We start from the raw sequence: 72,089 nt of genomic DNA, 5'->3' as shown, positions 1-72,089 counted from the left end.
AGAACCAGGTTTGATTCCCCACAGAATCATAGAGTTGGAAGGGACCTCCAGGGTCATCTAGTCCAACCACCTGCTCAATGCAGGAAACTCACAAATCCCTCCCCCTAAATTCACAGGATCCTCATTGCTGTCAGATGGCCATCTAGCCCACTCCTCCACTTGCACCTGCTAGCATGGCCCTGGGTCAGCCATCGCTCTGGCAGAGGTTGTCCTTCAAAGGGCAGCTGCTGGGAGAGTCCTCTCAGCCCCACCCACCTCACAGGGCGTCTGTTGGGGGAGAAGAAGATAAAGGAGATTGTGAGCCGCGCTGAGGCTCTGAGATTCAGAGTGGAGGGTGGGATATAAATCCAATATCTTCTTCTTCATGATGCAGAGGCAGGCTCCTCTGAAGCATCTCTTCCCCCCCCCCCCAAAAAAAAAAAAAAAGTTTAGCTCACTATCTAGTAGTGATGCATAAGACTAAAAGAACTCTCCCTCCCTCTCTTTTGGCTTTTTACAGGAAGGCTTTTTACTTTAAAGCAGCTCTATACTTCTGGTTCAAAGTCCTTTCTATTTTGGCTGTAATGACCACCCAAAAGACTTCTTAGGGGTGGGGCCTTGTCGGATCTTATTTGGCAATTGGCAGTTCTTTTGCCCACGATGCGGTGGTGCTGATAGTTTCTGGCTCACGTTTGTTTTTGCTGCATGTTGTCTTCTACGGATGACTGAACGACTCACTCAAGCATTCAGATTTGTTCTCCATGTTCTTCATTAATAACTTCTTTTATCTATTCCATATATTACTTTCTACCCACCCCCTCCCCCCCCCCGTTACTTGACCCCCCCCGGTGTTATTTACTTAAAGTACTAATGTTTAAAGTACCCTTAACTAATAAAAACAAAAATTAATATTCTTCTTTTCTCTAAGACTTAATCATTATCAAAATTGTCCATGTCCTTTTATTTTCCACTCTTTTTCTACATATCTTCTGAACTTTTTCCACTCCATCTTAAAAACTTCTAAATCATAGTTTCTTAAAATTCTTGTTAATTGTCCATTTCACTCCATGTCATAACTTTTACAATCCAATCCCATTTCTCTGGTATTTTTTCTTGCTTCCACAACTGCGCATATAATGTCCTAGCAGCTGAAAGCAAGTACCAAATTATAGTTCTATCTTCTTTTGGAAATTTTTCCATTTGTAATCCCAACAGAAAAGTCTCTGCAACTTTCTTAAATCATATCCCAAGATCCTAGAAATTTCTTGTTGAATCATCTGCCAATACTTTTTTGCTCTTTCACAAGTCCACCACATATGGTAGAAAGAACCTTCATGTTTTTTACATTTCCAACATCTGTCTGGCATCTTACTATTCATCTTTGCCAATTTCTTAGGAGTCATATACCATCTATAGATCATTTTAAAACAGTTCTCTTTAATACTATGACACGTCAAAAGCTTCATAGAGTTCTTCCACAAATATTCCCAAGTTTCCATCTGTATTTCTTTATTTACATTAATTGCCCACTTAATCATTTGAGATTTCACTACTTCATCTTCCATAGACCATTTTAAAAGTAATTTATATAATTTTGAAATTAATTTTTCGTTGTCTCCAAGCAGAACTTTTTCCATTTCTGTTTGCTCTTTTCTTATTCCTTCAGTTTTAATGTCATTCTCCACCAGGCTCTTTATTTGTTGCATTTGAAACCAATCATATTTATTATTCAGCTCTTCAGCAGTTTTCAATTCTATTTTGCCACTTTGTATTTTTAATAGTTGATTATATGACAACCACTTTTCTTCACCCATCTCAGCTGTTATTTTTGATTTTTCTTTATTAATACAAAGTCCCGCCAACTCCCCATATTCTTGTATTTTGGCTAACAACAAAGGAGTGACTTGTAGGGGGTTTTCATTTATAAACATTATATCATCTGCAAATGCTCTGTATTTGTAAGTAAATCCTTTTACTTTTAATCCTTCTATTTCTTTATCTTCTTGAATTTGCACCAGTAATATTTCAAGAGTCATTATAAACAACAGTGGGGAAAGTGGACAACCTTGTCTTGTACCTTTACTAATTATCATGTCTTCTGTAAGATCAGCATTTATACATAGCCTTGCACATTGTTCAGTATATATTGCTTTTATCATTCTTATAAAGCTTTCTCCCAGCTCCATTTTCTCCATTACTGCAAACATAAAATCCCAATTTAAATTGTCAAATGCTTTCTCTGCGTCTGCAAAGAATAATGCTACTTCCTTTTCTGGATGTCTTTCATAATATTCTACAATGTTTACAACAATTCTGATATTGTCTCTTATTTGCCTTTTGGGAAGAAACCCCGCTTGATCTTCCTTTATAAAGTTTATCAAATATTGTTTAAACTGTTCTGCCAAGATTCTTGCATATATTTTATAGTCATTATTTAATAATGAAATTGGTCTATAATTTTTTACGTTCGTAACATCTGTATCTTCCTTTGGAATCAACGAAATAACAGCTTCCTTCCACGTATTTGGTATTTTCCCTTTTGTTTGTTCCTCCATGTTCTTGACTCTGCATCTCATCTTTCTTAGTTCTTCTTGTAGATGTTGTACTTTTCTTCCCTGGTTGTAGCCGATAACCTTTATGACCTAGATGGGCTGTTTAACCAGGAAAAGAAGAAAGTTTCTGTTCAAAATTCATGAAGAACAACCAACATTTAATGGCAGCAGCTATACATTGACATACATAGGCTGTTATATGAAAATCCAGATCAGCTAGCAGAGTCATTAAATAGTAGTTAAAAGACCATGGAAAGGAAAGGTCCCCTGTGCAAGCACCAGTCATTTCCAACTCTGGGGTGACGTTGCTTTCACAGCGTTTTCACAGCAGACTTTTTACGGGGTGGTTTGCCATTGCCTTCCCCAGTCATCTACACTTTCCCCCTAGCAAGCTGGGTACTCATTTTTCCGACCCCAGGAGAATGGAAGGCTGAGTCAACCTCAAGCCTACAACCTGAAAACCCAGCTTCCACCGGGGATCGAACTCAGGTCGTGAGCAGAGCTTAGGACTGCAGTACTGCAGCTTTAACACTCTGCGCCAAACAGGCATCTTATTCAGATGAAGATCCAGAAATTTTCTTTTCAGATTCAAATAAAGAAGAAATGCTCAATAGTGTCTACCAAAGACCTGTCACAGGTACTAAGTATAGATCCCCTTTCTTGGCCTGTAAATAATCCATGTAAGACAGCAAGTGGAAGTGAATTCCTTCTTGCAATGTTAGGCAAGCATTCCAAGGCAGCTTTATGCCATGAGGACTAGAACCTCTCTTATGTGAAAGCTGAAGACCTTAAGATTTCATCCATCCCACACAAGACAAGCATCCTCAGGGACAACCCTCCCCCCCCGCCCCCAGTCTGGCAGCATCTTAAGTAGGCGGGGCTGTTTTTAGGGTGCTCAAAGGCCCTGATGGTGGCTAGAGATGAAGCTGGTTCCCTTCTGAGAATTATGGATCCAGCTCACATAGTCTTCAGTGGCCTATGGATATGAGGAATAAGTGGAGGACTGGGGGCTCAAGAGAGCTTCTGCATACAGATGTAGTAGAAGAGGCTGGTGAGAAAGCACCAAGGAGGGCTGCTTCCTCTCCGCCTCCTTGCGGTCACTGACAGGATGGGGGATGGGGCTGGCATACCTCCTGAAGGTGCCATCCTCTGGGATTCCATCCAAAGCACTGGAGATGGAGTCACAGCTGGAAACAAATTGGGCTGAGCGTTGAGCACTGATCCAAGGTCACCGTGGAAGTCTGGAAGGCAAGGAGGGAACACAGAAAAGGTTCAGACCATGGGATATTCATAGGCAGTGAAGAGCATAAGCTGCAAACTCCTCCGTTGCTTCTGTGCAAGAGTCACTACCTGCAAGGAGGTGGCACAGACGCTGTGAATCAGCAACCCCACCCCCCTCCCAGTTGTTCTCTGCTGTTAACTCACTAAGTGGTTTTGGAGAACACCTTCAGCCCCCACCCTGCATCCAGCCATGTCTACTTTGGCTCATAGACCCCTGAAGTCTGCTTAGAACACAGAGGGCTCCAGCTTAGCTACAGAGCAGAAGGTCCCTGATTCAGTCCCCAGCATCTCTCTTGAAGGATCTCAGGTCCTGAGAGAAAATTTTCTCTTCCAGAGAACCAGGAGAGCCTGTAAAAAATGATGGTCTGACTCTGCATAAGGCAGCCCCAGAGGCTGATCTGGTTTCACAATGGATGGTTGGTAGGTAGGAGGGCTCATCGGTCAGGGCTCGTGATCTCAATAATTTCCACTTAAAGAAATCTCAGGCAGCAGAGGGAAGGGAGAGTCAAAGCCTGTCAAAGTTAAGCAGAGCTAAAGCTAAGTGCCAGACCAAGCGTCTGAGTCTACTAAAGGCAGCTTGATACGTTTTGGAAAGGTCCCCTTGTTCACTAATGGGGCACACCCTTTGCACAAAGAACATTCAGTTGAGGTGGTCATCCTAAAATGGATTTTTTCATTATTGCCAAGGAATGGTACTAGAACACGTATTTCCACTGTGTTCCCAGGCGTTCTTCTCCATTCACAGTTCCCACTGACCCAAGACAATATCTGTTTTGCCTTTTTTTCCCCCTCACCAGCCCATTTCCAGGTCCTGGTCGGTTCTTACCTGCCTGTGAGTCTGTTCTCTGAATTCCTCTTTCAGTCCTTCTGACCCCTAAACCTCTGTGAACCTCTGGGACTCTGCCTAACTTCCTTCTTTCCTTGGAAGATTTATCTCACTGGACACATCCTCCGAGTCGTCTATCATCAGGTCATTCTCCACTATATGCTTCCACAGCTCTTTAATATTGCATTTGGGGGATTCAGAAATCTAAAATAACAACAACAATAATAATAATATTGTGTGGCCAGATTTGGTACAGGAAGAGTAAGGTGTCAGCAGGGGCAAATGGGTATTGGTGACTTTTTTTTCTCTTTCCACCCATACAAATCAGCCATAGAATAAAAACCATTGAACAGATGGCCATAAGTCATGACATGAATAGCACCTCCATGTTCAGAAATAAATATCAGGAGCTGGAGGACAAGAACCAGGCAAGGGGCACCTTGTACCTGTTCAAAAACCAGCCTGCCGGTTTCTTTTCCAGAGAGAAAAATGGAGATAAGGGGCCTTTTAACTTTTTACCCACAAGGCAACTCTGGTTGCCAGTCTCCAGGGTGTGTGTGTGTTTGGAGATCTCCTGTAATTATAAGAGGCCTCTAGACCACAAAGATCAGTTCCCCTGTAGAAAATAACTGCCTAGGAAGGTGGACTCCCCTTCCCCTTTATGGGCCCCATCCCCCAAATCTCCATGTATTTCCCAACCCAGAGGTTGGCCACCCGCTACTTTTATCCTACCTGTGATGGTCCTTCCTTCCCTGGCAGTCTTGCCCTGAGTGCAAAATGCTATAGAGAAAGAAAAGAGGTGGATCTCCTTTCTCTACCCTGCCTGCCAGCTTCTTAACCAGCTTCTGGCTGGTCTCTTTCAGAAACAGGAGGCTGAGCTAGATGGGCCTTCTTATTCTGATCCAGCAGGGTTCCTTTAATGTCCTTTTCAAAGGGTCTTTTATCATAGACTGCAACAAAGAGTGAGCCTCTTTGGCCAGAAACAATCTACCTTGAATTCCCAGAAGCTGGGAACAAGGAGGAAAGGAGGCCTATGGCCTGATACTTTGCTTTCTGGGCTTCTCAGAAGCTACAGGGCTGCTCAGCCACTGGTGGGGGCAGGACATGGTGCTAGACGCAGGTGTGGCCTGATCCAGCAAGGCTCTCCTCATAATGATTTCCCCCATCGTTAGAACTACCCCCCAAATTTCTCTCCCCTTCTTCCTCTCTAACGGCTTTTATGTGCACCCCCGAGTCTCTCTAGTGATAGAAAGAGAGACACTGTCATTCTTACCAGTTCCCCATCCACATCACTGCTAAGAACTTGATGCCGTGGTGCTAATTGAGCCTCAACTGACGAAGCTCTGGCCTCAAATGGCAGCTGGGCCTGGGTGAGGCTCCCAACTGAAAAACCCAGCCAGGTTCCGAGCCAGCCTCTCAGTGGTTCCGGCGTTTTCCAGAATCTGTCCCTTCAGCTGCTGCTCTAGGAATCATAAAATGGAGGCCTTTTCTGTCGCTGACTTTTGAAGCAGGAAGGGATCTACATGTTTTTTGAGGAGGGGCAAAATCAAAAAATGGCGCCCCCTTATGGGCCATTCTATCTTATGGTCCCTTATTATATAATGGACTCCATACCCAATTTGCCGCCCCCCTCCATCAGCGCCCAGGGCAAGCACCCCCTCTGCCCCCCCCCCCAACTTGAAGGGAAGCAAACTGGCATGTCTAATGGTTTCATGTTGTCATGGAAACATTTCCTGATTGATATCACTAGCGTAATAATGCATGCACTGTTCCTTTGGTCTTGGACACAGATCGGGATTTGATCGCTCTCCTGCCTGTATTTTCCCACAGTTACCAATGGGGACACCAGAGGTGTGGTTAAGTCCCCTCTGCTTCGCTGAAAAATCCCTGAGGAATATTTGCCCTCCTGGTGAAAACCATGGCCTCTGTAGAGAGAGGGCGTTTTCGCACTCACCTTCATGTGGCGCGACCACCCTCCTCACGCCGGAGGATCTGCAGGGATTTCGCATAAGAAGCGCCGGAGCAGCCAAAAGAGCCGGCGACTTCCGTCGCAAAAGCCGCTCAAACGTTTTCCTGCTTCTTGGCGGTTTACGTTTGAGCGGGTTTCGCGACGGAACTTTCCGGCTCTTTTGGCTGCTCCGGCGCTTCTTATGCGAAATCCCTGCAGATCCTCCGGCGTGAGGAGGGTGGTCGCGCCACTTGAAGGTGAGTGCGAAAACGCCCAGAGAGATCTCCATTTCTCCCCCTGACTGCAGACTATCGAACAGTGTTCATTGGCTGCAGCTCAGGTTTTGGAGAAGTGAGAACTTTCTAACATGGAAGTCAGTAATGGGATTGCTTTTCCCTGAGGAGACTGTAAAACGTTTAAAGTTTAGGTGATAAGAACAAAAGAAGAACCTTGCTGGATCAGACCCAGGGGCCACCTAGTCCAGTGTCCTGTTCAGACTGTAGCCGACCAGCTCCCTCTAGGAAGCCCTTGAGCAGAATGAGTAAAACAGCATCGTCCCACCCACCCACCCATGCTCCCCAACAACTGTTACCAAGCGGCATAATGCCTCTGGGCAGGCCTCATTTTGGGCAGGCGCTCACAGGAGTGGAGCTCCAGAACCTCCAAATTTTATTGTGCTCTTTCTTTCTTACCACCCCCCCCCCAAAAAAAAAACCTTGCTTCTGGGCTCCATCGTTCAAACCTCCTGTGAGAATTTTGCTGAACTGTAAGATTTGACAAACTTTCTCATATTTTTCCCCACACAAAAAAATGGGAAAACAACCAAAACATACAAAGCAGAGAGATGGAAATCTTCCTCATGCCACTGTGGCCACATAGGAGAAAGTCATTGAAAAAAAAATATGATGGGAGTAAGGTTTTCTTGTGACAATTCTAATTGAAGAAGCATTTTCAGGTAGATGCTGAGCTGATATAATTGAGTACACCTTCTGGTGATGACAGGGGTGTGTGGCATGTGCAGATGAGTTATGCAAATGAGTTGTGCTAATGAGCTCCAGCACCTCTTTTTCTACAAAATGTCCCTTGCCTCTGGTACTGGGGGTAGAAGAGATCCATCATGGCAAGTAGCCATTGGGTCAGGAGTTGCTAGGGTTTGGGGCTGTGTTTTGGGCTACTCACTGTTAAATTTCTGTTTCCTTGAGGGGGTGGGGAGGTGTTCTAGTGAGGCCTACAGGCTCCAGAGAAGCCTGCCTTTAGTAGCTACAGAGGGCCTACATTTCCCAGGATCCCCTCTGTCCCTTTGATTGAGTGGCAAGGTTTTGGAGGGAAAACTGGCCGAGCCTGGGGTTGAACCTGGGAGGAAAGCATAAAATAGCCAAGCACAGACAAGGTGTGTTCTCTCAGGAAAAGGCTGCAGGAGAGAAGGCGCCAAGAGAGATCTTTTTATCAAAGGCGTGAGTTTGGTATTTAGCAAGTCATATTAGGGCTTTTCTTTTTGTTTCGCACCACATTTACTGTTTGGTTAGGGTTGCCAAGTCCAATTCAAGAAACATCTGAGGACTTTGGGGGTGGAGCCAGGAGACATTAGGGGTGGAGCCAAGATCAAGGCTGTGACAAGCATCATTGAATTCCAAAAGGAGTTCTGGCCCTCACATTTAAAGGGACGGCACACCTTTTCAATTCCTTCCTTCCATAGGAAATAATGAAGGATAGGGGCACCTTCTTTTGGGGCTCATAGAATTGGACCCCCTGGTCCAATCTATTTGAAACTTGGGGGGTATTTTGGGGAGAGGCACTAGATGCTATACTGAAAATTTGGTGCCTCTACCCCCAAAAACAGCCCCCCCCAGAGCCCCAGATACCCGTGGATCAATTCGCCATGATTTTCTATGGGAATAAATCTCCATAGGGAATAATAGAGTTCCCAGCAGACATTTTCCTCCCCTCCCGTCCCTCCACTTTCTGACGACCCTGAAGCCGGGGGAGGGCCTCCAAACTGCGGGATCCCCTGCCCCCACCTGGGGATTGGCAACCCTAGGAGTTGCTGATGGCCATTTCTACCACAAGTTGTTCTGCTCCATTTTTGAAAACTTCCTCATTGGCAGCCATCAGAACGTCAGTGAGTTCCACAATTTAACTCTGCAGAGTTGCTCTTTTCACACTCCACAATAGCCTTTCCCAGAACTGTATACAAATATGCCAAGAAAGCTCTAACACAGATTCTTATAAGCAGGCCTCAGATTCAGCAGGAGCTCACAGGAGCACAGCTCCTGAACCTTTCTGAAAGACCCCCCTCTTCCTCCCCACCTACCTTGTCCATTGAATAGTAGTTGCAGCTGCATAACAATCCCTGGATTAGCAGAGCAGGCAGGCAGCTAGCCACCAGGGGTTTTGCCACACACCCAGCAGCCCTCATTAACCCCTGGAGAAGCCTTTGCCACCCTTTCTCCACTTCTTATGTGATTTTGGGTGGCAGGTGGATTGCTGGCCTTTGACTGGGGGCAGAAGCCCAGGAGAGCCTCAGGTGAGTGAGGCCTGCTTGGGCTGGCTGGATCTCTAGCCAGCCCAAGCAGGCCTCACTCCCCTGGGGCTCTCCTATCTTGCATCAGGTTGCTTTTGGCTGGGAGGGGGCATATGCTAATGAGCAATGCTAATGAGCTCCACCACCTATTTTTTCTATACAACAACTCCTGATTAAGAACAAGATACAATAAAACCATTAGAACAATTTAACAGTTCAAAGCAATTTTAAGATATAGCATAAGTTCAAATTCAGTCACTAGAGTCCAAATGGCGGGTTTATATCTGACGATATTATAAAATAATTCTTTGGCGCTCTGAATTTGTACAGGGGTGCTTCCTGTGTCAATGCATCAGGGGCTGTTTTCTTGGTCTGCTGCTGCCACCTCAGATCCCATCAGTGGCATCGTGAAGCTGGGATTTATATATATATATATATATATTTTGCCCCCGATAGGCATCGGTTTCCCCTCGCTCACAGTGAATCTCACATGCCATTTGAGCGCCCATTCCCCCACTTTGGAGAGATCCATTAGGAAATGTGCATCCTGGAGGAGATTGAAGAACATTGTCCCATCACTCAGCCCAGGCAATAAACTTGTAGCCATCCCACAAGTTCACAACGGCCTGGGAAGCAGTCGCTAGGTTTCTCTATTTGAAAAAAGCAAACCTTAGTCCTGGAGGATGGTGAAGGTGTGTGCAGAAGAGGTGGATGATGCCGAATCCTCTGATTCCAGCCATACCTGTGGAAAGGTTGCATCATCTTCCCCTCTGCCAATGGAAATGTTGTCCTCCCCATGATAAACAGTCGTGGACTAGGAGTCACTGGATCCTTCGTTATACAAAATGGATCCTTTTCTCTAGGGCACATTTTGTTTCCGTGTTCCCTCCAGGATAGCAACTAGAAAGCAGCTGTGAATGACCAAGAAGAGGATTCCTGTCTTTTGCAGTCTCTTATGATTGGTTGTAGTAGTAGTAGTGGTAGTTGTAGAAGAAGAGGAGAAGGAGGAGGAGGAGATTGGATTTATACCCTGCCCTTCACTACCCAAAGAAGTCCCAAAAAGAGGCTTACAGTCTTCTTTAGATTCCTCCCTCACAACGGGCACCTTGTGAGGTGAGTGGGGCTCAGAGAGCTCTCACAGAAGCTGCCCTTTCAAGGACAACCTCTGCCAGAGCTATGGCTGACCCAAAGCCATGCCAGCAGCTGCGAGTGGAGGAGTGTGGAATCCAACCTGGTTCTCCCAGATAAGAGTCTGCACACTTAACCACTTCACCAAGCTGGCTCTCGTGGTGAGTTTGTGAACAGGGCCACCAAAGGGAGGGGGCGGGGGGCTGAGAGGATAAAACTCATCAGACCCGAGTCAGAACCCTCAAAGCGAGCTTCATCCTGCATTCACGGTATGATTAAAAAAAAAAAACCCTCACGAAGTTCTGACTGAAGCTCCTACTAGGGTTACCAGGTCCCCCTGTTACACTAAATAAGCTTCCTTCTCTAAGCCTACCCCCAAACCCAAACAAAAAGCCCCATAATAGCCTGACTAAGCTGACACTCCTTTCCAGAGGCACAAAATCCTCCCCCCAAAGGGGGGGGGGGATACCATTTTTCTTCTCCCACTTGAGCTGAGCCAAGCTCAACCATGCCCATCCAGTGGAGTTTGATGGGTTCTGTTCAGCTGGCAATGACTTTGATATTCTTAAAGCCAAAATCTCAAGGCTCGGTTCAGAGCCCAGGAGCAGAGGTGGGCGTTTAAGAATGATGGCCACAGCATGTCAGCTGGAGGAGGGCTCCTGAGGCTGGAGGGAGCAGGACACCATCTATGGACAGCATTTGGTGGAGACATAAGGGAAGGACCTCCAAGATGATGTTCTCCCCTTTCTGCAGTCTTGGCTGGTGTAAAACTCTGAATGCCCAGCGATGTTCCCTGCTCTACAACCATTGCTTAATTTTATTGACGCTTCTTCTAAAGTTGGGGTGGTCAAACTGTGACTCGGGAGCCACATGTGGCTCTTTCACACATATTGTGTGGCTCTCCAAGCCCCAACCACCCTATTAGCTGGCTTAAAGAAGGCATTTGTCTCTTTAAATAACTTTTCCAAGCCACAGCAGCTGGCAGCTTGGAGAATGCATTTAAAGTTGCTTTCTTTCCATCTCTCTCTCCCTCCTCACCAACTTTTCCTTCCTTCCTTCCTTCCTTCCTTCCTTCCTTCCTTCCTTCCTTCCTTCCTTCCTTCCTTCCTTCCTTCCTTCCTTCCTTCCTTCCTTCCTTCCTTCCCTCCCTCCCTCCCCCTTCTTCTTCTCCTTCCTTGAAGATTTTTAAACAGAGGCTAGGTGGCCATATGACAGCAATGAAGATCCTGTGAATTTAGGGGGAGGTATTTGTGAGTTTCCTAGATGAGCCTGGAGGTCCCTTCCAACTCTATGATTCTATTCTTCTTCTTCTTCTCCTTCTTCTTCTCCTTCCTTGGAGGTTTTTAAACAGAGGCTAGATGGCCATCTGATAGCAATAAAGATCCTGTGAATTTAGGGGGAGGTATTTGTGAGTTTCCTGCATTGTGCAGAGGGGTTGACCTAGATGACCCTTGAGGTCCCTTCCAGCTCTGTGATTCTATTCTTCTTCTTCTTCCTTGTAGCTCTCAAACATGTGATGTTCATGTCTTGAGGCTCTCAAGCATCTGACATTTATTCTGCGTGGCTCTTACGTTAAGCAAGTTTGGCCACTCCTGTTCTAAAGCATTCATCCCCAGTTACTGAGCTTCCAGATCTAAGTGCGAGTCCAGGCATCAGAGGACTGCATCACCTGTAGATTCAACATCTGGTATTTTTCATCTTCCAATTTTTTTTTTTCTTCCTATAGGAGCTTTCTGAGGCCTCCAGGATTCTAATACAGGCTACGCGCATTGTCAATAAAGCTCTTGGAAAACAATTTGTAGGCACAGATGGGACATAATGTTGGGTAAAACCCTGAGAGAGGTAGGCAGGCCGTTTCCCCCTTGCCTGTCTCATCTGCCTTTAATCTCATATTTGCATCGATTATGCATTCTGAAAGTAGCTGCTGATGTAGTAAGTCAAGTGCCAGAATTTCCTCCTTTGATGTTACAAGACCGGCCGTCGGGTTCCTGAATCTAAATTGCCTGATTTATTTCTGGCATAACCCTTTGACATATCAAAGGCTACCCGGAGAAGTGCTTGAATCAACTCGTGTAAAACCAGCTGCGTTGTGATTTTCTTTTATTCTCCCTCCCATCCCGTACACCAAATAAAATTGTTTATTGCATTTCATGGCCAGTCAAGTCAAAAGGGTGTTGCGGTTAATTGTCCAAGGCCACTGTTGTGAGTCAGCCCCCCAAGAGCCATCGTCTTTCCCTGTTGAACTGAGAGCCGAACCGTGTGGTTCCAGCGGAGGGATCGTAAAGGCTCAAATTGCATTGTTGGGATGATTTTCAGTCATAACTGCCCTTTCGGTTCCAATTATAGGTGCTAATGTAGCAGTTAAAGGTCAGCAATTGCCCAGAGCTAATGCTGCCTGCTCATCTCGTACAATGGCAACCAAGAAATTGCCTTGTCTACTGCAATTAGATGTGCTAATAGGTGGGGAAAGGTCACAACAAATGCTCAAGTGGAATGTCCTGGGCAGCGCAGCCATAAATAACACCGAGTGATGGTGAGATAGCTTTTGCCATTAAACAGGACAAGGTGCTTGGATGTCAACCCTATGCAAAACATCACGCTTCTGCATTTCACTGAAATGGAGTGGATGCTGATTCATAGGTACTGAAACACCTGGGCCTATCTCAAGGACTGGGGGTAGGTTAAAATCAGAATCAAGGGGCAATATGCATCCTCCTTAGCAGGTGTGGAATTCTAGCAGGAACTCCTTTGCGTATTAGGCCACACACCCCTGATGTAGCCAATCCTCCAAGAGCTTACAAGGCTCTTTTTTTGTAAGCTCTTGGAGGATTGGCTACATCAGGGGTGTGTTACCAAGCGGTTACAAGGCTCTTTTTTGTAAGCTCTTGGAGGATTGGCTACATCAGGGGGGTGCGGCTGAATATGCAAAGGAGCTCCTGCTAGAATTCCACCTCTGCTCCTTAGCCTTTCGGCAAAGCACACTTAGCGAACCAGTTTCAGTGCTACATCAGGCTGTGTGAAGGATTTCTCATCTCTTGGCCACCCTGCTAATCAGAGGTGCTCAATGTGGTGCACCGGGGTGCTCGCTAGCACCTTTCTCATCTGAGCATCCACATATATATATATATTGTTTCCTGTTTCTACCAGCTTCATGCTCGTCAATGGGTTTTCAACAAGTCATCCACATTTGGCTTTGCCAAATATTCTCCAGTTTCAGTTTTTGAAGTCATAAAATGTCATTGTGGTAAGGTAGACACCCACACCCAAAATATGTTGTATGAATATTCACTTTTTCTGATCCTGTTTATAGATCCAAGCGGGCAGCCGTGTTGGTCTGAAGTAGTTGAACAAAGCGGGAATCAAGTTGCACCTTTAAGACCAACCAAGTTTTATTTAGAGCGTAAGCTTTTGTGTGCTCTCTAAGCACACCATCAGACGAGGGGATCAGGTATTGTGGCTGGAATACATGCAGTTTGTTGATTAAGTATGCCGACTGATCACATAGTAAACCAGTGTGGCTTGGCCTTTTGGTCTGGATAGCCAAAAAAGGTAATAAAGTCCTCTGCCAATTGGTGTCTCTGTAAATCTAGGTGAATCACAAAAGGACGTGTATTTCCTAGTTGTAGTCCACCTAATTTACTTATCAACATCTGATCCTGTTTGTTCTTCTTCCCAGGATAATCCAATGTGAGAACAAGATGGCATGATGTTGCTCACCAGAGATGGTTATATGGTGTCACTAAGGACAAATGAAGGTAAACTAGGGGGAATAATCTCTTTGGGTGTTTTCGCACTCACGTTTTACTGGCGCCACGACCCTCCTGACGCCGGCGAATCTGCATGGATTTCGCAACAGAAGCGCCGGCGCTCCCAGAAGCGCCGGCGCTTTCCGTCGCTAAGCCAGCGCAAACGTTTTCCTGCATCTTTGCGATTTCCATTTGCGCTGGCTTAGCGACGGAAGTAGCCGGCGCTTCTGGGAGCGCCGGAGCTTCTGGTGCGAAATTCATGCAGATTCGCCGGCGTCAGGATGGTCGTGGCGCCAGTAAAACGTGAGTGCGAAAACGGCCTTTATTTTGGACACAGGTTGTTATGGAGATTTATTATATTACAAATGTCAGGATTCCGTTATCTGCTAAAATTTGTCTCTTAAATGTTTGGGATGGTTTTGAGATTCCTATTTTAAAGGGGTTAATTTCTCTGCTAAGTTTGCTAAAGCCTTGCATTGGAAATTAAAATCATGCCCTTCCACAGAAGTTTGGTTGAGTACTTTATTTTAGATTTAAAAAAAAAAAGATAAATTCATAGAAATTTGGTTGAGTACTTTATTCTAGATAAAATCACTTGTAATTTGGATCTGTTTGTTTAACACTCACATGTTGGGAGGTTAGGATGTGTGATGGTACTTGGGGTATTTATTGCTGTGTTTTATGAGATTGGAATTATATTTTATGATGCTTTATTGATATCGCTTTGTAAATTCATAGAAATTTGGTTGAGTACTTTATTCTAGATAAAATCGCTTGTAATTTGGATGGGAGGAGGTCTTTAAAACAGAGGTCTAATATTTTAGTAAAGTGGTTCCCTTTTCTGGGTTATTTTTCACATGGAAATTGTGGTTCAAATGAGCAATGTCTGCTGGTTTGGCATTAGTTTGTGTTACTTGATTGCTGTTTGTAATCTGGGTTTCTTTAGTGGGATTTTTTTTTGGGGGGGGGTGACTGCGTGGGTTTGATCTTGCCTGTATAATTCTGTATATGATTCTGTGTGTATCTGTGTATTTTGAAATAAACTTGTTTGAATTTTTTTTTTTTAAAAAAATGCAGGTTTATGGATAGGTTACAGGTTGTAGGTTACATATAGATTTGGTTATGTGACCCTTGATTCCAGCGGCATGTTCCACCTCAACCCTTTCACAAATCTTTTCACATGTGACTTCATCTCATTGAAGCAACTTGCTGCAGGAAGGGTGCAAGATCTGATCCCTGCCTTTAGGTAAAAAAGAGCGGTTCTTTTCCCAGACTGCCTTTTTTAAACAGCCTTTAAACCAACTAGAGGGTAACTCTATTTGTTTAACACTCACATGTTGGGAGGTTAGGATGTGTGATGGTACTTGGGGTATTTATTGCTGTGTTTTATGAGATTGTAATTATATTTTATGATGCTTTATTGATATTGCTTTGTAAGCCACCTTGAGCTTTTCGGGAAAGGAGGAACAAATAAATAAGCAAGTCCCTGAGAGAAGTGACAGCCATTGCAAGAGCAAGAGCAACAGACAGCAAATGCATTTGCCAGGAGTTACAACAATAATAAAAAAGGGGCATTTTCCTTCAGTCTTGACATGTTTGGGGAAAACAGTAAGTTGCTTCAACTAAGTTCTAAATAAGCCATAAACCCCACCTTTGCCAAACTCATGTTCCTTTTGTGTTCTTGAAAGTATTGCCATGGCAGAAAATGTTCCCAGCAAATCTACAAAAAGAAAAACAAAATCATCTTGGCTCATTGTCAAGTCTAAAGGCAAAGAAATTGATGAAGGACATGGGGGGGGGGGACTCGGAGGAAGGCAGACGCTTGTTTCTTCGCTCCTAAAAATGCTAAGTTGTTTTCAATCTTCTAACTTTTATCTTGCCTTGATAGAAGGAATTGCTTTTAAATAGTCTTATCTTATCACCTCACTTTTAATTTTTGGTGCAGCTGTTTTGTCTTTCTCAAGCTCTGGCTGTTTAATCAGTTAATAAGCTTCTGCTTTCGCTTTCTGACTCAGAAGCTGCTACAGCTAACGAACTACAGCTGATGTTTTATAAAGTTTTACAAAGTCTTATGTGGTCCCTCAAAGACAGGGGTTTTTTTAGAGTCTCTTAATTTGAACTGTGAATCTAATTGAAGGTTGAAATTAAGTGAAGAAATAGATAAAATGCAGCCCCACAAACGGAGGAGGGGGGGTGATGAATCTGTACTTCCTGATTCTAAACAAAGATTGAGGACTTTTTTTCCACATCTACCCTAGAATCAGCAGATGCCTTTCCAGCCTCTTTTCCTTGCTAGGAGAGGACACCGTTGACCTTTCTGAGAGTATATACTTTGATTTACCACCTGTAACACCCAGCAGTGGATCAATTAACAGCGATAATGAAGCTCCTGACTCCTCTGTTATCCACCCCAAGGCAGCTTCTCTGGTCAACAAAACCCCTGCAGACTTGCTCCTCTTGGTGGCTAAATCAATGGACTTTATCTGCGGAAGACTAAATTCCCTACATTCAAAACTTGAGAATGTTGCTGAGGCACTATCAAGTTTAGTCAAAGACAAGGATGCGAGAAGTAAAAACAATTCAACTGATAAGCCCTCACCTCCACAGACATTGAGTTTGAATCATCTTAAGCATGACCTTGATAGTCAAGCTACTGCAGATTTGAGGTCATTTAGTTTTTATCAACAACCCAAGCAAACAACCCAAGACACACGACAGCTGACTCGGCAATCTTATTCAGTTTGCTTGACTGTTTGTAAATTCAGAGGAGCACTCCTGTCATGGAAGACCCCTATCCTAGTCAGGAGACACTTACATAATTTATTTGGCTCCCAAACTGGAATTGTGGACTTAAGGTTGGTAGAATTGCTACATAGCCTATTTCCAACTCAAAGGGTCCTTTCATCATTTAACAGTTCAACCTTACCTAACTTAATTTTTAAGGAAAATCTTTACCTAAAGTCAAAAGGGATTTTTCCTACATGGGTCTTTCACAATGCACATGTGCCATCATTCCTGTGGGCACAACTGGGAATTTTCCAGCTAGTCCCAATGTCGTCCATAAGAAGTTGCCGCTGTTTCCTGAAACCCAACTCATGGATATCGATCCTTCGGATCAAGAAGCTGTTGATCAAGAGGTCCGGAACCTCTTTAGTGGGCTTCCTATACCTGAAAAGGCAGCAGTAGTTGATAGACTGGAAACATTGATAGCCTGCCTGCGAAGGAACATTTCGGATGTTACAAGCCACTTGCCCGTTACACCATCATCCCCAGCAGACACCACTAAGGACCCCCAACAAGCCCCTGAGAGGATCATTCATCTTTCAACTCAAGCTGAGATACATACTACTATCTTGGGGACCAATAATTCCCCCCCTAGCGAGGGATTTAAAGTAACTCAGCAAAGCCTGTGAGAAACGATCTCCGACCTTCAAAGTGGTTCAGCCAATGGCTGTGTATTCCATGATATGAACAACTCTCTTGACCAACTTTCTGCAGCAAACTGACTTTCAATTACTCCTCCTCCAACTACATTAAAAATACTTTCCTGGAACATTGCAGGATGGAGGAGTAAGGTTAATGACGTGGATTTTCTTATTTAAAAATTTTGATATCATACTTTTGCAGGAAACATGGTCTCACAATGTGATCCAATTAGACGGATTCAGTTCCTTCTGTCTTCCAGCCTATAGAGTCAAACCTAAAGGTTGTTTTCAAGTTGGGATGTCTATTTTCATTTCCTTATCATTAAACTGTAGAGCTACTATGTTACCGTCGGATACTTATTCAGAACAAGCTGTCAAACTTGATTTTGAAAGCTCCATTTTGATTATTGTTAATCTATATGTATCCCCTGCCCTAGATAGCCATGCCCTTTCACAACATTGGGAACATTTGTCTATTTTTGTGGAACATTAGAACGGAAATTTCCCTCTGCTGAAATTATTCTGTCCGGGGATTTTAATGCGAGAGTAGGCAGGGACCACCTGATATTTTTCAGAGCTCTTAAAGTCAACCAGAATGACACCGTTCCCCCTCTTTTTTCCTCAGAAAGATTATCTAAAGACTGCTACATAAATTTGGCTGGCCTACATTTCACTAAATTTTGCCTTCAGTTCAATGGAGTATGGCTGAATGGACTTACCTGTTTCCCTAAAGCCAGCGAATTCACTTTTGTTTCTATAACAGGATGTAGCATAATTGATTACTTTCTAGTGTCTCCTCTTTTGGAAACTTGTGTTTTGAACTTTGAGATTGGGGATTTTGTTATTAGTGACCACTTGCCTCTGATCCTAACACTCAGAACCAGCCTTTTTGCTGCCCCTTTCCATCAACCAGTTTCTCTGACCTCTGAACCAGAAATCTTACCTAAAATTGTATGGAACTACGATTCTATGCAGGTGGCATCTCAACTACTTCAACTTCAACTCAGATCTTTTTCTGATCTTAGAGTCTCTATAATTGATAGCATGGATCCTGCACCAAAGATCTCAGCTTACAATACTCTGATTTCCCATTTTTCTCAGTCACTCAGTATAAAACTCAATCATTCCACAAAGAAGAGCAATAGAGGCATCAAGTCTTGGTTCACTGAAGACTGCAGAGTATTAAAAACTCAATTACATAATATCTATAGCCAATTCCGAATCTCTAGCAACCCCTATTTTCTTTTAGAGTACTTCCAGGTGAAAAAAAAAGCTAAGGGAGAGCATGACAAGGAAAAAATTAGAGTATTTTCACCATCAGTGGGATCAACTATACCAAGCCACTATTCTAAATAATTCTAAGAAGTTCTGGGCTATAACCTCAGGGTCTGAATGTGTGGGGCCTCTCCCCATGTCTGTGATTCCATCATGTGCATGGTTTCAGTATTTCTCTGACTTGTTTCAGCAAAACCAAGATTGTACCATTAAGCCATGTGATTTTTATGATAAGGACTTACCAGCTTGGCCACCTGTGACACCAGACAAAGTAATAGAATTAACCAACCAACTGAAAACTGGGAAAGCTCCCGGCCCTGATTTGATTTCCCCAGAGCTCTTACAGTTAGATCCAGAATGGTGGTCTGTCCCTCTTGCTTCCCTTTTTACCATGATTAATCAAACAGGCCTTATTCCTGATGCTTGGTGAAATGCAATTGTAGTCCCAATCTACAAGAAAGGTGACTGTACAATTCCTTCTAATTACAGGCCAATCAGCCTTCTTTCCATTATAGGCAAACTATACGCCAAGCATCTATTAACTAAATTAACTTCTTGGATGTCCCAGCAAAGAGTCTTAGGCCCTGAACAAATTGGGTTTAGTAAGGGTAAATCTACTGTAGATCATTGTATCACTCTAGCACATCTGGCTGACAAATATACTACCTCTAAGAATTCCAAACTTTATGCAGCTTTTTTGGACCTTAAAGGGGCATTCGACTCTGTAGAGAGCGACTATGGATTAAACTTCATCAACTGGGTATTGATAAGAGACTTCTCAAACTAATCATAACTCTACGTTCCTCTTCCATTTGCCAAATCAAAACTTCAACTACTGGGGAACTGACACCTAAAATTCCCTTCAATAAAGGAGTTAAACAAGGATGCATACTTGCTCCTTTTTTATTCAATCTATTTCTCAATGGTTTGGCTCCTGTACTAACAGAAGTAGACTGCCACCCCCCAAAATTGGGCTCTACACGCATACTCATCTTGCTATACGCGGATGACACTGTACTCCTTTCTCGTACGAGAGTTGGGCTTAGACAACTGTTGAATAGATGTCTCCGTTTTTTTCAAGAAAAGAAACTGCATCTGAATTATGAAAAATCTAAGATTCTGGTTTTTGCTAAGTCTTGTAAAATCCACAAATGGCTACTTGATGGGAAAGAAATAGAACAGGTCAGGAATTTTAAATACCTAGGTCTCCATTTTAGTTACGATTGATGTAGCTCTACTCAGCTCAGCTATGAGAGCACTCCAGTTCTTGAAACAAAGGAAATGGATTCATGGTCACTTCAGCCCCTTGTATCTTTTGTGCCTCAAAATTATTCCTGAGATCTATTAAGCAATAGTCATGAACTTCATGAACCTGGACTCATAAGCTTCTGTATCAGAGGAAGGCGTCCCACAGCATAAAATACTTTGAAACGGGATCATCTCAGAAAACAGCCACTGGAGAACTCTTTCCTGCTGTGACTCTCCTTGTAGTCCAGGTGATGGACCCAAGTATCATCAGGAACTGTGTTTTGTTAGCCACACCCACAGCTGTCTCCTTGCTGATGCTGACATATACGAATGAGTCCTTCCCTGAAGGCCTATCAGCTTCCAGTATCCTACCTTCGTCTTTATGCCGTTCTGAGGTGATAGCCAGAAAATCAGAAGAACATCACCAGAACAAGTGTCTTGGAACCAGAGTGCTACCCTTACAACTGGGAGGTATTCTTGTCCCCAGAGACAAGGCAAAGATTGCTCACCTTTCTTGGACAGGAACTCTGTTCACAAGTGACAATCAATGCACATGTTGTGTACCGTGCACACTTGATTTTTCTGTAATATGTGCACTGAGGAATTCCTGTGTTGCATGAATGAACAGCTGAATGTGATAAAAAGGTAAAGATAAAGGTGCAAGCACCGAGTTGTTACTGACTCATGGGGTGACATCGCATCACAATGTTTTCTTGGCAGACTTTTTGTTATGGGGTGGTTTGACATTGCCTACCGCAGTCATCTACACTTTTCCCCCTAGCAGGCTGGGTACTCATTTTACCGACCTCGGAAGGCTGGAAGGCTGAAGCAACCTTGAGTCGGCTACCTGAACCCAGCTTCTACCAGGATTGAACTCAGGTCGTGAGCAGAGCTTGGACTGCAGTACAGCAGTTTACCAGTCTGCACCACAGGGCTGTTTGGCTGAATGTGTAATGCAAACCCGTTTTATCCAGATCCTGGTCCCTGGTTTCAGTTTGCAAGTGAATGTGTGCTGGCTGTTTCTAACCAATGGATGAATCCACATACATGCAGGATGTATGTGAGTTAGCATGCAAACAGCACTAGTGTTTCTGACTCATCCCATGCCCTCTATGCACTACCATGCAGGCCGTGATGGGTAAGGGATGGGTAACACTCCAACTTCTAAATTAATGCTGGGCTGTTCATGGTTCTGCAGCTGAAATGGTCAAGGTAGATTCCTGGCTCACAGTTTGTGTTCCTCATTATTCTTGTCTTAACTCCTTGCAGAATTTCCACAGAATTGCATCTTGTTTCTCCAATATGCCATGCATTAAAAAGCACAGATTTTTCCCCCCCATCCAATTTACTTTCACATTAAAACATCTAAATAAAGATTAAAAACTAGAAAGCAATTTTGAACAGGTGTGTACACATAGGCAGTCTTTTTTTGCAAAAGAAGAAGAAGCTTGAAGAAATTAAAATATAAAATATTTCCTCCCTCCTCCTTCCACCTATGAGCTTTTAACCTTCATCGTTTCTTTAAGCAGGAAATGATTTAAATGCTAAAAAGATGGTTATGTATTTGCAGTGCAGAGAAAGATGGGGAGGTTTTCTACAGAGTAACGCTGTGTCATGTTGAAGCTGTATGGAGGGCCTCCGTTTTTCTGTCCCACCTTTTTCCTGTTTACAACTCTCCAAACTGTTGCAAACAGTTACCAACTTGTTGGCTGTATTGTCCCCGAGTGTGTTCTGTTCAGTTGCAGAATAAGCAGTTGAGATTCTCATCGGATCAGTAATGGAGGCCTAACGTAAACTCATATTTCCAAAGGATAAGAAGTTCAAAGACTATAGTGGCGAAGAGTTAACGAGCAGAGAACCTGCAGAGAGCACCACTCCAGCAATGAAGGGCTTAATGTGTGATAAAGCAAATCAGAAAGATCCATTTAGAGGGATTGGGGAGCTTTAAAGAAAGAACAAACCTAGCTGTAGAATGGAGGAGGGTGACAGGGATAGCAGCGAATGGAGGGAGCACGTGCGTCTGCAAGCCACAAGATGTCTCCTGCTGTTCTGTTGATTCGGCTGTGGTAAGAAGCTATGCCCCGGCTTTGTCCCATATATACTGGAGCTCCAGGCTTCAGTGAAATAGCACAGAAAGTCCACATTCTCTTTTGCAGCTTCCGTGCCAATCAGGCAAGGTCTGATAGAACCTTACTGATATTTCACCCAGGAAGTCTTATTTAGAACGTAAGCTTTTGTGTGCTCTCTAAGCAAGGCTGGATCTGGGGGGGCGGGGGGGGCAGAGGGGGTGCTTGCCCCAGGCGCCGATGGAGGGGGGGCACCAAATTGGGTATGGAGTCCATTGTATTCTATGGGACCATAAGACAGAATGGCCCATAAGGGGGGCACCATTTTTAAATTTTGTTCCCCTTCAAAAAACATGTAGATCCGGTCCTGTTTCTAAGCACACTTCATCAGACGAGGGGATCAGGTATTGTGGCTGGAATACATGCAGCTTGTTGATTAAGAGGGCAAACTAACTGGTCACGCGGTCACATAAAACAGTGTGGCTTGGCCATTTGGTCTGGAGAGCCATAAAGGGCAATAAAATTTCCTACCAAATGGTGTTTCTGCAAATCTAGGTAAATCGCAAAAGGACATGTATTTCCTAGTTGTAGTCCACCCAATACAGATTGGGTAGATTGGGTGGACTTCAACTAGGAAATACATGTCCTTTTGTGATTTACCTAGATTTGCAGAAACACCAATTGGCTGGGAACTTTATTACCTTTTATGGCTCTCCAGACCAAATGGCCAAGCCACACCGTTTTATGTGACCACGTGATCAGTTAGTTTGCCCTCTTAATCAACAAACTGCATGCATTCCAGCCACAATACCTGATCCCCTCGTCTGATGAAGTGTGCTTAGAGAGCACATGAAAGTTTACGTTCTAAATAAAACTTGGTTAGTCTTAAAGGTGCCACTTGACTCCTGCTTTGTTCAACTGCTTCAGACCAACACGGCTGCCCGCCTGGATCTATCACCCAGGAAGTGTCATTGTATTACATACACAAACAATTGAAAATCAGCGACAGGAACACATTCTTAATTAAGAATGTGTGTTCGTGCAACAGAACATCATCTGAATTAATTACTCAAGGAGTGCATGGTCAGCTCTTGCCATACGCAGAATTAGTCTTGCCTAAATCCAGTGAACTCGAGACAGGAGTAAATGTGCATAAGATTATACCATGGGCGTCATTCCTGACTGTGAAGCCTCAGAGGACTATCGAGGAGCTGTTAAAAGCACTGAATTCCCCTGAGACAGGAAAAAAAAAAAAGATGGCAACTTTAATTACAAATACACGGTAATGATCCAATTGCCCCACTGTGGGCCTATATTAGGGTATGCCACGGAGGAGTCACACCTTACACAGAAGGGTATGACTTCATTAAAATCAGGGCTTTTTTTGTAGCAGGTGGGTTGCCAAGTCCAATTCAAGAAATACCTGGGGACTTTGGGGGTGGAGCCAGGAGACTTTGGGGGTGGAGCCAGGAGACATTAGGGGTGGAGCCAAGATCAAGGCTGCGACAAGCATCATTGAACTCCAAAGGGAATTCTGGCCAAAACATTTAAAGCGACGGCACACCTTTTCAATTCCTTCCTTCCATAGGAAATAATGAAGGATAGGGGCACCTTCTTTTGGGGCTCACAGAATTGAACCCCCTGGTCCAATCTTTTTGAAACTTGGGGGGGTATTTTGGGGAGAGGCACTAAATGCTATACTGAAACTTTGGTGCCTCTACCCCAAAAAACAGCCCTCCCAGAGCCCCAGATACCTGCAGATCAATTCTCCATGATTTTCTATGGGAATAAATCTCTACAGGGAATGATAGAGTTCCCAGTAGACATTTCCCTCCCCTCCCCCTGCTTTCTGACGACCCTGAAATGGGGGGAGGGTCTCTAAACCGGGGGATCCCCTGCCCCCTCCTGGGGATTGGCAACCCTAGTAGCAGGGACTCCTTTGCATACTAGGCCACACACCCCTTGTGTAACCAATCCTCCAAGAGCTTACAGGGCTTTTACTACAGGGACTACTGTAAGCTCCAGGAAGATTGGCTACATCAGGGGGGTGGGAACTAATATGCAAAGGAGTTCCTGCTACAAAAAAGCCCTGGTTCTTCCTCTTTCCCTGCTGCCATCCACTTCTTTTAGCATGGTTGTCTTGCCCAGTGATTCTGGTCTTCTCTGATAGAACCTTACTGATATTTCACCAAGGAAGGATAGCTTCCGTTGAGTCCTTTTGGCTTCTAGTATTAAAAGACAGCATTTATTTAGAACTGATTGATATGATTTTGACTGTTTTCATTGCTTATTTAAATTTTATAGAATTGCTTGCTAAATGCAGCCGTTATGCAGGAAGGATGTTTTGTTTCGTTGCCGGCAAGGCACAGGCGATTTATGGTGACCACAATAGGGTTTTCAAGGCAAGAGACATTCAGAGGCGGTTGCCATTGCCTGCCTCTCTAAAATAACCCTAGGAAAGAGCAAGAGTCCAGTAAATACTAACAAAATTGGGTTTTGTCTTGTTGAAGACTAACAAATCAGGGGTAGGGTATGAGGTTTCATGAGAATTGGGCCGTGACTCACAAAAGCTCATGCCCTGCTACTGTAAAGTGAGTTCAGTCAGTTCTTAAGTAAGCAGCAATGGTTTATTCAAGAAAAAACAGTCACAAACAGCACAGGCCACGTCACTTAATATATACCCTGTGGCTGACTTAAACACACCCCCTTTAGTCGGCGACCAATCCCTCCTATTGGTCTCTCCAGAATCCTTCATTTGCATTTCCTGGAAGAAATGCCTCACGTCCCAATTGGCCAGTTCTAAGAGAATGGACAATCAGAATGCAGACATCAGGATTCTGGTGGAGAGTAATGGAAGCATGTTTCAAACTCAGGCCTACTAACAGTGAACACATCAAATACATAACACCTGCCGCAAATTTTGTTAGTCTTTAAGGTGCTACTGGACTCTTGCTCTTTTCTACTGCTACAGACAGACCAGCACAGCCACCAATGTTGATAACAACATAAGAACATAAGAGAAGCCACGTTGGATCAGGCCAGTGGTCCATCCAGTCCAACAATCTGTGTCACTCAGCGGCCAAAAAAACCAAGTGCCATCAAAAGGTTCACCAGTGGGGCCAGGACAGTATAAGCCCTCCCACTGTGCTCCCCCTCCCCAAGCACCAAGAATACAGAGCATCACTGCCCCAGACAGAGAGTTCCAACAATAAGCTGTGGCTAATAGCCACTGATGGACCTCTGCTCCATATGTTTATCCAATCCCCTCTTGAAGCTGTCTATGCTTGTAGCTGCCACCACCTCCTGTGGCAGTGAATTCAGTGTGTTCATCACCCTTTGGGTGAAGAAGTATTTCCTTTTATCAGTTCTAACCTGACTGCTCAGCAATTTCATTGAATGTCCACGAGTTCTCATATTGTGAGAAAGGGAGAAAAGTACTTCTTTCTCCACCTTCTCTATCCCGTGCATAATCTTGTAAACCTCTATCGTGTCACCCCTCAGTCGACGTTTCTCCATGCTAAAGATCCCCAAGCATTTTAACCTTTCTTCATAGGGAAAGTGTTCCAACCCTTTAATCATTTGATCCATAACAACCGGAGACTTTCTTGATGGTCTCCCATGCAAAGACTAACCAAAGCAGACTCTACTTAGCTTCTGAGATCTGATGTGATCTGGGTAGTACAGCAGCACTGGGCTATATAAGAATGCAATGTGCGAAAAGCTGATTATGTTGTGCTGCTTGGTGAGGAAGGAATACCATGAAGCGACCTGCCAATCAGTCATAAATGGGTCAATGTACAGTCAAGCCAATGATGGGGAAAAAAATCAGCTTTCTGTTTGCAGCCTGTGAACAGGATGCGGGCTGAGCTGTTGGGTGTTCAAACATACCTAATCAGGAGTAGCCTGGAGTGTTTTCTGTCTTCTAGCCATCACTGGTGTACTATAGCGGTTGATTCTGCCAGCCGCGAAGAAACAAAAGCCGTCACTCAGTTGTCCCACAGCGGGCTATTCAGGGCTTTGTGGATTCCTTTCCGTTCTCTCATTCCTGCCCTCTTGTTTTTCTTCCTTTTGATCATCTTCTTACTTGCTGCTTATTTCTCTCCTTGGAGAACCCTGGAGTAGGTAGTCCATACAGTAGCCACCCACCCTCAGTTGAAGCAGGCAACTCTTATGGCACGTAGTAGGAACAGGTGGTTTGCTGTTGTTGAAGCAGGCAACTCTTATGGCACTTAGTAGGAACAGGTGGTTTGCCGTTGTTGTATGAGCTGAGTACCGGCAGCATAGTCCTGCAAAATCTCACTGACAGCTTGCTGTCGAAAGCATCTGGGCAAGCCTATTTCATGGCCTCAACTCTTATCTCTAAATTTCCGTGTTGTGGCAAGGCTGGGACTTTTGATTCACCCCTTTTCCCTCCTCCCTGCGGATAATTACTGTGACAGAACTAGGCGTCTTCATGCTCACAAAATTCTCACTTGCGCACACGCATATGCCCACATGAGCCTGTGCATAGAACGTGGATTATGATTTCTGGCCCTTGGTGCCCATCTCCTTAAACAATAATTTTCTCTTTGACCTAGAAGAACAAATTTGTTGAGAAAATGGCCTAAAACTTGTCCATGGGCGCAAGAGAGCCAGTTTGGTGTAGTGGTCAATTGTGTGGACTCTTCTCTGGGACAGCCAGGTTTGATCCCCCACTCCACCACCTGCAACTATTGGAGTGACCTTGGGTCAGTCATAAATCTGTCAGAAGCTGTTCCTCTCAAGAGCCGTTTCTGTCAGAGCTGTCAGCCCCATCTACCTCACAGGGTGTTTGTTGTGGGGAGGGGAAGGGAAAGGCGGTTGGAAGCCGCTCTGAGACCCCTTCAGGTAGTGAAGGGTGGGGTATAAGTCAAATTCCTCCTCCTCCTTCTTCTTCGTGAATGCATATGCGACCATGGCAGAAAAGTTTGTCCATGTAAAAAGTGGGGTTTTAAAAATTTCAATGGCTCAGAATCCTGCCCTTGCTCTTTTATATTTGCAGTCTCAGAAGGGCGTGTACAATAAGATGATCAAAGATATGTCTGCGCTACAAAGAATGTTGTGATTCTAACTCTTTATTCAATCAATTTCAGAGCATTTTATTACTACTGATTTCCTCAGCATTATTTATGTTTGTTACTGTATAAAGGAAACTTAAACAGTTGCGCAGCGATAACTGAGCACTTTCTATCTGGTTGGGTGGACTTTATGTCTAATATTTCAATATTTCCCTCTCCCACTGATTAATTAAATTAAAGTTTGTGTGAGCTCAGACTGTGTGCTTTCCTTCAGTAAACAATTCATTTATCTTTATTGACTATGCACTATAGGGAGCATTTTATGGAAGAAGTTCTCCAGTTTTATGAGAGAGGCTTAGAAATTAAGCAATTTCAAATTATAAGTTATGAAGTTCAACGTCTCCCTTATTTGTTCTAGAGATTTTTAAACAGTGGTCGAGAGACTGAGAATGTTCAAGTTCTTCCCTAGGGCTGTGTTCCAGCTGGAGTCTTGTAGCTCTGTCATGGCGAACAATTTAGACGGCTATTAGCTCTATTGTGTGGCTCCTGCCATCCTTTCCCAGGCAATCCGGGGACAGGACCCCATGCTATTCAATATAATTATGGCCCGTGCATTTTTTTCAGCAACCCAGCAGAGCAGGAGGAAAGACCAATGTAACTACCTCATATATATGCTGGGGTTTAGCATAGACCTTCTGTTCCAAGAGCTGCGATTTCATCTTAAGCAGAATTACGGTCTTCTAAGCCCGCTGGCTTCAATGCACTTAGAGGAGGGTAACTCCGCTTGGCCTTGTGCTGTTAATTACCCTTAAATCCTTACACAGCCTGAGACCTTACGTATATCTAAAGATCCATTTACCCCAGAATGAGCTTGTGCCCCAGCTTAGAGGCTCACAGCATTCTCTATTAGCTGATTTGTCTTTTTGGTCTTTTGGATGCTCCACTACCTGAACCAGGGCTGGCCCTGCCGCTAGGCAAACTAGGTGATTGCCTAGGGTTCTGGCTTTCTGGGGGGGATCGAATTGGGTACTCCCCCCCCCCATGTGACTCAGTGACGTTATCAGTGGGATGGGGGGTGCCAGAAGTTAGCGTCGCCTAGGGTGCCATACAATCTAGGGTTGGCCCTGGCCTGAACATGGTGGTTATGAGTCAGGAAGAAGCCAAGAAGGTGCCTACATTGGCCCAGAGGCTTCGTAAAGTTACCCTACAGGCTTGCGACAAAGGGTGTTTTCATGTTTCTCTTAACACTGACCAGAACTGTACACAGTATCCCAAATGAGGCCACACCATAGATTTATACAGGGGCAATGTGATGTTAGAAAAGCCTTGTAGTGCAGAGTGGTAAAACTGCAACTCTGGATGGGCCATTGGCCTGATCTAACATGGCTTCTCTTATGTTCTTATGTTCTTATGCAGTACTGCAGTCCAAGCTCTGCTCACAACCTGAGTTTGATCCCGGCAGAAGCTGGGTTCAGGTAGCTGGCTCAAGGTTGACTCAGCCTTCCCTCCTTCCAGGGTTGGTAAAATGAGGAGCCAGCTTGCTGGGGGGAAAGTGTAGATGAATGGGGAAGGCAGCGGCAAGCCACCCTGTAAAAAGTCTGCCAAGAAAACGTCATGATGTGATGTCACTCCGTGGGTCGGTAACAACTCGGTGCTTGCACAGGGGATTACCTTTACCTTTTTAATATGATGCTGATTTGTTTGTTTTCTATCCCCTTTCTACTAATCCTCAGGGCAAATGTTAAATCAAGGACAGTGGCTGAAGATGAGGCACCAGAACCTTAGGCAGATTTCTCCAGACCATCCCTTCTTTGCTTCTGTGAATGAAACCTCATCTGGGGCTTTCCCTTCCACCCCTATACGCAACCTCTTATGCAGAAGCGTCGACAACACTGTTCTAATCAGGGCCTTTTTTGTAGCAGGAACTCCTTTGCCTATTAGGCCACACACCCCGATGTAGCCAATCCTTCAAGAGCTTACAGGGCTTTTCTTACAGGGCCTACTGTAAGCTCTTGGAAGATTGACTACATCAGGGGTATGTGGCCTAATATGCAAAGGAGTTCCTGCTACGAAAAAAAGCCCTGGTTCTAATCCAATACACCTGATTAATGTATAAATATGTTCCTGGGCCATCAAGGAATTATATTAAGCTGTTTGTTAGATGTATGTGTGCACACATATTTGTGAAGAAGTCTCTGGACGTTTGGATGTATCATTTCTCGCATTAATAAAAGTGAAGAGTTTCAAAACAAGAAGACGCCAATAATGATGTTGATAAATGAAACTAAACAGTGGGCAACGCCAACTTAATTCTCAGGAAGATGCCGAACGTATTACCCAGAAGTCTTCGAAACAGAAAGACTGAATTTATTTTTATCGGTTTTGGATACTGACCGATCCCTCTAAAACCTCTATCAACCCCTCTCTCTTTTTGGTCCCTCCACCGTTCTGCTCGGCCTCCTGGTGTTTCAGAGCGACTGTTCATTAATTTTACTGATTACACAATGAGAAAAAGTCAAGCAGCTGTGAATATAGAAAGCTTTGTGTTGATTAATCTCCCCATACAAGAGGAAAGCAGAGCAAAAGAAAAAGATAATCAAAAGCATGTATAAATAATGGCAGGGAAACTATCTAACAGAAAACGGTTAGAAATATCTGCATGAGAGTCTCAACGTTTTGGTTCCCCAGGGGAAAAAACTATGGGAGACTCCAGAAAATTCAGGAATGGATTCCTTGTCAATTTTTAAGAGCATCTAGCACCCATGGGGATTAGCTAGTAGGGTTGCCAGTCTCTGGTGAGGCCTGGAGATCTCCCGCTTTTACAACTGATCTCCAGCGAAAGAAATTAGCTGCCCTGGAGAAAATGACTTCTTTGAAGGGTGGGTTCTATGGCATTGTACCATGCTGAGGCCCCTGTCTCCTTGTCATCCCTGGATTATGTCTTCAAGATCAAATGGGCGAATTGCTTATCCTATCCAGGCCTGATGCAAAATATTGCCTCTTGCAGTGATATAGGTACACTAAAACTCCAGTTCTGAACATCACCGATTTTCCTGAAATGATTGGCACTGAAGGATGGAGCAAACTGCAGCTGACAATGGGAGAGACAGTTCTTTGTCATTGTGTTGTGTGTTCCGCCACCCAGTGCTTCTATCATCTTCTGTTTGCTCCTGTTTAATTCCGTCTCTTGTTTTGATGCCTCGTGGCTGATGCTCATTTGGTGCCACTGGGATATTTGTTGTGGGTGTGATAATCCCCAGCCTTTTTCAAGTGCTGTCCTTTAAAGCGAAAGCTGAGTGGCCAAATATCAGAGCACCAAGTATGGGTGACTTGTATGAATTTGAAGGGTTTGGGGCTTCCAGAAACAGAGGGGGACAACATTTTAAATGTGCGTTCTGAAAGAGAGGGCCAGGTTGTCCAGAGAGACTCTGTTTCTATTTGAGTGACTAGCAGAGCAAAGCAGGATGAGTACAAAGGTCTGACAGGCACCGAGTTCTTCTTACAAACCATCTGCTTGTCTTTCTTCATTTGCTTTTGTTGCCCACGCTGCTTGACACGTCTCCCTTTTGACAGTCTGCATGTGCTCCCCTAAAGGACCTTAAAGCATAGGTTTTGCTTCTGGACTTAGGACTTGAATAGACCTCCAGCACTCTGTTGCATTTGAACTGTAGTTTGCGCTCTGTCATTTAATCTGCATTAATCGGTGGAACCAGTGCTCGGAATAAGAAAAGGAAAATGTACTTCCTAAAAATAAAAACCCTCGCATTACTTGGTTGATATCCATATTGATTGAGGAAGATACTTGATGGCAAGTTATGATTTACTGCAATTTGGTTCCTTTTTTTTTTTTTAATTGTCTCAGATTTCAGAGAATTTGAGGCAACACAAAGCTTTATGGTCAACATGGGGCTGCTACCAAAAAGGCCCATCTGTGCTAACTTTTCCTTCCGCACTCATGTCTAGGTGACATGTATTCTCACCTTGTTGATGGCCACCAGAAAGGATAAAATGTATAGCAGGGAGGATGGCATGAGTAAAATCCAAACAAGAAAGGCCATGTGACACTTTATATTCAGAACAATTTTGTTATTATCATGGTATTTGGCTTGACCTTACTAAAAGGTATTAAATAGCTTTTGCTTTTGGATTTTGCTAAGGGTGTCTTTAGAGATACTTGATTTTCACTGGTACTTCAACAGGATGGGAAAGAACGTGGGGAGACACAGTAGGTAATGTTATCCCAATGGACCATACATTGGCCTGGTTCAGCTGTAGGTTTATTTAAATGAACTATGGTCCGTGTAGTTGAGACAGACTAGGATTTGAGTGTCCTGAGTTCAGATCTTCACTCTATCATGGAAGCTCGCTGGTTGACTATGAGTCAATTGGATACCCACCTGACAGGGTTGTTGTGAGAAGAAAATGGGGGAGAAGTATATATGTGTCCTTGTATTCCTTAAAATAAGAGGGCGGTGGCAGCAATGGGTGGGATGCGAGTGTGTGCGTGTGTGCATCTGGTTGTGCCTGTTTAACTTGGAGGGGAGGGGTGGTTAGGTTGGACCAAATCTCTCATACGATTGCACCCTTAGAATCCCATTGCATCGTATCACTCTTGAGTCACGCTCTTTCTTCTTGGTCCTCCTTTCCTCCTCACTTTTAGCCTTAAGAGTAAAACTTGAATTGCTATATATTACAGTCTGAAAATGCAAAAGATTGACCTGAAAATGAATATTCAAAGCAGCGTGATCCTTCATTTTGTGACCTTTTGGCTTTGCTTTAGCTAATTTGAACTCCAATCCCCCCTCCCAGTTCTACTCTTTGTGGTTGGATGCCCTGGTCACACTGTGTCAACAGGGCATGCCCATTGATTGGATGGGTGAGTTTTAAGAGATGCTAATAAGATCAGAGCAAACTGAAACATTGCCTTTATTAACAATGCTAATAATTGAACTCAAAGTAGGCACTTCTGCAAATATGAGAAAGTAAACTTTTCCATAAGGTTACGGATTGGATAAGACCCTTTCATTTCAGTTATAGCAGAGTATCGTGGAGTGCCAATGAGCCCTGTTTCCTCAGCAAATACTGCTTTAAAAAAAATGAAATAAAAGCTCAGCCTCAGGGTTTTTGAAATGTACAACATATGTTCCTCTTAGCTTTTGGCTCTTAGCGCATGGCTTATGGCCTCTGGTTTTGGATGGATTGGTCCGAAGATATGAAAGGATTCTTTTTTGGTTTGTTTTATTTAAATAAGATTCTCTCTCTCTCTCTCACACACACACACACATTTTGATTATGTTTTCTTTCTATTTTTGTAAGTCACTTTGGTCCCTCGGGGAAGAAAGCAGGAAATAAATATTTGAAGAAAGCTTGCAAGGAAGCTCTGGCTATAACAAAGGTACATTGCTGAAAAAGTGAAAAGAGGAGATTGCCCAGGGAACATCCACACAGAAGGAGCTCACAAAGAAGCTTCCTGTAGAGTTGCCTGGCCAAAGAGAATTTCTAGCAAGGCTTAGGTTGCCTGCGACTCATCCTTGAAAAGCTCATGAAAAAGAGATCTTGTTGAAATGGGCTCCGGGCTGATTTCCATAGGGCAGTTAGAAGCAAGAGTATTCCTGGCCCCACTGCAGATCTATTAGTAATGAAGAAGAAGAAGAAGAAGAAGAAGAAGAAGAAGAAGAAGAAGAAGAAGAAGAAGAAGAAGAAGAAGAAGAGGAGGAGGAGGAGGAGGAGGAGGAGGAGGTTGTGGTGGTGGTGGTGGTGGTGATGATATTAGATTTATACCCTGCTCTATACTCTGAATCTAAGAGTCTCAGAGCGGCTTACAATTTCCTTTTAACTTCCTCCCCCACAAGAGACACCCTGTGAGGTAGGTGGGGCTGAGAGAGCTCTCATAGAAGCTGTCCTTTCAAGGACAACTCTTGCAAGAGCTATGGCTGACCCAAGGCCATTCCAGCAGCTGCAAGTGGAGGAGTGGGGAATCAAACCCGGTTCTCCCAGATAAGAGCCCATGTGCTTAACCACTACACCAAACTGGCTCTCACTCTTGAGGAAGAATGATGATGGGATTCTAGTGGATACTCAGTTAGAGGTTAGTTGTGGATAGTGATGGGCATGAACCAGCTCATGCACTAATGTTTGTCATACATTTTGGAGAGCTTGTGGTTCACAAAGCGATGCTCACGAATGAAAGAGCTGCTGCAAACTAAGTCAGTTCATGGTGGTTTATGAAGAACAGAAAGCAGGGGTATAAATGACCCTGAGCCTTTTTAAACCCCTGCTTTCTGCTCCCCAACATGCAGCTGTTTGGTTTAAGTGGCTCAGAGCCTTTTAAACCCCTACTTTCTGCTCCCTGCCAAAAGCATCAGGGAGCAGAAAGCAATAGCAACTGGTTCAGTCCACAAACCAATGGATCATGGCTTGGTTCCTTGCTCATTCATGAACCATGAACTGAACTGCAAAAAAATAAAAATAAAAAAAATGGGTACATACCCATTCCTAGTTGTAGACCTGTGGACACTCATTATGTGCTACATTGATGGGGCAGGGAGTTTTGGGAATTGCTTATCATGAACTATTCTTCTGGCTTTGAGTTAAACATCCTTTTGATCCCAACATGATTGTGGATTTTAGATAGACAGACCGACAGACGATAGATAGATAGATAGATAGATAGATAGATAGATAGATAGATAGATAGATAGATAGATAGATAGATAGATAGTGTCCATTTTTGTATATAACATGTACATATCTTTGCACAATCTACCCCCTTTCCCAGTTCATTGTTATTGTTCAGTTGCACAGTCAAGTCCGACTCTTTGCGACCCTATGGACAAAGTCACGCGAGGCCCTCCTGTCTTCCACCATCCTCCGAAGTCTGCTCAAATTCGTGTTTGTAACATCAGTAACACTGTCCAGCCATCTCCTCTTTTGCTGTCCCCTGCCCGTGTCGCAGAGTGTTAAAGCTGCAGTCCTAAGCTCTGCTCATGACCTGAGTTAAATCCCCGGTGGAAGCTGGGTTTTCAGGTAGCCGGCTCGAGGTTGACTCAGCCTTCCATCCTTCTGAGGTCGATAAAATGAGTACCTAGCTTGCTGGGGGGAAAGCGTAGATGACTGGGGAAGGCAACGACAAACCACCCCATAAAAAGTCTGACGTGAAAACGTTGTGAAAGCAACATCACCCTAAAGTCGGAAATGACTGGTGCTTGCACAGGGGACCTTTCCTTTTCTTCTTCTTTTGCCTTCAGTCTTTCCCAGCATCAGGATCTTCTCCAGTGAGTTCTCCCTTCTCATTTGGTGGCCAAAGCATTTGAGCTTCAGCTTCAGCATCTGTCTTTCCAGGGAACAGTCTGGGTTGATTTCCCTTAGGACTGACTGATTTGATCTTCTTGCAGTCTAAGATTCTTCTCCAGCACCACATCTCAAAAGCATCTATTCTTTCTGCGCTCGGCCTTCCTTATGGTCCAGCTCTCACAGCCATACATTACTACTGGGAATACCATCGCTTTGACTGTACGGACTTTTGTTGGCAGAGTGATATCTCTACTTTTTATTATACTGCCCAGGTTCGTCATAGCTGTCCTCCGAAGGAGCAAACATATTTTAATTTCATGGCTACAGTCACCATCTGCAGTAATCTTGGATCCCAGAAATGTGACGTCTGTCACTACTTCCATGTCTTCCCCTTCTGTTTGCCAAGGTGTGATGGGGCTGGATGCCATGAGTTTCTTTGATGTTGAGTTTCAAGCCTACTTTTGTGCTCTCCTCTTTCACCCTCAACAAGAGGTTCTTTAGGTCCTCCTCACTTTCTGCCATTAGAGTGGTGTCATCTGCATATCTGAGGTTGTTGATGTTTTTCCCCGCAATCTCAATTCCGGCTTGTGCTTCATACAGGCCAGCATTTCTCATGATGTACTCTGCTTATAAATTAAATAAGCAGGGTGACAGTATACATCCTTGTCGAACTCCTTTTCCTATTCTAAACCAATCAGTTGTTCCATATCCCGTTCTGACAGTTGCTTCTTGACCCTTATACAGGTTTCTGAGGAGACATGTGAGATGGTCTGTTACTCCCATCTCTTTAAGGACTTGCCACAGTTTGTTGTGATCAACACAATCAAATGCTTTAGCATAGTCAATGAAACAGAAATAGATGTTTTTCTGACACTCCTGTATTTTCTCCACAATCCATCGAATGTTGGCAATTTGATCTCTAGTTCCTCTTCCTCTCTGAAACCCAGCTTGAACTTCTGGTTCATTTAGCTTTCTGCAACTACAACTGTACCAAGGAAGAAACTCAGAGAGAGAGTGAATCTACCTTTTATGTTACCAAAATATGTTCAGAGTTGGGCCTCAGCCCCGTAACAGCCTGATCAGGAATGCCAGGTCTAGAATTTGCTAGAGGGAACGGGGCATCGTTCAAAGCTTCAGAAGGCTGTGATGTGTACATGAAGTGCTACATGTCTAACAGCTGTTCTGATCCTTTCTATACTGGGTATACATTGATGCATAAGATACCATTGTATGTGAGCAGAAAACAAGACAGAGATAGATAGATAGATAGATAGATAGATAGATAGATAGATAGATAGATAGATAGATAGATAGATAGATAGATAGATAGATAGATAGATAGACAGACAGACAGACAGACAGACAGACAGACAGACAGACAGACAGACAGACGGACGGACGGACACTAAAGACTGGTTCCAGGGCTTTTTTTCTGGGGAAACATGGTGAAACATAGTTCCAGAACCACTTTGTGGAAACAAAATTCACAATGTTTAAAGGTTTTTAAGGGCATCTGTGTGTTTCTCCTTCATTTTCCTTTTGAGAATTCCGACACCTTTTTTTTCCAGAAAAAAAGTCCTGACCGGTTCTAATAGAACCACAAGCCATTTTTTTTAATTGTGTTAGGGGTTTTTTTAAGTGATTTTTTTTTTTTTACTGTTCATGATTCAGTGCCACTGGTATTATTTCCTGATCCCAGACAAAATTGTTCCTTAGCTCTGAAAATGACTTGGCCATTAAACTTTCACCGCACTAATTTCATTCCAAACTGGATCAAAAAAAAAAAAAAAGGAAAGAAAAGAAAAAAACCCACACCAACGTTTGAAGCATATTAATTTTACTCGGCTACCTGCTTGGTTAATTAAACTGATGAGGCGAATTATTTGCTCATTTGAAGGCTGACATTAAGTGACATTTTGCGATGACATCCGATATTTCTATGCTAATTGAATAACTTTTTGATTTGTATACCCCGGGTTGATTTGTGAAGTGCTTGAGTATCAGAGAAAATTATAGCAGCAGATAACAAGTAATCTAGGTGATTTATAAGTTGAGTTACTAACATTTAGAACACAGGTGCCTCTGTATTTAGTCACAAAGGATCTAAGCTGAGTTGCCTTTCTTGTGCTCTGTTTTGATAAGGAACCTCAGATTAGAAATGCGGCATTCCAAAATCACATGTTTATTAGGGGTGTGCGTTCCAGAATTCCCAGGCTAAAACCAAGAATCTTCATGGCGTGACTGAAGATGAGTTTGTGGCAGCCATCGAATGACCAGCTCCGCCTCCTTGGCAGCTGTTTTGTGGCGGCCATTTTGTGGGTGTGTGTAAAAACTTCAAAGGTACCGGTAAGCTCAAAAAAGGTTTTTTTGAGGCATTTCTGTTCCAAAAAGGAATCCAAAGCAGTGTTTTTATTAAAAAAAATACAAATATAACGAAGCTGACCTGGATAGCCCAGGCAAGCCTGATCTCGTCAGATTTCAGGAGCTAAGCAGGGTCGACTCTGGCAAGTACTTGGATAGGAGGGCTCCTTGGAATACTAGCAGTTGGGAGGACAGGGCAGGCTTTATTCAGCCACCTCCCTGAATATCCTCCAGGCCTCCAGTAGGGGTCTATCACCAGAGGTCGCTATGAATTGCAGGTGCACACACTTGTAGACACATAAAAATACAAACATAACAACAACAACAACAAAAGGCTGGCTCCTGTACTTCCGAGTAAATTCTGGATACTTTGGGGACCATGTTTTGTGACTTCTCGGGGGGGGGGGGGGATCTCAGATATATTTGAGATTCCAAATACACCCAAACAATACTAATAAGGTATTTTCCAGGTATATTTTTGGCTCAGATGTGTCTGAATGCACATCCCTACATAACCCTTCCCCCCACTCCTGTGTGTTGTTAGCAATTCAAAGGGAGGGCAGCTAAGTAGGGTCCACTCTAGCAAGTACTTGGATGGGAGACCTCCTTGGAATACCAGCAGTTGGGAGGGCAGGGCAGGTTTTATTTAGCCACCTCTCTGAATATCCTCCAGGCCCCCAGTAGGGGTCAGTCACCAGAGGTCGCCATGACTTCCAGATGTGGACACACACAATACAAAAATATCTATCTATCTATCTATCTGTCTGTCTGTCTGTCTGTCTGTCTGTCTACATACACACATACATACACACACATACATATATATGTATGTATATATAGACATACCTATATACATAATCCTATATACATACATACACACACACACATACACACGCACACGCACACACACACACACACACACACACACATATATATATATATATACAAAGATCCAGTAAAAGGGAAAAAAAGAATTTAGTTCACTCCATGTTTGGCCCAGGCCAGTACATTCAAAACCAGAGGCTACAGACTATGGGCCAAGAGCCCTTGAGCATGTGCTAAAAGGTTCATGCCTCTAACCATGCAGAGGATCTTTAAGACCTAATATAGGAAGGCCAAGTCCCCGCAATGCCCCTCCATGCTACAGCTTATATCTAATAATAAAGACATTCAGATAAAGACACAAAGACAGATGTCTGCAGATGCAGTGCCGTGGTCGGACCACTATGCCCTGAAGGCCCGTCTGAATGTCCCGCTCCAACCCTGCTTGGGCAGTGAACGTATTTTTGCTCGCCCGCGGAGCCAAATAGACCCTATGCAGTTTCAGATGGCTCTTCAGGACCCTTGGCCCCCAACGATTCCCTAGATGAGCTAGTGGAGACCTGGCAAAACAGGCTCACCATGGCCATTGATGAAATCGCTCCCAGGCGCCCTCTGCGCCCACGTACAAAACTGGCGCCCTGGTATACGCCGGGGCTATGGCAAATGAAACGGAGGCTCAGACAACTAAAGAGGCAGTGGCGACGAGCCCACAATGAAGTGACAAGAGCAGCTTATAGGGCATTTCTGAGTACCTATGAGATGGCAGTCAAGGCCACTAAGAAAGCATACTTTATGGCCAAGATTGCATCTGCAAACTTGCGCCCAGCACAATTATTTAGAACAATTCGGTCTCTAATTACCCTACCGATGGGTATACCAAATGCTAGGGAATTGGATATCGGCTGCGAGGTTTTTGCGAGCTTCTTCGCAGATAAAGTCCTGTCACTCCGCTGCGACCTCCCAATCACTTCAGAAACAGTAATGGAACTTGAGGCTCTGAGCACGTCTTCTAGTCCAGTTTTGGATTCTTTCACTCCACTCAGTCTGGAGGAAGTTGACAGAATACTCTCTACTGTAAGCCCAACTACCTGTAGGCTGGACTCGTGCCCTTCTTGGCTAATAAAAGCTGGCCGTGAGGAGCTACGGGCTCCCCTAAGGGAAATTGTCAACCAGTCCCTTCTTGAGGGAACCTTTCCCCGGCCTCTTAAGAAGGCTATGGTTTGTCCCCTTCTAAAAAAGCTGTCTTTGGACCCAGCTGAATTGGCAAACTATCGGCCGGTGTCCAACTTGCTGTTTTTAGACAAGATTATTGAAAGGGCTGTGACAGTGCAGCTTCAGAGTTTTCTGGATGACGCTTCCATGCTAAACCCACATCAATGTGGGTTTTTGTCTGGGTCATGGGATGGAGATGGTACTGGTCGCCCTCACAGATGACCTCCAAAGACACCTGGATAGAGGTGACTCGGCAGTGCTGATGTTATTAGACCTGTTGGCAGCGTTCGACACGGTTGATCATCAGTTACTGACTGTCGCCTCGCTGGAGCTGGAATCCAGGGGTTAGCCTTGCAGTGGCTTTCCTCCTTTCTCCAGGGTCGGGGACAGAGGGTGGCACTAGGGGAAAAACTATCCTGGCGACCCCCATTTATTTGTGGAGTGCCGCAGGGAGCGGTTCTTTCTCTGATGATAGATAGATAGATAGATAGATAGATAGATAGATAGATAGATAGATAGATAGATAGATAGATAGATAAATTTATTGTCATTGTTCTCAAAAAAGAAAATGAGAGCAACGAAATGAGGTGCTCTTCCACAAACATACCAACGCATCAACACCCACAAAAGGACATATACATAGACCAATTAAATGCATCTAAAAACAAATAACCATTCATAACCATTATTAATCATAGAATCAATGCATCTAGAAACAAATAACCATTCATAACCCTGCATTTAGCCTAACCACAGCACTTGGATAGAAGCTGCCCTTGAATCAATTTATCTTAGCCTTCAACACTCTATATCGCCTACCTGACGGTAAGATCTCAAATAGCAAGTGGCCCGGATGTGAAAGGTCCCTTAAGATCATTTGTATCTTCCTTTTACATCCCATATCATACAGATCCACCAATGAGGGGAGAGAACATCCACAAATCTTCTGTGCTCTCACCATCACTCTTTGGAGCACCCTTCTCTCTGCTTCCGTGCAGATCCCAAACCACACGCAGAGGCAATAAGATAAAATACTCTCAATGGAACTACGATAAAAGGCAGCCAGCAGACTCCCTGACAGTTGTTGTAATCTTAAGAGTCTTAAATAGTATAGTCGTTGCTGGGCCTTTTTCTCTAGAGCTAAAGTATTTGCCCCCCATGTTAGATCCTGTTTCATAGTAATTCCCAAAAACTTCCATTCTGTCACCTGTTCTATCATAACCCCGCCAATAAACAACGGCTGAATGTCCAGACTACTCTTCCTATAATCCACTATAATTTCCTTCATCTTATTTACATTAAAAATAAGGTTATTTGCTTTACTCCAGAGGGACAGCTGATGAACTTCCCTCCTATACGCAGACTCATCATTTTCAGAGATGAGCCCCACTAACGTTGTATCATCTGCATACTTAATGATTTTGTTACTCAGACTACTAGAAACACCAATCAGACGTGTAAATAGTGAAAAGTGGACTCAAGACACATCCCTGAGGAGTGCCAGTATTTAAGATCTTCACGGAAGAAGTATATCCGTCCATTTTAACCCTTTGTGAACGACCTGATAAAAAGTTCAAAATCCACTCACATATAGAGTTCGACAGCTTCAAATCCTTAAGCTTAAACAACAATGTATGGGGTGACATTGTATTAAAAGCCGAGCTAAAATCCACAAACAACATTCTAACATAAGTCCCCCTTTTATCATCTACATGCACTTCCTTGCCCAGGTTGCCCAGGGATATGGGCTGGGTTGTCACCAGTACGCTGATGACACCCAACTCTACCTGTTGATGGGTGGCCAGTCCGATTTCTCCCTGGAAGAGCTGTCCGCAACATTGCAAGCTGTGGCGGGGTGGCTCAAGCTGAGTGGACTGAAATGAAATCTGATGAAGATGGAGGTCTTGTATCGAAGTCGCCGCGGTCTGGGACCGGAGGTCCGTTAACCGACCTTTGATGGGGCACAGCTTATGCCGGCACCCAAGGTTAAAAGCTTAGGAGTGCTCTTGGATGCCTCCTTAACGATGGAGGCCCAAGTAGCTGCCACTGCCGGGTCAGCTTTCTACCATCTGCGGATGGTAAGGCAGTTGGTTCCCTTCCCTGATCGTGATGACTTAGCTACAGTGATCCACTTCAAGATTAGATTACTGTAATGCCCTCTGCATGGGGCTGCCCTTGTACCAAATCTGGCGACTCCAGCTAGTGCAGAATGCTGCAGCCAGGTTGTTAATGGGAGTTCCTTTACAGGAGTACATTCGGCCAGGGACCTACAAACCTACAGGACTGCCTTTCCCCATATATGCCCCAGTGAGCACTTCGGTCCGGAACCCAAAACCGGTTGATGGTCCCCAGCATCAAAGAAGCTAGGCTTGCGTCAACAAGAGCCAGGACCTTTTCCATCGCTGCTCCTAGCTGGTGGAATGAGTTGCCGGAGGAAGTGAGGGCTTTGCGAGAGCTCACACAGTTCCTGCAAAACGGCACTCTTCCACCATGCTTTTTTATAATGACATCTACAGCGATGGATTGGGCCCAGAAACACCACCAGTGGCTTGTCTGGGATCTCCAGAAGTTTAAAAATCGACCAGACTGATTACCACTACTAATATCTTCTTGTTCGGATACATCGAATTAGCACCAGACGTTTTTAATGATGTTTTAACATTTTTATATTTACTATTGTTTATATTTACCGTTAAATGGTTGGGCATGCTATTGCTGACCCTCGTATTGTTAGCCGCCCTGAGCCGGCCTTGGCGGGGAGAGCGGCATATAAATAAAATAAATTAAATAGATAAATAATGAGGAGCCGCTCGGTTTTCCAGTTCTTTGGTCAGCCCTGTCTCTGAACAGCCTTGTGCTGCGTCGAGCTGGAATTTGGTTGTGTAGAGCAGCAAAAAAAAGAAAAAAGATATTAGCAGCTGTCTGCTCCAAAACTGAGAATCACCAATTGGGAAATGGAGGGACTCGTCTGAGCTCATCCCATATGCTCTTCTCGCGACAGGTGATCGACACCACCATCTGCTTTGTGGAGAGAACCTTCTGTCCATGTAGAACCAACAGGACTATCTCTATCAGATATGGGTATGCACAGCCGGACTTAATACTGGGGATGCAAATGCATTCTTTGCCACGATCAGTGATGAATGTTCTGTGTGAAGGACAGCTGTGCCTTCCTGTTGCCTCCCTACTTGGATGATGGGAAGTAAGACTGCAGTCATTTAATCTAAATCCTTAAAAATGCATACTCTGGGATAGTCCACTGGTACCCAAGGGGAATACTCTGCAGGCAAATACTTTGATCTTGCCTTTAGGCAGGGGGTTTTTTTTGAGCAGGAACACAGTTCTGGCTGGCTTGGCATTGTGGATATGTTCCTGCTGGGCTTTTTCTACAAAAGCCCTGTGTGAAACGATGGTGATGTCAGGGGGTGTGACCTAATATGCAAATGAGTTCCTGCCAGGCTTTTTCTACAAAAAGGCTCTATGTGAAACAGTAGTGATGTCAGGGAGTGTGGCCTAATAGGCGAATGAGTTCCTGCCGGGCTTTTTTTACAAAACAGCCCTGTGTGGAACAAGAGTGATGTCAGGGGGTGCGGACTAATATGCAAATAAGTTCCAATGGGGAGGCAACCATTATTCCACCATCCCACCGCATTAATATCTGAACCCATCCCAGCGTTAATGTAGAGCTCCAAACAACATCTAACAGCATCATTATATTTAGCGCTAAATAAGAACTAAAAAATGATGCCATCTTGGATCCTTGGGACTGTAACTGTAATTGTATGAAATGATTTAAAAGATTTTATTGTGATTCTATTTTAATTCTATGTTGTTTTAACTGTTGTTAGCTGGTTGAGCCCGTCAGGGGAGGGCAGGGTATAGATAAAATAAAATAAAATAGATGAAGGAAGCTGAGATATAAATAAAGTACATTAAAAGTGAACACATGAAGCTGCCTTGTACTGAATTAGACCATTAATTCCCTAAAAAAAGTCTGCATTGTCTACTCAGACTGACAGTGGCTTTCCAGGGTCTCAGGCAAAGGTTTTCAGATCACCTCTGAACTCATCCTTTTAACTGGAGATGCTGGGGACCTTCTGCATGCCAAGCAGATGCTCCACCACTGAGCCACAATCCTTCCCCAACATTGTTGGGCAGGGCTTTTATTGTAGCAGGAACTCCTTTGCATATTAGGCCACACCCCATGATGTGTACTGCAGTCCTAAGCTCTGCTCACGACCCCGGTGGAAGCTGGGTTTTCAGGTAGCTGTCTCGAGGTTGACTCAGCCTTCCATCCTTCCGAGGTCAGTAAAATGAGTCCCCAGCTTGCTTGGGGGAAAGTGTAGATGACTGGGGATGGCAATGGCAAACCACCCCGTAAAACGTCTGCCTTGAAAACGTTGTGAAAGCAACATTACCCCAGAGTCGGAAGCGACTGGTGCTTGCACAGGGGACCTTTCCTTTCCTTCCATGATGTAGCCAGTCCTCCAAGAGTTTACAGGGCTCTTAGTACTGTAAGCTCCAGGAGGATTGGCTACATCAGGGGTATGTGGCCTAATACGCAAAGGGGTTCCTGCTACAAAAAACCCCCCCTGCTGCTGGGACACTAAGCAACTGTCATAGGCAAATATATCAGTACAATTTTTTAGGATCAGGCTGTTGGCTAAACTACTTCTTGAGACTGAGCAGCATTGAAAACACAACTTGCCTTTTGCTTAAATGGAGGTTTGCACACAGCAACCTGAACCCAGTGCATTGCCGTGTTAAAAGTTTGATAGTATCCAATTAAATAAGAATGTAGTGTTTTGGCTAATCCGTACTGAGCACCATCAAGTGGAGTCAATTTTACATTTCAAACTGGAGGGTATTTTAATGCATCTCCTGAACCAGTTGAAAGACTCCACAGGAGCATCTGAAAAGGAGATCTGGACTCTGGGTTGGAAGCTCAGAACACATAAAAGGCGGCGGGATTTAAGCTCTTCACTGTGTGTCAAATTGGAACGGCATCATTAGAGGGCGAGCAGACTTCATCTATCCTAGTCTGTTGTGGCATGAGCTTCCATAAGTCAAATTGAGTTTATTGTTAAAACCATAGCCCATGACAAATAAAAGCACAGTCGACACAAGAGTGCTCCCTAACGCAGCACCAGTAACATAACCCACATCTTTGCTCATCGTTATAACAATCTGTCACATTATGATCCAAAAGTCTTTGATGCAGTAGCTTTGACGAACCGGCCTTTGCAGTTGTACTTCGATTACCACTAACTCATAAAAAACAAAATTTTCAGCTGAAGTGACCAAGGATTTGCTTTAATGGTGTTCTTAAAAGGGACCGTCGTAGGGCTGCCACGTCCTTCCCAGCAATTATCAGGGGAAGGGGGGGTGGGGAATTACCTAGAGCAGGTCAAGCCGACGTTGCGGCAACAGGTCTATGCCACTTCCGATGTGACCCGGAAGTGACATTATCGTCGTGCAGCAACGTTGGTGCAACGCTCTGGCATTTAGGTAAGAACTCTATGGTAAATTTGACTTCTATCCTGGGGGCTTTTGCCCAAAGAGCAGAGCGTTGCGCCAACATCGCCAATGTGACGGTGTCACTTCCGGGTCATGTCGGAAGTGACATAAACGTGTTGCTGCAATGTTGACTGGGTCTCGCACTTTTTCCAGGCAAGTCCCCCCCCCCCCACCAACCAGCAGATGGGTGGCAGAGTGGCGGGGCCTGGTGGTGGAGAATCCTCACCTCCACCAAGGGTCTGGCAACCCTGGACAGTCAACGTGGGTAGTGGGAGAGAACTGTCAATTGTTTCACATCGATGTTCCCAGGGCCAGCCCTAGATTGTCTGGCACCCTTGGCAAGGCTAACTTCTGATACACCCCCCCCCCCCCTTGCACTGATAAGTCACTTAGTCGCATGGGAGGCAACCAATTAGGCACCCCCAGAGGGCCCCTTAGGCAATTGCCTAGTTTGCCTAGTGGAAGGGGTCGGTCCTGTATATTCCTAAACCCTACCTGTGTCTAATGATTCTGATGGCATTTCTAAAATTATGTGTGTGTGTGTGCATGCCTGGAAGTCATGGTTGACTTCTGGCAACCCCTAATGGGGCTTGGATGTTCAGAGAAGTGGTTTCCTTTTGCCTGCCCGTGGGTCCCAGTCCTAGTATTCCTTGGAGGTCTCCCATCCAAGTACTTTCCAGCCGGGGTGGAATTCTAGCAGGAGCTCCTTTGCATATTAGGCCACACGTCTCTGATGTAGCCAATCCTCCAAGAGCTTACAAAAAAGAGCCTTGTAAGCTCTTGGAGGATTGGCTGCATAAGGGGTGTGTGGCCTAATACGCAAAGGCGCTTCTGCTAGAATTTCATCCCTGCTTTCCAGGATCAGTTCCACTTAGCTTCCAAGATCTGATGAGGCAGGGCTTGCTTGAGCTATCCAGAGCACTTCCGATGGCATCCTTAGTAAGTAAAGATATCAATATTAGCAGTGGCAGCAGAGCAGTGGGTCCAATTTGGAACAGTTCTTGCTGCATTCATTACAAAGCTTCCTATCTTCTCCAGGGTGGTGTCAGCTAAGAAACCATTTAATCATTCATTTATTTAATTTAGAACATGTAGATAGTATCATTTTGTTAAAACTGCTCCAGGCACTTCAGAAGGACAATACAACACAGGCAGCTTGTCAACCAGTTTGGTGCAGTGGTTAAGAGAGCCAGTTTGTTGTAGTGGTGAAGTGTGCAGACTCATATCTGGGAGAACCGGGTTTGATTCCCTACTCCTCCACTTGCACCTGCTGGAATGGCCTTGGGGCAGCCATAGCTCTCGTCAGGGCTTTTTTGGTAGTAAAAACCCAGCAGGAACTCATTTGCATATTAAGCCACACACCCTGACATCACCATTGTCTCACACAGGGGTTTATTGTAGAAAAAGCACAGCAGGGATGCATTTGCATATTAGGCCACACCCCTGGACACCAAGCCAGCCGGAACTGTGTTCCTGCTCAGAAAAAGTCCTGGCTCTCATAAGAGTTGTCCTTGAAAGGGCAGCTGCTGTAAGAGCTCTCTCAGACCCACCTACCTCACAGGGTGTCTGTTGTGGGGAGGAGATTGTGAGCCGCTCTGAGATTTTCAGTGAAGGGTGTCATATAAATCCAATATCATCGTCATCTTCTTCTTCTTCTCCCCAGTTAAGATGTCCAAGTCACCTGTTACAAAGTGAGGCATTCTGCCTTGGATTTTGGGTGTTTGTCTCTTCTTGGTAGAGCAAAAGGGGTGAGGTGGACTGGATGGGGAGGAGAGGGGGAATGTCCTGACCCATATTTTTTCTTTGAACAAGTTTCTAGAAAAGCAAGAGGTGAAGTGAATTTTCTCTTACTCTGCAGAGGTTGGGTGAAATGAACCTAGACTAGAGTTGCCAATGAACCGGGAAAAGAAATGATTTGCCCCATTAATACAGTCCTAATGGCCAGTTATTTATCAGGTGATGTGATTGACTTCCATGACTCTTTTTTCACAAAGTAATTCTCTATGAAAGAAACAAGACCTGCAGGCCTGTTGACAACCCTATCTAGGTTCCATCAAAAAAACAACTGCCTTTACCCTTTAACTCCACTTGAAATTTTGTCATCAGGCCCCACTTCATTTCCAGAATTTCTCATGAGCTGGCAACTGTGGGACTGAGGAGCTATTTGTAATCCCTCACATGCTTTTGCCGACAGCTGATTTAAGACAATTTTGCAAGGAGATATGATTATTAAGGCTGACAATTTTTGTGTCAGGCTTCAGTCTGAACCGTTTACAGTTGGGAGTTTGAACTCCCGCTAGGTGGCTTTTATATTTGGCCTTCACCTGCTAATGGACAAGAGATGTGTTTTTCGTGGATTACAAAGGCTTCCCTTAACACTTCTGTGAAGAGCCTAAAGATCACTAAGGTATGAAATTAGGCTTCCCCACCCCCCTGCCCTGGTGGGGGACGCTCGAATTTGCAGCTTCCTTCCCCGCTCTCCAAAAATCCAGAAGCAAGGGGGGGGGGGAAACGGTGCCAATTTTAGTTCCACTCTTCCCCATTGAGTTTCCCAGTTAGGTTCTTCTGCTTTCCGAGGCTGCTTCTCGTGCCCAGTCAGCTGGCCAGAGGGGGAAACCCCGCCCCCAGAGGATCATGTGCCTTTCTACTTCCAGAGGCTTCAGTCTCCGATTGAAAGGCTTCAACTCTGGTGTGTCTGTGTTTCTGTAAAGAAGCTGGCAGCAACTTGTGAGTAGAGAGGCCAGATTCGCCAGAAACCAGGCGGGTTGGTGGGGGAAGGAGAGGGAAACGTCTTCATTATTCCCTATGTGGAGATCGCTTCTCATAGGGTATAATGCGGAATTGATCTGGAGGTTTTGGGGTTCTGGGGGAGCTGTTTTTTGAGGTAGAGGCACCAGATTTTCAGTATAGTATCTAGTGCCTCTCTCCAAAGTACCCCCCAAGTTTCAAAACGATTGGACCAGGGGGTCCAATTCTATGAGCCACAAAAGAAGGTGCCCCTATCCTTCATTATTTCCTATGGAAGGAAGACATTTAAAAAGGTGTGCTGTCCCTTTAAATGTGATGGCCAGAACTCTCTTGGAGTTCAATTATGCTTGTCATACCCTTGTTCCTGGCTCCGCCCCCAACGTCTCCTGGCTCCACCCCCAACATCTCCTGGCTCCACCCCCAAAGTCTCCTGGCTCCACCCCCAAAGTCCCCAGATATTTCTTGAATTGGACTTGGCAATCCTATATGAAATGTATCAGCATTTGAGGCTTCACCCAGCACAGGACTAAGGCTGCCTGTTCCAGGTTGGGATATACCTGGAGATTCAGGGGTGGAAGCAGAGGCAGGCAGCTTTGGGGGCACAATCCCATAGAGCCCAACTTCCAAGCAGCCATTTTCTCCAGATAAACTGACCTCTATCACCTGGAGTATAGTAATAATAGTGGGAGTTCTCCAGCTACCGCCTGGAAGTTTGCAAACAAATTAGAACACTCTGTGAGGGTTTTTACGAAATTATGTAATGCAGAAACAATTTATACTAAGCAATATTCAATAGTATTCCAAAAATTCTTTTTTTTTCCAAACAAAATTGTACAATGTTCTCTTTTTGTTTGCAGAGCTACAAAAAGGCCAAGAATTTCAAAGTAGATATGACTGCTTCCCAACAGGTGTGGCTACAAATGGACTGCGCTTCTGTCCTCTTTTCTTTTTAGTGGTTAAACAATTTTATTTGGTAATATATGGTAATTATATCCAATACTAATAAAATATTCATAAACACTTACTGCCTTCCTCATACATTACACTTTTCCCTTCTCCCCTCCCCCCAAATCTTGACTTCCGCCGGTGCCAATTGCCTAAAATTCTAATAACAAAAGGTATCTTTAACTTAAAAAAAATCTTAATAATAAGAAAAAAAGACATATATATATATATATATATATATATATATAATTTTACAAAAAAATTAAAAGAACACCCATTTCTTATACTTTATAAAGTCCCACTCAGTTGTTATAGTTTATCTTCTTTCTCCTTCTAAAAACCTAAGTGGTATTCTCAAAAATCACCCAATGTCCTTTTACTTTCCATTTTTCTTCTATATATCTTCTGAATTTGTCCCAATCCATTTTAAATCCCTCTAGGTCATAGTCTTTCAAGATTCTTGTAAGTTTATCCATTTCACTCCATGACATAACTTTTACAATCCAGTCCCATTTTTCTGGTATTTTATCTTGCTTCCATAACTGCTCATACAATGTGCTAGCAGCTGAAAGCAAGTACCAAATTACAGTTCTATCTTCTTTTGGAAATTTCTCAATTTGTAAACCCAATAGGAAAGTCTCTGGAGTTCTCTTAAATTCATATCCCAAGATTCTAGAAATTTCTTGTTGAATCATTTGCCAAAACTGTTTTGCTCTTTCACAAGTCCACCACATATGGTAGAAAGAACCTTCATGCTTTTTACATTTCCAACATCTATCTGGCATCTTATTGTTCATTTTTGCTAACTTTTTAGGAGTCACATACCACCTGTACATCATTTTATAACAGTTTTCTTTGATACTATAACATGTCGAAATTTTCATAGAGTTCTTCCACAAACATTCCCATGTTTCCATCTGTATTTCTTTATTAACATTGATTGCCCATTTTATCATTTGAGATTTCACTGCTTCATCTTCAGTAGACCATTTCAGTAGTAGTTTATATATTTTTGAAATCAACTTTTCATTATCTCCAAGCAGAACCTTTTCCAATTCGATTTGCTCCTTTCCTTATTCCTTCACTTTTAATGTCACTTTCCACCAGATTTTTAATTTGTTGAATTTGAAACCAATCATATTTATTAATTAATTCTTTCATCTTTAGTTCGATTTTACCACCTTGAATTTTCAGTATTTGACCATATGATAGCCACTTTCCTTCACCTTCAGCATATATTTTTATTACTTCCATTGGCACTATCCACAGCGGCTTTCTCTCATCTCCATATTTTTTATACTTTACCCACGTATTTAACAGATTTCTCCTTATATAATGATGCGAGAAAAAGCCATCCATTTTACTTTTACCATAATACATATATGCATGCCACCCAAATTTGTTTCCATGTCCTTCTAATGCTAAAAGTTTTTTATTTAATAGAGTTATCCATTCTTTTATCCACACCAAGCACACCGCCTCATGGTATAGTTTTAAGTCTGGTAGTTGAAATCCACCTCTTTCTTTAGCATCTGTTAACAACTTCATTTTAATTCTTGGTTTCTTCCCAGCCCACACAAATTCCGAAATTTTCCTTTGCCATTTAATCAATTGTTTATTATCCTTCACAATCGGGATTGTTTGAAACAAATACATTATTCTCAGTAGAATATTCATTTTTATTGCGGCTATTCTTCCCAATAACGACAAATTAAGTCTATTCCATTTTAACATATCTTTTTCCATTTTATGCCATAACTTTTCATAATTATTTTTATATAGGTCAATATTTTTCATAGTAATTTCCACACCTAAATACTTTTACTTTAGTCGTAACTTCACACTCAGTCAAGTTTGGTGTAGTGGTTAAGTGTGCGGACTCTTATCTGGGAGAACCAGGTTTGATTCCCCACTCCTCCACTTGCACCTGCTAGCATGGCCTTGGGTCAGCCATAGCTCTGGCAGGGGTTGTCCTTGAAAGGGCAGCTGCTGTGAGAGCCCTCTCCAGCCCCACCCACCTCACAGAGTGTCTGTTGTGGGGGAGGAAGGTAAAGGAGATTGTGAGCCACTCTGAGACTCTTCGGAGTGGAGGGCGGGATATAAATCCAATATCATCATCTTCTTCTTCTTTTCTGTTTTTCAATTTTCATATTTTTACACAGAATTTTTGATTTCTCTTTATTTATATAAAATCCAGGCAGTTCTCCATATTCTTGTATTTTACTCAAGAGCAGTGGCATTACTTTCAATGGGTTTTCGTTTATGAACATAACATCGTCAGCAAATGCTCTATATTTATAGGAAAGTCCCTTCAATTTCAGTACCTCTATCTCTCCATCCTCTTTTATTTGCTTCAGCAAAATTTCTAAAGTCATTATAAACAACAACGAAGATAGAGGGCAACCTTGTCTTGTTCCTTTGCTGATCATCATATACTTTGTTAAATCTGTATTAACACAAAGTCTTGCCCATTGTTCAGTGTATACTGCTCTTACCATTCTGATAAAATTCTCTCCCAATCTCAATGTCTCCATCACCGCAAACATAAAGTCCCAATTTCAATTATCAAAAGCTTTCTCTGCATCCGTAAAGAATAGTGCCACTTCTTGTTCAGAATGTCTTTCATAGTATTCTACAATATTTACAACAGTTCTAATATTGTCCCTTATTTGTCTCCTTGGAAGAAATCCTGCTTGCTCTTCTTTAATAAATTTCATCAAAATTGTTTAAGTCTTTCTGCTAGTATTCTCATATATATTTTATAATCCACGTTTAACAATGAAATTGGTCTATAATTTTTTACATCGGTGACATCTCTATCTTCTTTTGGAATCAAAGAAATCACTGCTTCTTTCCATGTATTCGGCACTTTCCCCTGCAATCTTACAATGTTCATCAATTTGTGCAGCTTGGGTATTATCCCTTCTTTGAGGACTTTATAAAATTTTACTGTAAATCCATCTGGACCAGGTGCTTTTCCCATTTTCATTACATTTATTGCTGCTTCAATTTTCTTTTTTTCTATCGGATCATTTAGGACTTTTTCCATATTTTCTGTCAATGGAGCCACATTAATTCTTTGCAAATATACCTCCAAGTTTTCTTTGCTTATTTTCGATTTTTTAAACAATTTGGCGTAATATTTTAAAAATTTCTTTTCCACCAACCTTTATTTTACTTATAATTTTAGCTTCTCTTTTTTTTTTCCAATTGCCAAGCCAAATATTTACCAGGTTTATTTGCTCCTTCAAAAGATTTCTGTTGCAGTCTTTTCAGGTTCCACTTTACTTCTTTATTCAACAAATGTCCCAGTTGTGTCTGCAACATTGTAATCTCTCTAATAATTTTCTTCTTCCTGGGTCTTTTCCTTAATTCAATTTCCATTTCCTTTATTTCATTTTGAATGTCTAGCATTTGTTTTTCTTTTGTTTTTTTGTCTTTATTATTCAATGTATTTAAAATACCTCTCATCACTGCTTTATATGCTTCCCATACCGTTTGAAATTCCATGTCCTCAGTTTCATTTATTTGAAAAAAAGCTTTTGTTTCTTTTTCTAGAGATATCCCTATTTCTTTGTTTTGTAGTAAATCTTCATTTAACCTCCACCTTCTGGTTTTTTTAATCGACTTAGTTGACCACATTAATGGGTTGTGGTCTGTTCTTACTTTAGGAAGAATCTATGTTTTTAGTTATAAATCCTAAGTCTTTTGTACACCATATCATATCAATTCTTGAAAAAGTGTTATGTCTTGCTGAGAAAAAGGTATAGTCCCGTACCTCAGAGTTGAATTTCCTCCATAAATCCTTCAAGTTTTCTTGTTTAACTAATTCAAAAAAAAAGATTTTGGCAATCTCCCTTCCTTATTATTTTTTTTCTCCCCGATCTATCCGATGTATTTTTAATTGTACCATTAAAGTCTCCCATTATCATAATTTGATCATATGACACTTGATCAAGCTGTTGCATTATTTCTTTAAAAAAAGAGTCTGTCGCACCATTTGATGCATAAAGTCCCAGCAGCAGTGGGTTTTTTTAAATTTAATATTACTTCCACTGCTAAATATCTCCCATCATTATCTCCCTAAATATCTCCCATAAAGTCCCAAACACTTTAAAATAATATTTTATTTTGCCCTTCCTTTAATGGCTGCCGATGTTTTCTATGGTTTTTCAGTCCTAGAGTAGGCTGGCTGACTTGCAATTTTTTTTTTTTTGGTAACCAAACTTTTATTTTGCAATATATTGAAATACATTCATCTATTCAAATTCAAGTATACTTCTCCAATACATTGCATATTTTCCTCCCCCCCCCACACACACTCTTATTCATGACCTCCACTGGTACTTAAAACAAATTAAAAGCATATTAAAGGTAAATTCACAATTATAAAATCTTTAGGAAAAAAAAAATATATATCATTCACTAACCTTTTCTCTAATAATCACTTAGCACTTATTAAACAACGCTCATAATTATTAATTCAGTTCCAGAGTTCCCTCTATCTTAGTCTTATCTTAACTCTCATATATATATATTTACCAAATAGCTATGTTCTACTAATACTTTTATCACAATATCCCAATACCTCTTTATCATTAAAAGTTCAATTAATGTTGTCATACACTACTAAATATCTTTCCACCATTATAAAATTTTTACACAAAGGGTTATCTTTCACTAACCCTGTCTCTATAATTCACTTAGCGCTTATTAAACACAAAACTCAAAGTTATAAAATCAACTCCGGAATTCCAGCTGTCTTAATTTTATCTTAACTCATATATGCATAACTACCATGTAACTATATTCTACTAATTCAATAATCACGATTCTTCTTTATCATTTAAAGTTCAGTTAATGTTGTCATAAACCACTAAATGACTCTTCACCCTCCATTGTATTTCCACGTAACTTTGAAATTTACTCCAGTCTTCTTTAAACTTCTCCAAATTGTTGTCTTTTAAGATTCTAGTAAGTTTGTCCATTTCACTCCAGTTAAGAACCTTTAAGACCCAGTCCCATTTTTCAGGTATTTTGTCTTGCTTCCACATTTGCGCATACAATGTTCTCGCAGCTGAAAGCAAATACCACAACAATGTTCTGTCTTGCTTCGGAAAGCAATTCGGAAACATTGCTTCGGAAAGCAATGTTCTGTCTTGCTTCGGCTGACTTGCAATTTGACCTTCTTCCAATGGTTACTTCCTGCTTTACTTGCCTCCAAATCCCGCTCTCACTGGTATTCAAATCACATGATGATACAAAACGTCACTTCCTGTGGAATTATACTGACCAGCAATGCTGTGACAATACGGGTGTTTTTCAGAAACCGCAAGTATTCAAAACATTCTTGTTTTTTTTCACTTTTAAACTCTGTTCTTTAATTTTAAATAGTCCCAAATTCACCCCTCCTCCTCTTCTTTATATAAGCATGATATAGTCTTTTTGCCACCTTCTAGTTATTTTTGTAAATCCTTATTTTAGTCCCGTAGTGAAATATAAAAATCAATACCTTCAGCAGCAGCTATCCAAATTGACACCATCCTAGTTATAATCCAGATGTTAATTGTAGTATAGAGGTGCTGGATCTTGGTGAGTTTAAGTCAATTTAATGACTCTGGAGACCCTCTGCAGATGATGTAATGCACTCGTCGCCGGAGATCCTTCAAAGGAGCCCCCTCCGGAGCTCCCTTTCCACCAAAATAAATCTCCTCCAAGTTTCCCAAGCGTGTCTTGGATGATTCTCTAGATGAGAAAAGTAGGTAGTAGGCATTGAATTGCCTTCTCTACCCCCACACAAAGGTTCCAGGTGCCCCCCTTATGAGAAGCAGTTCAGCTCTCTATTTTCCAGCCCCCGGAAGTCCGCTTCTGTCCTCTTTTCTGACTTCCTTCTTCAGGCAGGCAGCTCACCAAAAGGGCTGGCACATCATAAAAATTAAACAATATTTAAAACAATATTTAAAGTCATATTTTCTTGAGTCTTATTCAACATACTCCCATATATACTCACTAAATTATTTCAGTTGGCTGTGCTCTTGTCTCCAGTGGATCTGGCTCAATGCTCCTGTTTAGAAGCAAGAAAATATGACTTTAAGAACATATGAGAAGTCATGTTGGATCAGGCCAATGGCTCATCCAGTCCAACACTCTGTGTCACACAGTGGCCGATATATGTGTGTGTGTGTGTGTGTGTGTGTGTGTGTATACACACACATACACACATATATATACATACATACACACACACACACACACATATATATATATATATACACTGTGGCTAATAGCCACTGATGGACCTCTGCTCCATATTTTTATTCAATCCCCTCTTAAAGCTGGCTATGCTTGTAGCCACCACCACCTCCTGTGGCAGTGAATTCCACATGTTAATCACCCTTTGGGTGAAAAAGTACTTTCTTTTATCCGTTTTAATATGACTGCTCAGCAATTTCATTGAATGCCCACGAGTTCTTGTATTGTGAGAAAGGGAGAAAAGTACTTCTTTCTCTACTTTCTCCATCCCATGCATAATCTTGTAAACCTCTATCACGTCACTCCGCAGTCGACGTTTCTCCAAGCTAAAGAGCCCAAGTGCTTTAACCTTTCTTCATAGGGAAAGTGTTCCAAACCTTTAATCATTCTAGTTGCCCTTTTCTGCACTTTTTCCAATGCTATTTGAAATTCTTGGACTTTTTGTAGCTCTGCAAACAAAAAGAGAATATTATACAATTTTCATAAAAAAGACTTTTTGGAATACTATTGAATATTGTTTAGTATAAATTGTTTTTGTATTACATGCTTTAGTAAAAACCCTCACAGAGTGTTCTATATTTATTTGCCTATTCATACCTGTGAGCTCTCAATTTTGACATAACACCTGGAAGTTGGCAGCCCTACTCAGGACTGTCAAAGTGCTTGGAAGGTGAAAACCCAAAATATCACCTCAAATTTAAAATACAACATTTAAATCAAGAATCTACAATGAAAACCCCTTAAACGGTACCTCAGAACATATGGGCTAGAGCAGCCCATGTCACTTTTCGTCACCAGAGGGTGACTGGTTTCTGGGAACTGCAAAACTAAGTCATCAGCTCCCTCCAAGTTTGACAGGCAACCCTAAATCTATACAGAGTTTGTTTGTCTCTTAAGCAATCCCACTTTGTCTGTATCAATAGATTGTCAGTGACTTAAGGCTACACTAAAGAAACACCCATCATGGGCCCTTTTCCATTTCAAAGGACGCCAGGGGTGTAGCCATGATTTTTTTAGGTCGGGGCTTTTAAAACATTTGGGGGGCACTCAGCCTTAAAAAAAAAAAAATCCTGGCTATGCCCTGAGAGGCTATGCCCTGAGAGGGGCTGGCAGGCCATGTCTTCCTGCTTCTTGAGCAGGAGAGAGGGAAGCGAGGCCGGCAGGCCGGGTCTTCCTACTTTCACAGCCAATCGGCTGCTAGAGCACAAAGACCTGCTGTGGCCACCTCTCGCCCTTCCTTCATGCTCCACTGGGTCAAAGGCCCTGAGTTGGGGGGCCTTGACTGGGTTAGGGGCAGTGTCCCCATAGCCCCCCCCACCATAGCTATGGGCCTGAAGGACACACTCATTTGTTTAGAAGGTTGCCACACACCCTCGGCATGTTGCCTCCTCAGAAATCTGCATTAGGAATTCCAGGATGATTTTTGTGATCTCTTCAACATTCTGGACATTTAGATTATCCCCAGAAGGAATTAGGTTTTTGATATCTTCTGCCACAAACTTTGGATTCCAAATTCTATGACAGACTTAAGATGACCCATGTCTACGGTTCTCTTAAAGTTCTGCCTTCTGCGACTTCCTTTAGAGATGTAGCAATGACTTACAGCATCAGAAGTTTCCACAACTCCGAGACTGAGGAGGGAAAGTGATATGTGGAATTTTTTTAACACCATGCAGTGCATATTAATGTTAGCAGCAATGACCACATGAGGCAAAGACTCATGCCAGACATCACCTCACAGCTGAGAACATGATAAGCTGTCTCATGTAGAGTAATGGTGAAGAATGTCAAACTGTGCCTACGCCCTCACATCCAATTTTTTTTTTCTTCCGGTGTTCTGCTTTCATCTTCATTTTTATTTATCACTTGATAGAGCGCCCTTAAAGCCCCTCGGACTGATAACGCAATATCCAATAAGCAAAAAGTCTAGACAAAATAAATGGGTTTGCCTCGGGACAGTCAGAGTGCAGTCCTAAGCAGAGTTACAAGGTGGTAAGCCCATTGACTTCAGTGGCCTTTGAAGGGTGTAACTCTGTGCAGGATCGCACTGTTAGCTATGTAGCCCACAAAACTGTAGACAATTCTTGACTTAATCCTAAAGGGTGCCTAGGATTTACAGCAAGACCAGTTGAAAATGCTTCGGAACAGGGACCATGGTGCAATCCTGTTCAACAGAAAATCCTATGGAAGTTGATCATAGTCTTAGAACAAAGGAGGAGTCCAGCAGCACCTTTAAGACCAACAAAGTTTTATTCAGAACATAAGCTTTGTTGGTCTTAAAGGTGCTGCTGGACTCCTGCTTTGTTCTACTGCTTCAGACCACCATGGCTGCCAACTTGGGTAGTCTTAATTAGTTTCAGAGGAGGATACGAGGAAGATTGGCTAAAAGAAAGTGGAAGGAGAGATTCAGGAGTGTTCAAGATGCTTGAAATGGAAGCTCAGACAAAATGTACACTATAGACCAGTACTCCTTCTAAACTGCGGTGTCTTGTGAGCAAAAATTCTACTTCATGAGCTACTGACATTTGTTCTGGGGCCATTTTTCCTGAACGAAGCCAAAAACGTCTGCACTCCTAACTACTGCACCAAACTGGATCTCATCCCTGTTTGAGATCCAGTTTGTGGCCTCAGCTCATAAACTCTGCTGGAATTCTCTTAGATGGCTTCATACATATCCTAGTCTATATAAGGTTGCCAACAAACTGGAGAAAAATGTCCTGTTGCTTTAATTGAGACATCTTGCATGGGAACAGGCAGCTGAAGGTTTTCATGGGGTTGCCAAGTCCAATTCAAGAAATACCTGGGGACTTTGGGGGTGGAGCCAGGAGACTGGGGGTGGAGCCAGGAGACATTGGGATAGAGCCAAGAGCAATGTTGTGACAAGCATAATTGAACTTCAAAGGGAGTTCTGGTGATCACATTTAAAGAGACTGCACACCTTTTAAATACCTTCCCTCCATTGGAAATAATGAAGGATAGGGGCACCTTCTTTGGGGGCTTTAGAATAGGACCAGGTTTGATTCCCCATGCCTCTACATGCAGCTGCTGGTGTGACCTTGGGTCAGTCACAGTTCTTCAAAGAGCTTTTCTTTCAAGAGCAGTTCTTGAAAAAGCTCTCTTAGCCCCACCTACCTCACAGGGTGTCTGTTGTGAGGAGAGGAGGGGAAAGGAGATGGTAAGCTGCTCTGAGACTCCAAGTGAAGTGTGAAATATAAATCCAACTCCTACTCTTCCTACTCCTTCTCTTGCCCAAATGAGAAAAATTTTAAAAAAAAGAGTTCTGGAAGTTCCACTTGCATTTTCAGCAATTCACACATACAGCATACAATTTGAGGGTTTCTTGTGTTGGAACTAGTGCAATACACTGCCCTGAGGATCACACTTCTGGATAGGGTTGCCAGGCAGCCTCTGGTGGTAGCATAGAGTTTCCATTCCAAATTTCTAGAGCATACAGGAAAACCATAGAGTTTTCCTGGAAGCTCCTAGAGCAGCCAGTGCACAATGTCACCAGCACAATGACATCACTTGCGAGTGACATCATTGCAACATCGGGAGAGGATCCCCCTGCTGGCCCAATGCAGGCCGGCGGTTTGGGGACCTCCTGAGCAGGAGAACCCCCTCCCGGCCCGGAGCTTGGCAGCCCTACTTTTGGAGCAAACGCACCTACAGTGTAAAGCTTTTCTTGTTTTCTCTTACAAATGTTGGGAGCAATCCTAAGTAGTTTCACTTAGAAGTGAGTTCATTTTATAAAACAGTGCTTCCTCCTGGAGAAGCATCCTGTTAAGAGAGCCATCCTAAGCAGCTCTACTCAGACTCTTGCTCAGGTCTCTTCAGTGGGGCTTACTTCCAGCAAAGTGTTCTTAGGATTGCACTGTTGATGTTACATGGGAATGCCAACTCTCCTGTAGTCGGGTTGGAAGTCAAGTCATCTGTGTCTTCTCTGTGTCTTTCTGCTCAGAAATCTTTCATGGAAATTCAGGCATTCTGTATAACATGGAATCCTTGCTTGCAAGACTAGCCAGCATTTTGATTGATTGATTGATTGATACCAGTTATACTCCGCCTTTTTCACAAGGAGTCAAGGCAGACTACACACAGTCACTGTTCCTTCTAAGCTGAGATTGCGTGAGCTAGCTCAAAGATTTTTAGCCTCCAGCTCACACATTTTTGTCTTAGCTCAGGAAGGATGACCCCAGAGCACACTCATTGATGGCAGGAGCTCACAACTTGAATCCCAGTAGCTCACAAGGTAAAAATTTTGCTCACAAGACTCTGTAGCTTAGAGGAAACATTGCACACAGGGATCCACTACAATCACAAAAATGGGACATTCACTAACCAGTGCATTGGGATTTTATAAGTCTGGAACCACTAGAGAGAAATAAAGCGTAGCTTAACAAGACGCATTAAGCGATGCAGAAATTACCTAAAGACGCCTACTTACATTAAACTATACACAGCAATGCAGACCAGAGTCCCTGATCATTTATCTATATTTCTGCTGCCTGTTTTAATTCTGCCGTTACCCTCTGCTTTCCTGTCTTGGATGCTGTGCCATGTGATTTGTCATGCGCAAAGCATTACAGGTGTGTGGGCCTTTAATTTCTGCAAGCTTTGATAAGCAGGTGCATCTAGACATGATTATATATAGCTTCTTTCACCTCTCTTCTTGTAGCACATTGTTTTTTCTTTATTTTGGCAGCTGAGAGTGAGGGAACTGTAGCTTGGGTTGTTTTTACTAGTGGGTTATAATGGATGCTTTTTTTCAGAATATTGAAATGTTTAATGATTTTTGTGGCGTGGTATTAGATGTCAGTCCTGTTATCAGAAACCGTAAACCCACTCTGGGCATTTATCAGGGAGATGATTTTCCATATGTTTCATATGGCTTGTTTTTAGGACTTGATCTGCTTTTATCTCTCTCTGAATATATAATGTAGACCATACTTTAGCTACTTTGAAATGGAGATAGACAAGTTGCAGGGAGGACAGGTTTAGATGCCAGTGTTAACCATGATAGCTAACTAGAATTTCCAAGTTCATAGGCAGTATACCTCTGGATGTGTGTGCCTGTTAAGTGTCAACCAGTCTCTTCCAGCTTGTGTGAATTTATGTCCTCCAAAATTAATGTCCTCCCTGTGAATTAATGTCCTCTAAAATGTCCTTTCATCAACAACCTTGCTCAGATCTTGTGAACTGAGGCTTCCTTGACTGACTCAGTCCATCTCATTATGGGTCTTCCTCTTTTCCCATTGTCTTTTCCGTTGAGTCTTATCTTCTCATAATTCCCCTGAATGCCAATTGCTAAAGCAAGCTATGAGAGAGAGAGGGGTGACTTGCATTCAGGATTCCCTGAAAACTACTAGACTGGGGTGGCCAAACTGTAGCTCAGGAGGTTGAGGCTTTCACACATACTGTGCAGCTCCCGGAGGTTGAGGCTTACTCTTCAGCAAGTGTGTGTGGCATCAGAATCTCAGTCAGCCTCTGAGTCCTGACCTATAAGTAGGCAACTACTTCCACCATATGTGAAGCAGGGAAAGGGGTGGGGGCGAGGGCGGGATAGGCAGGCTTGCAAGCTCTTCTCCTTCACCACAGAGACATCCAGAGCAGGCAAATAGAGCGCAAGAGCCGAGGGAGAAAGATGAGCACATAAGGTGGCTGCACCACTGAGTCCACTATTAAAAGTTTTAATAAAAATGTGTGTGTAGTTTGTCCATGTATTGTGGCTCTCAAACATCTGATGTTTATTCTTTGTGGCTCTTACATTAAACAAGTTTGGCCACCCCATACTAGACTACTGTTGGAAAGAGAATGCTGACCACAACAGACCCTTAGACTTACCCTGTAGAGTTCTTCTTACATTGATTGACAGGGAGGGTGGCAAGAGCAGATCTGTATCTACTCAACATTTAGGCCGTTTTCCCACTGAGCTTACCTCGGAGCGACATCCCTCTTCACCGCGCAGCGTCTGCGCGGATTTCCCACCAACTGCTCCGAGGCTGCTCCAAGTAACCAAGTAGAGTCACGGCTTTTGCGTCGCTAACATAAACTGGTGTTTAGCGGTTTCCATTTGCGACGCAAAAGGTTGGGAACTTCCTGGTTCCTCGGAGCAGCCTCGGAGCAGTTGGTGGGAAATCCGCGCAGACGCTACGCGGTGAAGAGGGACGTCGCTCCGAGGTAAGCTCAGTGGGAAAATGGCCTTAGTTATCTAGCTGGGGACTGTCATTTAGGCACAGCTATTTGAATTTCACAGATGAGGCTAGGAAGAAGCTGAAGCTAGACTGCAGGAGTGATCACACAAGCTGTTTAGCCAGACGTAGCCACCCCCTCCCCTCCAGATCCAGTGGGTGCGATCAGATGCGCACATCTGGCTCCCATCACCTACTCCTCCCTACCTTGTGCTAAAATGACTCCCACACAGATTAAATAGCCACTGGCAAATTCTGGTAGCTACCTTGGTGAAGCCCTTCCCTGGCAGGTTTCATGGCAGCTAATTGTCCAGGCGTGCCATGGAAAAGCATGAGCAGTATGATTATTCCACTCCTTTTCTGGCGTGTCCTTTTTTTTCAACCCCACTCCAACATGTGGCCTCCGTGGAATGTGTCCAGGAGTGAATGTGCTTCTGCACATGCACGGCAGGACTTGGTGGGGGGAATACCAACCCAGTTGTGGGTCTGTCGTTGTGCCTCACTAGTGATGTGAATGACCAGCCATGGGCCCATGGCACTATGATGCTAGCTTATGGACACTGTCTGGTTGACAGAAACCACCCCAAACTCAAGCATCTTATTTAAATCCGAGATACTGCAGTGGCAACCTGTCCATTTGACCTCATCCTAAGGCTGCCAACTCAGATTTGGGAAATTCCTGCAGATTTGGAGGTGAACCCTGAGGAGGGTGGGGTTTAGGGAGGGGGTAGACCTCAATGGGATATAGAGTTGTCAAGTCCAATTCAAGAAATATCTGGGGACTTTGGGGGTGGAGCCAGGAGACTTTGCGGATGGAACCGGGAGATATCGGGGGTGGAGCCAGGAGCAAGGGTGTGAGGAACATAATTGAACTCCAAAGGAAGTTCTGGCCATCACAGTTAAAGGGACCACACGCCTTTTAAATGCCTTCCCTCCATTGGCAATAATGAAGGAAACGAGCACCTTCTTTGGGGGCTCATAAAATTGGACTACCTAGTCCAATCTCTTTGAAACTTGGAGGGTGTTTTAAGAAGAGGCACTAGATGCTATGCTGAAAATGTGACGCCTCTACCTCAAAAGACAGCCCCCCTAGAGCTCCAGATACCTGCAGATCAAATCACCATTATACCCTATGGGAATCGGTCTCCATAGGGAATAATGGAGTGCCCAACAGACATTTTCTCCCATCCCCCACTTTCTGATGACCCTGAAGTGGGGGGAGGCTCTCCATACAGGGGGGATCCCCTGCCCCCACCTGGGGATTGGCAACCCTAATGGGATATTAATATAGAGTCCACCCTCTGAAGCAACCATTTCCTCCAGGGGAACTGCTGTCTGTAACCTGGAGATCAGGTACGATTTTGGCAGCTCTCTAGACGCCACCTGGAGGCTGGCAACCCTAAGGTAGACCCATCTTTGTTTGAGAGAACATTCTAAGCAGACCTTCTTAGAAGTAAACCTTAGAAGTAAGCTCCTTAGAAGTAAGCTTACCGCCAAGAAACTGTTCTTAGAATTGCGGTCTTAAGCCCTTTGATCATTGCCTAGAGAACATAAAGAAAACTCTTTAAGATAAATGCCCATCATTTCTTAGGAGGGGAAAAAAAAAAGAAACCTTTTAAAGATCTGCACTTTGAATATGGGTAAAATACACACAAAAGGGAGGCTGAGTGTTTAAATCTGTTAGATTTTATCCCACTCTTTATACAAGGCAGTTTAGATGGTCGATATGATTCGCTGCTTCTCCAATAACCCCACATCAACGCAGTGATATAAGTTAGGGAGAAAGAGAAGAGCCAGCCCAGGGCCGAGATTCGTGGTTGAGTCGGGGCTGGAACAAAGGTCTGCCTGGTCCTAATTTGTCCCAGTGGCAGGCTAGCCAGGGTGTCCGCTTGCCTGATGGCAAGTGGCCCCCCTTAAACAATATGTTCTAAATGTTAATGCCCTTTTAGTAGCTTGAAAATATAATAGTTCCAATATAATAGAAATTCTTTATCTCCTGGCAACCAGTATTTTTAGACCCAGTCCGCCGCTGAGTACCACTACCCATTACTGCCTCATTCCACCTACTTAAGGCATCAGAAACCCTTGGAATCCCCAAATGTTTGCTCTTTGTAGTTAGTTCACATTGGATTTGTTAACCTGGAACCAGACGTGGGCACAAACCGAACCATGAATTGATTCATGCTCAACATGGGCCAACTTGGCTGGTTGCAGCCCAGCAGCTTGGGGAGCATGGGAGGGATTTGGAAACCAGCCAGCTCAAAAAGTAGCAGCCAAATCCCCTGCACATATTCCAGCACAAAGTACCCTGATCCTGCCCACAGGGCACCTTGGCATGGTCAGACGGCTGTAGCACACCATTCCCTTGTGAGTGCCTAGAGTGGATTGGCGGGTTCACACATCACCAATCCGCCTTGCTTGCGCACTTCTGTGTCCGGACACTGAAGAGGTGACTGGTCTGTGGCTCAGAAATTTGCTACCACTTCAACAAAAGTGGTAGCTTTTTGAGCCACTTTGAGGATGCCGGAGGACGGGATCAATACGGGACCGGGGCGGGTGGCAGATGTGTGTGTTCAGACATGGTTTTCTGATCAGTTTCCAAGGCGTCCCTGTGTCACCTTAAACTACCAGTCTGGAACCAGCCTTTGTGATTTGTTCTGAACTGCTTTGTTTGATTGTGTTGTACCCCAAAAGGAAAACAAACTGGCTGTTTTTTTCTTGGCATGTCATTTGATTTGTGTTGTTTTTTTTTCCCCAGACATCCTGGCATGATTCAGCAGCCCCCTGCCACTACTGGTCACTTTCACTCTCCTCTGAGCTTCCTGGGAGTGAAGCTGACCAAAAGTGGCAGCACAGCTTTCCCCAACCCTCTGTGGCTTCTTGACAGTTTCTTTGTCAAGGAAAACTGCCCTGCTGCTTCTGGTCAGTTTCGCTGCCACCACCCCCACTCGATCAGCTAGCCAAAAGCCTAACAGCGGATAGGCCAGGAGCAAAACCAACTAGAAGCTGCAGGGCACATTCCCCTTCTTCCCCCAACTTGACATACTACTAGGAGAGCAGTTTACTGAGGCACCCACTTAGGGCGGCTGTAGCTTGCCCCCCTGAAATCTAATTCACACCAAACTTGGCAAGCAGGTAGAGCAGAGCCTGGTGAAGAGTTTGCCACAAGTTTGGCATCTCTAGCCCACTGGGGGGCTGTTCTACACCTTCCTTGACCAAATGAACCAATGAATCACAAAATGGTTTGGGAAACTTGAGGGGGAAAAATGTGAATCAACATGAACCAATGAATTGGTCAGCCCAACGGACCACAAAACAAAATGAACGACAGTTCTCCCAGTTCATGCCCATCCTTAGTAGGAACTCTTGAGCCTGAACATTCCTCCATACATAAAATCCCCTCCTTTCTCCCTAATATCTTATTTTTCTGTGGCAAGGGAGTTTGAACAAATTTTGTACGGAAGAGTATTCAGTCACAAGAGTCCCCACTGGGAATTGAAGGTCAGATACCAAAGACCCAAGCGGGATACTTCAGAGAGAGAGAAGGGAAAGCTGCACCGAAGCGAAGGTCAAAAATTCAAACTCCACCTTGACATCTGCAGAGGAAACTCTCCGTCTTTCCTCCTCATTGTGGTTAATTACAGCCTCTCCTTTGTGCTATTCATAGATTTGATTCTATTTTAAAATTCTGCCATTTCAGAAGAGAACGAAATTAGGGAGAGATTTCTGTAGGAAGGACTTGAGGGAATGTGAATGGCTTTGCATGTGATGGTGCTGGTTGGGATGGGGAGAAGAAACTAAATTGTTCTCACTACGTGCTCTATACTCTCTCTGTTGCATTGACAATTGAAGTTCTGAATCTCCCTCCTGTCTAGCAGAATTAAGTGTACTTTTTAAAAGTGTATGTTCTTCTACCCTCCTCCACAGGCCTTTTTTTGAGCAGTAACATGGGTAAAATACACACAAAAGAGAGGCTGAGCGCTGGCTCGGTGTCAGGGGGTGTGGCCTAATATGCAAATGAGTTCCTGCTGAGCTTTTTCTACGAAAAAAGCCTTCTCCTCCAACTCTCACTGTGTCTTGTCCTAAGAGGGGTGCTCTGGTGGCCTCCACCCATTTTGTGTGTAAGATTTTTTAAAGAGTAGTAAAGAGGGTGAAAACGAGGAAAAAGCCACAGGCAGCTAAGGCTAAATCCTGTGGATCAGCTCTGCAAATGGCAGCACCTTCCTCACAGAGCAAGACGCCTTCCCCTCATGTAAGCGATGCTGGAGGGAGGTACTACCATTCACAGAGTGGATTTGTGGAGTCCGACACAATGGCAAAGAAGTTCTGTCTCCTCTGATAGACCTAGCACAAAAAAAGCCTTCCTCCTTGCTTCCAGGAGTATTATGTTTATAATTATGATTATGATTACATTTAATGAATTGCCCCATCCCGGCTAGTGCCAGGCTTAGGACAATGTACAACAGTAATATATATATATATATATATATATATATATATATATATATATACATACATACATATATAAAATCAATTACAGTAAAAAATTACAAACCCTGATGGCGTCTTTAAAGTGCTCTTAGTCAGTACATCATGTCAGGGGTGGGGGGATCCCCCCAAGAGGGGGTGGAGAGGAAAAGGTGCCACCATGGCAACCGTTACTGTCCTCATGCAAAGGCTTGGCGGAACATCTCTGCCTTACAGGCCCTGCGAAACTGTAAAAGATCCCACAGGGCCCTGATGTCTCCTGGTAGAGAGTTCCACCAAGTTGGGGCCAGGACTGAAAAAGCCCTGGCCCTTGTTGAGGACAGCTGGACCTCTTTTGGGCCAGGGATCACCAGCAGATTTCGACTACTGGAGTGCAATGCCTTTCCAGGGACATAGTGGAGGAGGCGGTCCTGTAGATACAGCAGTCCCAGACCGCTCAAGGCCTTAAAGGTCATAACCAAAACCTTGAATCTTATCTTTTCCCTTTTCCCTCCCACTGGCCAGGTCAGACTGGATCAGGGAAGCTTTTCCTGAAGTCTCCAGAACGTTCCTTCCTGAAGTCTCTTTGGTATTTAATTCCTCCAAATCTCTGTTCCCTACTTGAAAGAGTGGGGGGAGCTTGATCATCTCATTCTCTAGACTTATTAGCATTTGTATGAAGATGGGTTGAGGTAAGTTTGGAAAGCAACTGAACTGACCTCCCCTCTTCCTGCCTGTTCACTGCCCAGACGGCCGGGAGGGGGCGGCTTTTAAAACTCAAAATGAAGGTTGTGCTCATTTCAAAACTCCAAAGGAAAACAATACATTTCTTCACAAGGAGATAGTAACAGAACAGAACTAATGTAATATAATACACAGTGTTAGGGATGACAGAATTATTTACATAGTCCATCTCTTCAAAGTGGCAACTTTTTCGTTTAAGAAAAAGTAGCAACAAATAATCACATACACCATTCAAAGCACATTTTACAAGTGAGAAGAGGGACATTCAAAGGGAGAATGAAAATCTTACCTTCCAAAAGCAACTGATTCAGCAGTCAGTACATTGCATGTAAATTATTTAGCTGTTGGTGTAAGAAGTCTGACTATTGTGGGGAAACAGAAGGAATCGGCTTTGAGCAGTCAAAAAGCACTTTTGCTCAGCTCCCTCTTCCCCCTCCTTGTCCAGTTGTCTTTTTTATTTTTTTAACCTTCTGCATGCATCTTGAGTACAAATATTCAAGGCCTCCAGACTTCCTATTCACCTTCCTTGCAAAAAGGGAAAACTTGAAGGCACAAACTTGGACACCAGCTCATGAGAGCACCTTTGAACCTGGAAAAAATTTCAGAGGAGGGCAACCTAAAGGAGTAAAGGGTTGGAGCAACTACCCTATAAGGAAAGGCTGAAGAATCTGGGACTTTTCAGTTTAAAAAAAGAAATAACTGAAGGGGGGGGGCATATAAAACTATGCATGGGATAGAGAAAGTTGAAGGAGCCCTGTGGTGCAGAGTGGTAAAGCTGCAGTACTGCAGTCCGAGCTCTCTGCCTATGACCTGAGTTTGATCCTGGCAGAAGCTGCGTTCAGGTAGCCGGCTCAAGGTTGACTCAGCTTTTCATCCTGAGGTCGGTAAAATGAGGACCCAGCTTGCTGGGGGGAAAGTGTAGATGACTGGGGAAGGCAATGGCAAACCACCCTGCAAAAAGTCTGCCATGAAAACGTTGTGATGCAACGTCACCCCGTATGAACATATATATGAAGCTGCCTTATACTGAATCAGACCCTTGGTCCACCCAAGTCAGTCTTGTCTACTCAGACTGGCAGCGGCTCTCCAGGGTCTCAAGCTGAGGTTTTTTAGTGCCTACTTCCCTGGATCCTTTTTAGTTGAAGAAGCTGGGGATTGAACCTCTGACCTTCTGCTTACCACTGAGCCACCGTCCCTCCCCACCCCAGAGTCGGAAACAAACTTTACCTTTAGAGAAAGTTGACAAAGACTGAATCCAAAACAGTGGTTTAGGCCAGCACAGGAACAAGACCCGGGCGGATCAAAAAAGCACATCCAAACACGCACATCTGCCTGTCGTCCTGCTCCCACACTCACCCCATCTGTAGGAGTCTCAGTCATGCCTCAAAAAGCTACCACCTTGGAAGTGGTAGCAAAGCAGAGGAGCGCTTCCGAAGCACCTTCCTGGCCGTCTGAACGGTCGGGTAGCTCTAGAAACATGGCGGTTCAAGTGCTTGAGCTCTGCGGATGCTCTTCTGAGGCACACACCACCTGCCCAGCCCTTGGTCCATCCAAGTCAGTCTTGTCTACTCAGACTGGCAGCAGCTCTCCAGGCCTTAAGCTGCTAGATCTCACTAAGGAACAACTATCTCAGCTTTTTATCCCACTCATTCCCTTTTACAAATGGGGCTTACTCTCTGCTACCATCAAAAGGCCATTATTAGATTAGCGGGCTGCACACTGTCTGGCTGTCCCAGGGCACTTCTGTTTGTGCCTGCTCCCTTTTGGATCAGCACACTGCCGCCCCAAGCCAGTCTGGGCCCTGCCAAAGACAACTTTTTCTCCCTCTCTCAAAATACTAGAACTCAAGGGCATCCAATGAACCTGATGGGGAGTGGGCAAAAGAAATTTACGCATAGGAAGAGATTAAACTGTGGAATTTGCTGCCGGAGGACGTGGTGATGGCCACAGAACTAAACAGCTTTGAAAGGATTCACAGAGGATAAGTCTGTCAATGGCGGCTGGCCACTTTGATTGAGGGGACCCTCCACATTCGGAGCCACTGATCCTCTGAACCCCAGAGCCAGGAGACAACCTCAGGGGAGGGCCTTGGTCTTGATGCCATGTTGTTGGCTCTCTAGAGCAGGGATGTCAAACATGCATCTCGGGGGCCAAATCAGGCCCCCGAGGGCTTCTATCAGCCCCCCAGGCAACTGGCTCTTGTCTGCTTCCTTCTGCATCTCAGTTTGCTTTGCAAGGCTTGCTCAATCACACAGGAGCTACAGAGCAAACCCTCGATTTTCTCCATTGGTTGAGGCTCCTCCCCCTCTTGGTCCCCTGGGGAGGGAGGGAAAGAGCCAGAGCTTCCTTTGCCCAGTTCCCTGGATCCCATGGGAGAGATACAAAGAAAGCACCTTTAAGACCAACAAGGGCTAATGTTTTAAGCATGTTTTAAGTTTTGGGGTTTTTAAAAAATCTCTAGTCATGTTTGTTTGTGTCCTTTTATCGTAGTTCCATTGAGAGCATTTTATCTTATTGCCTCTGCGTGTGGTTTGGGAGCTGCACGGAAGCAGAGAGAAGGGTGCTCCAAAGAGTGACGAGAAGAGCACAAAAGATTTGTGGATGTTCTCTCCCCTCATTGGTGGATCTGTATAATATGGGATGTAAAAGGAAGATACAAATGATCCTAAGGGACCCTTCACATCTGGGCCATTTGCTATTTGAGATCTTACCGTCAGGTAGACGATACAGAGTGTTGAAGGCTAGGACAAACAGATTTAAGGACAGTTTCTATCCAAGTGCTGTGGGTAGGTTAAATGCAGGGTTATGAATGACTATTTGTTTTAGATGTATTTAAATGGTTTTAATGGTTTTATGAATGATTATCTGTTTTAGATGGATTTAAATGGTTTAAATGGTTTTAGATGTATTTAAATAGTTTATGAATATGTGTGTTTGATGTGTTGGTATGTTTGTGGAAGAGCACCTCATTTCGTTGCTCTCTTTTTTTGAGAACAATGACAATAAATTTATCTTATCTTATCTTATCTTAAAAGTCTATATCTCTGCTACCTAATCTTAAATAGGTACCTGCGTGGCTCAGCCCGACATAGCCTAGCCCGGCCCGACAATGTTTCATTTATGTCAGATCCGACCCTCACAGCAAATGAGTTCGACACCCCTTCTCTAGAGCAGGGGTGGCCAATAGTAGCTCTCCAGATGTTTTTTTACCTACAACTCCCATCGGCCCCAGCCAGCATGGCCAATGGCTGGGGCTGATGGGAGTTGTAGGCAAAAAAACATCTGGAGAGCTACCGTTGGCCACCCCTTGCTCTAGATGAACTGGCTGGCCACTGTGTGAGACAGGATGCTGGACTAGATTGACCACTGATCTGATCCCTCAGGGCTCTTCTTATCTTCTTAGGTTCTTAACCTGCCTTAAAGCATTATGGTGGCACTCTTGTGGAGACACTTGTTTTCTCCACTGGCCCCTCCATTTGGTGGCTCTGTGCAGAGCAGCTGCGATTTCAAGGCATGCTCACACATCTGTCAGGCCAGCTGCCATTCTGCTTGCCAGTCTGGAGCAAGGAGTCAAGTTTTTGTTTAGCAGTTAGCCTGTTCGTATAAGCAGCTGACTGACTCCTCTTCAGTCTGCGGCTTTCCATGTGTTTAAACGGGGCCATCAATGCAACTCCACCCCTAAAACTCCAGTTTGATTTCATTGGGCTTAGACTGGACTAATTCAGCACAGGATTGTGCTACCACAAAATTCTCCAAGACCAATTCCTTCATTTCCCTGTGGACATTTATGTTATGAACTGTTGTTCTCTCTTGGATTTCAAGATTGTCATAGGGGGTAGGCCCAGACAATGTGCTGTTAACAACTGTCATTCACCCTGTTTTAGACTTCAAGCTAATCATTCCCTTCGCCTTACTCCCAAATCCACTTAGCGCATACACACGGCTCTCTGTTGCTAATGTTCGGTTATGAACTCATGTGCAGTCATATCCCCAGGTGGCTTTGGGGGATGAAGTATAGGTCCATGACCTTCTACAACAAGTTTCCATGCATGCCGTATGGTATGGTAAAATAACCCCTTGACCCCTGTTTTAACCCTAGGGGATGAAGGCCTTACTCTGCCCACACAGGCCTTAAGCTGCTAGATCTCACTAAGGAACAACTATCTCAGCTTTTTATCCCACTCATTCCCTTTTACAAATGGGGCTTACTCTCTGCTACCACCAAAAGGCCATTATTAGAACTGCAACCTGATGACCTGCAGCCAGATTCTATTTTCAGATTCACAGAGCTTTTTTTTTTTTTAAAAAGCAGGAACTCAGTTCTGGTTGGCTTGGTATCAAGGGGTGTGTCCTAATATGCAAATGCATCCCTGCTGGGCTTTTTCTACCAAAAAAAAAAAAGCCCTGCTGATTCAGAATATCCTCCTTAATTTAGTCTAAGTGGAAGTAGGGGGGGGGGGGGGAATCTTGAAACCTCACTCATTAGCAGTATTCTCAATTAAGCAGGCACCCCTGCTTCTCTCACACATTGTGATAAGCCTGAGCCGAAACATGAAGCTTTGCCATGATTACAGAAACCAAATTACTCTGATCTCAGGGGGAAAGAATCTTAAAAATAGACAATTGGAATAATTGAAGAAGACGACTGCAGATCTATACCTCGCCCTTCTCTCTGAATCAGAGTCTCAGAGCAGCTTACAATCTCCTGTATCTTCTTCCCCCACAACAGACACCCCGTGAGGTGGGTAGGGGTGAAAGGACTCTCACAGCAGCTGCCCTTTCAAGGACAATTCCTACGAGGACTATGGCTGACCCAAGGCCATTCCAGCAGCGGTAAGTGGAGGAGTGGGGAATCAAATCCGGTTCTCCCAGATAGGAGTTCACTTCACACACTTAACCACTGCATCAAACAGAGCGTAAGGGGTTATTCGAAACATATGGACCCTCCCTTTATAAACAGGAATCGACTGTGATCCTCTCCCTTCCCCAGTTTTGCTCTGGCACACAGAATACCTTATTGGACAAGAGAGTGCTATTGTCTTGAATCTCATTTAGTTTGAATATTTAGGGAACAGTTCTAAATTCTGTGCCCAAAAGTTAGAAGTTATGGTATAGATTTCAGAGGGCTACAGAGTGTGTGTCATTTCTTTGCATTGCTCCAAACACTCCCCCCCCACCCCAATTGCTAAATTGTGTCAGAAGACAAGATAGCCATCTTCATCTTTAATGAGAACGAATATTCTGCAGTACTGTTGGGGAGCTCTAAATCCCTGAACAGATTTCCACTAGAACAGCGACGCCGAATTTAAACATTCGTTTCATGCCCTAAACGTCGAAAGGAGTCCACTGAAATGAACCAAAAATAACCAGAAATATAAGACCAATTCAGAGGCAATCTATTACATTTAAGGGAACAAGCAGCATCCAGAAGGCCTTCCCTTTACGGCTGACGAATGTTTCAGACATTTGCAAGGGCTTAGGAGTTCTTAAACACCCAAAGGCTGCATCCTGCCCAGATCGTCGGAGGTCATCTTTGTGCGAAATCGGCATCACCTGTCGTTTTGCTTCCTGAAAGCCGTGCTGTAAAACAATACGTAATGCAGGGTAGACGTTACCTACTGTCCCCTCCTGTTCGCTGTATTTTTAGAGTGCTTTCATTATTTGCAAAACGCAGCAGATTGACATCTTATAAAACAGAAGTTCTTTGTCATCCTCAGCAGGGCACGGCACGGAGAATGGCAGTTTGCCTTCATTTGTCCAGGTACCACCAGGTTATCAAAGCCTACAGTTGTAGGTGATACACAGGCATTTTGGGAAGTCTTACAAGAGAATCCTGCACCAAGTTTTAAGACCTGCATATTCCCAGCAAGGATTCTGCATTTTACATTCACTTGCCCACCTACAGTTTGATGCAGTGGTTAAGTGTGCAGGCTTTTTTCTGGGAGAACTGGGTTTGATTCCCCACTCTTCCGCTTGCAGCTGCTGGAATGGCCTTGGGTCAGCCATAGTTCTCGCAGAGCTGTCCTTGAAAGGGCACCTTCTGTGAGAGCTCTCTCAGCCCCACCTGAAGGTAAAGGAGATAGTGAGCTGCTGTGAGACTCTGAGATCCAAAGTGAAGGGCGGGATACAAATCTAATGTCTTCTTTTTCTTCTCCTACATGGGCAACACAGAAGAAGAAGATGACAACGATGACTACAGATTTATATTCCGCCCTTCTCTCTGAATCAGAGACTCAAAGCAGGTTACAATCTCCTATATCTTCTCCCCCCACAACAGACACCCTGTGAGGTAGGTAGGGCTGAGAGGGCTCTCACAGCAGCTGCCCTTTCAAGGACAGCTCTGTGATAGCTATGGCTAACCCAAGGCCATTCCAGCAGCTGCAAGTGGAAGAGTGGGGAATCAAACCCAGTTCTCCCAGATAAGATTCCACACACTTAGCCACTACACCAAACTGGCTCTCAGTTTTCTGTACACTTCATGGTCAGCCCCCATTTTCTCTGAGTTCTTT

The sequence above is a fragment of the Heteronotia binoei genome, chromosome 10, assembly GCF_032191835.1.
Source record: "Heteronotia binoei isolate CCM8104 ecotype False Entrance Well chromosome 10, APGP_CSIRO_Hbin_v1, whole genome shotgun sequence".
Classification (NCBI taxonomy): Eukaryota; Metazoa; Chordata; class Lepidosauria; order Squamata; family Gekkonidae; genus Heteronotia; species Heteronotia binoei.
Note: the sequence above shows the minus strand (reverse complement) of the source record.